This window comes from Oratosquilla oratoria, chromosome 41, assembly GCF_046742065.1.
Source record: "Oratosquilla oratoria isolate Oo_2021 chromosome 41, ASM4674206v1, whole genome shotgun sequence".
Taxonomy (NCBI): Eukaryota; Metazoa; Arthropoda; class Malacostraca; order Stomatopoda; family Squillidae; genus Oratosquilla; species Oratosquilla oratoria.
Window position 1 is genome coordinate 23,705,426 of NC_134817.1, and position 67,816 is coordinate 23,773,241.

At 42.5% G+C, this 67,816-nt stretch overlaps 1 protein-coding gene across 1 annotated transcript; it reads right to left on the reverse strand.

Moving 5' to 3' along the window:
* Window positions 1-24,464: 24,464 nt before the first annotated feature.
* On the reverse strand, window positions 24,465-59,249 carry SLO2 (slowpoke 2). The gene is made up of 6 exons (XM_076178426.1): window positions 59,148-59,249; window positions 36,763-36,862; window positions 29,492-29,597; window positions 28,924-29,114; window positions 28,653-28,685; window positions 24,465-25,399 (listed from the first exon to the last, which is right to left on the reverse strand). The coding sequence occupies exons 1-6, from the start codon at window positions 59,247-59,249 to the stop codon at window positions 24,912-24,914; spliced, it is 1,020 nt and encodes a 339-aa protein (XP_076034541.1). The 3' UTR covers window positions 24,465-24,911.
* Window positions 59,250-67,816: the final 8,567 nt, after the last annotated feature.

Consider the following 67,816-nt stretch of genomic DNA (forward strand, 5'->3'; position numbering starts at 1 on the left):
ACTTGCGTTTTCCTGGCCTTGGTCCCTCTGCCTCTACCACCAACGTGACATCGTCTGCTTAGAATAAGAGGTGACATCCTGTAGGTAGAGTGGTTGCTCTCAATTCCGCCATCAGCACGATTAACAAACTGGGACTTGTAACCCCATCCTCGGGTGTACCATTTTCCAGGGGGTGATGGCAGGACTCCACTCCCTGTAGAAGAACTCTGGCAGTTCTATTGGAGAGGTGGTCCGCTATCCGCTATAACATATTCCCCTGAATCCCTTTGGCGGCAAGACTGTCCAATATTGCAGCGGGATTGGCAAACTCGAAGACCTTCAAATCAAAGAAGACGACCATGGATCAAGAGCGTCGAGATACACTCAGCCGTGCCAACCCCTCTGGTGAACCCATAGGGGTTCTCCGGTGGTGGTGCCAATTTCCACAGTAGTCTTCGGAGAAGCATCTTCTCCATGGTCTTCCCCAGGCAGCTCGTCAGGGAGATAAGCCGATATTTTCCGGGCTCCCTGGGTTTGGTGATAGGCACGATGTCGGCCTGCTTCCACTTGGATGGAAGTCTTCCACAGGTTCAACTACTATTTACAGCTTGGAGGAGTACTTGTTCACCAGCCTCACCCTGGTGTGCAATCATGGAGTACGTCATTAGGTCGCTCCCCGGAGCAGTGTCGGAGGATCTCCTATGTGAGGCTTGTAGCTCATGGGCGGTGAATGGTGTGTCAGTGTCACCCGGGCAACTCATGCCGATTTTGGCCAAAATCCTTGGGTAAACCCCCTTGCAGATTTTTAGGGGTCATTTTGGACATCTACTCCGATTTGACCACCATGTCACCCACAGGTCAAGGGGGGGCAGGGGTCCTGTTGGGTCCACTTGGACACCACTCCCGCCAACAGTACGGGCGATAAAGGCCCAAAAGCGAAAAAGGGAGAAAAACCCCTCCCCAGCCCCTGCCCCCAAATTTGGAGGGGCACCATCACCACGCCCTTGGGCCCAGCCTCCTTGCGTCTACCTCGCTGTCTACTGTTGCTGACTTTCTCCGTCTGGGCTAAGTTTGGGCCAAATCGATCATTTTAGTTACCTACTCCGATTTGACCACCATGTCACCCATAGGTCAAGGGGAGCCAGGGCTCCTGTGGGGTCCACTCGGACACCACTCTTGATTACAATACGGGCGACAGAGGCCCAAAAGCGAAAAACGGGAGCAAATCACCTCCCAGCCCCCACCCCCAAATTTGGAGGGGCGCCATCACCACACCCTTGGGGCCCAGGCTCCTTGTCGACCTTGCCGTCTACTGTGGCCGACTCTATCCCTCTAGGCTATGTTTGGGCCAAATCGGTTACCTGCTGATTTTGGCTAAAATCCTGGTAGATTTTTATTGGTCGTTTTGGTTACCTACTCCGATTTGACCACCATGGATAGGGTGCACATCAGCGTAGACAGCAGAATCCTGAGACCAAGGGTGTGGCCGTGAGAGCCCTCCAAAGTTCGGCCTTTTGACGTTTATGCCTGTGGCAGGGATACCGTGTGCCTGACTGGTGTGCCATTCCACTGCAGGGCATCCCAGGCCGCCCCGGACCTGTGGGTGTCATAGCGGGTAAATCGGTGGAGGTGACCAGAATGCCCCAAAATGCCCAAAATCTCAAAAGGGGCCCCATGGAATTTTGGGGGAAATCCGAAGGTCAGCGATTTGGTCCAAACTTGCGCCACAAGTAGAGAGTGGGATAGGGTGCACATCAGCGTAGACAGCAGAATCCTGAGATCAAGGTTGTGGCCGTGAGAGCCCTCCAAATTTGGCCTTTTGACGTTTATGCCTGTGGCAGGGATACCGTGTGCCTGACTGGTGCGCCATTCCACTGCAGGGCATCCCAGGTCGCCTCGGACCTGTGGGTGTCATAGCGGGTAAATCGGTGGAGGTGACCAAAATGCCCCAGAATGCCCAAAAATCTCAAAGGGGGTACCCCATGGAATTTGGGGGGAAATCCGAAGGTCAGCGATTTGGTCAAAACTTGCGCCACAACTACAGAGTGGGATAGGGTGCACATCAACGTAGACAGCAGAATCCTGAGACCAAGGGTATGGCCGTGAGAGCCCTCCAAAATTTGGCCTTTTGATGTTTATGCCTGTGGCAGGGATACCGTGTGCCTGACTAGTGTGTCATTCCACTGCAGGGCATCCCAGGTCGCCCCGGACCTGTGGGTGTCATAGCGGGTAAATCGGTGGAGGTGACCAAAATGCCCCAAAATGCCCAAAATCTCAAAGGGGGTACCCCATGGAATTTGGGGGGAAATCCGAAGGTCAGCGATTTGGTCCAAACTTGCGCCACAAGTAGAGAGTGGGATAGGGTGCACATCAGCGTAGACAGCAGAATCCTGAGACCAAGGGTGTGGCCGTGAGAGCCCTCCAAAGTTCGGCCTTTTGACGTTTATGCCTGTGGCAGGGATACCGTGTGCCTGACTGGTGTGCCATTCCACTGCAGGGCATCCCAGGCCGCCCCGGACCTGTGGGTGTCATAGCGGGTAAATCGGTGGAGGTGACCAAAATGCCCCAAAATGCCCAAAATCTCAAAGGGGGTACCCCATGGAATTTGGGGGGAAATCCGAAGGTCAGCGATTTGGTCCAAACTTGCGCCACAAGTAGAGAATTGGATAGGGTAGCGTAGACAGCAGAATCCTGAGACATAGAGTGTGGCCGTGAGAGCCCTACAAACTTGGGCTTTTTGACGTTTATGCCTGTGGCAGGGATACCGTGTGCCTGACTGGTGTGTCCTTCCACTGCAGGGCATCCCAGGTCGCCCCAGACCTGTGGGTTTCATAGCGGGTAAATCGGTGGAGGTGACCAATATGCCCCAAAATGCCCAAAATCTCAAAGGGGGTATCCCATGGAATTTGGGGGGAAATCCGAAGGTCAGCGATTTGGTCCAAACTTGCGTCACAAGTAGAGAGTGGGATAGGGTGCACATCAGCGTAGACAGCAGGATCCTCAGACCAAGGGTGTGGCCGTGAGAGCCCTCCAAAGTTTGGCCTTTTGACTTTTATGCCTGTGGCAGAGATACCGTGTGCCTGACTGGTGTGCCATTCCACTGCAGGACATCCCAGGCCGCCCCGGACCTGTGGGGGTCATAGCGGGTAAATCGGTATAGGTGACCAAAATGCCCCAAAATGCCCAAAACATCAAAGGTTACCTACTCTGATTTGACCACCATGTCACCCACAGGTCGATAGGGGTCAGGGCTCCTGTTGGGCGCACTTGGACACCACTGACGCCAACAGTACGGGCGACAGAGGCCCAAAAGCGTAAAATGGGAGCAAAGCCACCCAGCCCCCGCTCCCAAACTTTGGAGGGGCGCCATTTAGGGGTCATTTTGGTTACCTACTCCGATTTGACCACCATGTCACCCACAGGTCGATAGGGGGCAGGGCTCCTGCTGGGTGCACTTGGACACCACTGACGCCAACAGTACGGGCGACAGAGGCCCAAAAGCGTAAAATGGGAGCAAAGCCACCCAGCCCCCGCTCCCAAACTTTGGAGGGGCGCCACCACCACGCCCGTGAGCCCAGGCTCCTCGTGTCTACCTCGCAGTCTAGTTTGGCCGACTCTCTCCCTCTGAGATAAGTTTGGGCCAAATCGGTCACCTGCCGATTTTGGCTAAAATCCATGGGTAGAATTTTAGGGGTCATTTTGGTTACCTACTCCGATTTGACCACCATGTCACCCACAGGTCGATAGGGGGCAGGGCTCCTGCTGGGTGCACTTGGACACCACTGACGCCAACAGTACGGGCGACAGAGGCCCAAAAGCGTAAAATGGGAGCAAAGCCACCCAGCCCCCGCTCCCAAACTTTGGAGGGGCGCCACCACCACGCCCGTGAGCCCAGGCTCCTCGTGTCTACCTCGCAGTCTAGTTTGGCCGACTCTCTCCCTCTGAGATAAGTTTGGGCCAAATCGGTCACCTGCCGATTTTGGCTAAAATCCATGGGTAAACCCCTTGCAGAATTTTAGGGGTCATTTTGGTTACCTACTCCGATTTGACCACCATGTCACCCACAGGTCGATAGGGGGCAGGGCTCCTGCTGGGTGCACTTGGACACCACTGACGCCAACAGTACGGGCGACAGAGGCCCAAAAGCGTAAAATGGGAGCAAAGCCACCCAGCCCCCGCTCCCAAACTTTGGAGGGGCGCCACCACCACGCCCGTGAGCCCAGGCTCCTCGTGTCTACCTCGCAGTCTAGTTTGGCCGACTCTCTCCCTCTGAGATAAGTTTGGGCCAAATCGGTCACCTGCCGATTTTGGCTAAAATCCATAGGTAAACCCTTGCAGAATTTTAGGGGTCATTTTGGTTACCTACTCCGATTTGACCACCATGTCACCCACAGGTCGATAGGGGGCAGGGCTCCTGCTGGGTGCACTTGGACACCACTGACGCCAACAGTACGGGCGACAGAGGCCCAAAAGCGTAAAATGGGAGCAAAGCCACCCAGCCCCCGCTCCCAAACTTTGGAGGGGCGCCACCACCACGCCCGTGAGCCCAGGCTCCTCGTGTCTACCTCGCAGTCTAGTTTGGCCGACTCTCTCCCTCTGAGATAAGTTTGGGCCAAATCGGTCACCTGCCGATTTTGGCTAAAATCCATGGGTAAACCCCTTGCAGAATTTTAGGGGTCATTTTGGTTACCTACTCCGATTTGACCACCATGTCACCCACAGGTCGATAGGGGGCAGGGCTCCTGCTGGGTGCACTTGGACACCACTGACGCCAACAGTACGGGCGACAGAGGCCCAAAAGCGTAAAATGGGAGCAAAGCCACCCAGCCCCCGCTCCCAAACTTTGGAGGGGCGCCACCACCACGCCCGTGAGCCCAGGCTCCTCGTGTCTACCTCGCAGTCTAGTTTGGCCGACTCTCTCCCTCTGAGATAAGTTTGGGCCAAATCGGTCACCTGCCGATTTTGGCTAAAATCCATGGGTAAACCCCTTGCAGAATTTTAGGGGTCATTTTGGTTACCTACTCCGATTTGACCACCATGTCACCCACAGGTCGATAGGGGGCAGGGCTCCTGTTGGGTGCACTTGGACACCACTGACGCCAACAGTACGGGCGACAGAGGCCCAAAAGCGTAAAATGGGAGCAAAGCCACCCAGCCCCCGCTCCCAAACTTTGGAGGGGCGCCACCACCACGCCCGTGAGCCCAGGCTCCTCGTGTCTACCTCGCAGTCTAGTTTGGCCGACTCTCTCCCTCTGAGATAAGTTTGGGCCAAATCGGTCACCTGCCGATTTTGGCTAAAATTTTAGGGGTCATTTTGGTTACCTACTCCGATTTGACCACCATGTCACCCACAGGTCGATAGGGGGCAGGGCTCCTGCTGGGTGCACTTGGACACCACTGACGCCAACAGTACGGGCGCTAGAGGCCCAAAAGCAAAGCCCCATCCCGCCCCTAAGTTTGGAGGGGCACCACCACCGCGCCTCTGGGACTATAGTGTTTTAGGTTACTTCTACATTGGTACATTAAAGTCTGGGAGTGTTCCTTACTTTAATGTTCCACACTGCCCCCTGGTTTACAAATACAAGGCAACCTCCGAAGTAACCTCTGGGGGTTTCCAGATGTCAACCTTTAGGTTGAGCCTCTCAGCGCGGCCAGTTTCCTGACACCAGATCAAAGGTTGACCGTAGCGAGAGGTTATCCCTTCCCTGGGCCGCCACTAGACCGGACAATTCGTTGTCACTGCTGCCCGCGCATGCGCAGTTCAACCCTCCTCTTCGGTTCTCCCCCTCCTGCCAGATCTACAGAGAGAGGAACCGAAGGAACTTGAACATACTCCAGGACGGGCCTCCAATGGTGACTTACCAGGAGAGACTCGGCTCGATCCGATCAAGACACATCAGCTACCCTCCCCCCCACCCCCCCACGACCAGGGAAGTGTGGTAGATTCTCTGTCAAGACATTGTTCAGTTAGTGTAGCTACTGTGTTAATCCAAATAAAACCATCATAGTGGTGTGTGTGTGTTTCTCTCTCAAAATCTCAATTATCCCGAGTACTTCACTTCAAAGCTTTTGACACCAGATTAAATATATTTAAAACTGTGCAAGTCGGCTTTAGCCATATTCACATTTGGGAAAATATAAGAAAGTTCGGTCGCGTCGGATTCAGTGACGATCACAGACACCGCACCTATTGTACTCTGAGGGCGTGAGGTGCAGGTGTTTCAAGCAGATGTTCGGGTGTCTGACCCGAGATGCGGCGAAGCCATTGTTCGTCTCGAGCGTTGGCTGGAAAAGTCGGCGGCTTTAGTCACTGTTCAGGTACGGATACAGTGGCAATGACCCTTGGAAGGAAAATGCTGAACAATAGTGGGTATCTTGAGTTGCTTCAAGATACTTGCTCACTCTATATGCGTGCGTGGGCGCGTGTGCACGCTGATTATCAAAGGGGATGATAACAGACACGCTGAATATCGGAAGATGAAAACGCACTGAACATCAAACGAGATGATAACGGGCCCAGGGTCCTCTCGTCTATCTCACCGTCCACTGTACCCGACTCTTTCCCTCTGGGCTAAGGTTGGGCCAAATCGCTAAATTTAGAGGGGCGCCACCGCCACACCCTTGGGCCCAGGCTCCTAGCATCTACCTCGCCGCTCTCTGTGCTAAGTTTGAGCCAAATCGGTCACCTACCGATTTTGGCCAAAATCCATGCAGAATTTTAGGGTCATTTTGGTCAACTGCTCTGATTTACCCACTATCTCACCCACAAGGCTCGACCCACATCCATTTACACTACAGCTCCCGCCCATGGGCGTACCACATATGGGCAAGCCTTCCGGACTGTGAGACTAAACACCGTGCGAGATCGAAACCTTTATTGGTACGACGTTTCGCTTGTTACAGCTTGAAAAAGGTGTAACAAGCGAAACGTCGTACCAATAAAGGTTTCGATCTCACACAGTGTTTATTCTCACAGTCTTGTCGGCGTTTGCCATTGTGTTTCAAGCCTTCCGGACCCGGATTAATCTCACCAGCTGCCTCCGGACCCACAGTTACAGATCCTTAATCTAAAGCCAAAGTCATGGTTGATTTCATTAACGAAGGACGAACATTCATCTTACCTTGAGCGCTGTGGGCAAGAGCTGATTCCAACTGTGACGATCCCTATGCTTCCGGTCCATGGCCGTTCCAGTTGTGTATGTAGAGGGTAAAATCAAACTGCCCAAATACGGATCGCTTTTATGTACAGTGAAAATAACATTCTTGATTTGCCTTACATATTAAAAATATGGCAAGTAATAGTGCAGCTATAAGTTGCAGAGACTAAATCCTGTATTATGCAAAATTTGTACAGTAATCTGCAGTCGTTATACCATCACTGAAGGATAACAATTCAACGGCTCCTCCCCATCCACCCAACCACCACCACCACATTGCTATGGACGTTATATTGCGGGATTGCTGCTGTTCTGCTAAGTATCTAGTTAAATTGGTCTGTTAGCTAGATGTCTGCTAATAAGTTGATTAGATGTTGGTCACGACTTGCTTGCGAGTCAGGGTTCCTCGAGGTCATTTGAGTCGAAATTTGAAGAAAAAAACCGATGGCATCAGACATGGAATCATTATATATTATATATGTGCTTTGCACAAAACTAGAACAAGATCCCAAGCTGATCAAAAGGAAACAATGAAGGGGTGGAACAGATGACAGTGAAACGTTAGATGCGCTTTGCACAAACTAGAGTAAAATCCTAAGTTGATCAAAGGAACGATGAAGGGGTGGAGCTGATGAGTTTTTATTATATATTTACAAGGTAAGCACCATTACACTTGATAAAGGGAGGCTGGGGGGCCGACGAGAACACAAGGTTGGTTGACGAAGCAAGGGGTGGCTGGTGTAAAGCACAAATATTAAGGATCAGAGAGAGCAGCAACATGGTGAAGTGTTCGGGGGGCACGAGGTGGCAGCAAAATCATGGTAGTAATCAGTGGAGTAACAATAGTATCATTATAATGCTGCGAAGGAATTCATCATCATCATAATACGAAACCCGCAATACCTATTGATGGGCCAGCTGGCACTGGTCGGTCCAACGGTCAGTCCAACGGTCCATGTCGGTCAGTCGGTTGCAGGGTCCATTAGTCCATGAGTTTGCAAGTCCGTCAGTAAGTCGGTCAGTCAGTCAGTAAGTCAGTCAGTCAGTCGGTCGGTCGTCCGGTCAGGCAGTGAACCTCGCCAACACGCCAAGCATTTACATGTGCACATATGTGGCCAACATATATGCAATATAATACATGTTTACATATATACACACAGGTGTATATAATGTATATACATACATATATATAATGTACACAGATAGCCTATACATTATATATTCACACATGCATTACATACATTCATGATCATATACATACACATTTGATATCGTGACGCGTTGGGATGAGAGGTCATGTCCCTGCTGCAGAGGGATGGCCACTACCCAATATTAGTCTATCACAGAACATGTACACGCGGTGCACTGCATCACCACGTCACCGGCCGCCCGGCCTTCTGCCGACGCGTGGCCGCGCCGACGGCGCCACGCTCGGCGGCGGACCTAGGGAGGAGCGGAAGGAGAAAGGGAGGAAGGGGGACGGGGGGGAAGCAGGGAGAGAGAGGAGGAGGAAGAAATGTAGAGCGCTTTCCCCTCCCCCTCTTCCCTCCCCTCTTGCGTGAACTGGCACTGGTTCCTCCACCCGACCCCACCCTAACCATACCCCACCATAACCCAATCATGATGCTGTTGTTGCTGCTGCTGCTGCTGCTCTCCTCCTCCTCCTCTTCCTCCTCCCACCCCGGCTCGGCCGTCCCACGACCCCCCTCCCCCCTTTGCACGTGCGACGACGACGACGTGCAAATCTCAAGGCCCGTTCCGGAAAGTGAAGTCCCGCGCGCTGGTCGCCATCGCCGTCGTCCTGGAAGTCCGGAAGAGAAGCATGCTGCTCGATGCTGCTGGCCGGTGTTCGAACGCCCGCGCCCGGGGCGAAGACAGCGCTGACGATGCGACGGCTGCGTCGTGGGAGTGACGGCGGCGCCTGCAGGGGGAAGAGGGCAAGTAGTGGTTGCCTCCGTCGTTGTCTTCCTCCTCCTGCAGGGGATGCCTGGGTCAGAGTCGCGTCCCGAGGGGCGTGGTGCCCAGGCTGCTGCGGCCCCCAAAACCGCGCGCGCCGGCCATGTGGAACCAGACACGACGGTGGGTGGCGGGCGTGCTCACGGTGGGCGTGGAGGCGGCCGCCGGGGAGGCGGAGGGCGGTGGTCAGACGATGGTGCCCTGCAGCTGGATGGAAGGCACGGAGGCTTCAGAGCCGCACTCCTCCGGGGGTGTCACCTACTCTCCGCCGCCGCCGCCGCCGTCACACCGCAGGGGGAGGGGATGGGCAGACCGGCAGACAGGCAGGCAGGCAGGCAGGCAGAGGAGGTGAGGAGGGAATGAAGGGCAAGGCATTAGGGCACGCAGGCACATGCGGGGTACATGAACATCGACATTCTCAAATTTCCCGCACCGAACTCCCTTCCCTCTCCAGCCCTCATCCCATCCTCTCCCCGAAACACGTGTACGCTACTTACTGTTCCTTTCCTGCAAGTGAAGAATGGATCCTTCCCCATCTGATTCCCTTCTCTGAAGGGCATACCCGATCCCAGCCAACCCACATATCTGTAACCCATCATTCATTCATCCATTCACTCAGCGAAATGGTTAGGCTGTGGATCTGCAACCCATTGTTCACCATTCATTACCCCAGCTGAATAAGATGACCTGGCAGCAGCCACGTCAAAGTTGAATATCAGACACAAATGGCTCATAGAAACATGTTTCATCCTTCTAACGCTATTTATCTCAGTTAAAATCAGCTGGTGGCAGCCAGAATAGAGCTGCTACTCAAACATCACACTCAAAGGGTTAATACTTCTAAAATCTTTCCCAATATCCCCGTATTTTGGTCAAAGAACCTCCTCCAGATTCAGTTGAAGGGACAATCAACAACAACAAGTACAAAGCCCCTACAACTGAGGTGTGTTGCAGTGCAGTGGAGGCTGTCTACAGCTATTGACATTTATCAAACAAGAACGTGTGGGAATCTATAGAAAGCATCAGGAACCAAGGGACCACTTAGAGACACAGTGTCTGCTCTGTATCAACAAACTGTGATGAAAAGAAGTTTTTCTCATACTAATACCGTACCTTGAATTGATACTTGGCACCTTAAACAGGAATTGTTAGAAGAAAAAATATAAAAGAAATAACACAGGTAGATATAGTAATTTTGTTTTTACAGAAAAAAAATCAACCCTGAAGTTTCTTTTTCCTTAAAAATACACACAAAAAAAAGAAAGAAAGAAAAAAAAGTACAGTAAGCCCTCAACATAACGAACACTTATGGGGAAGGGTGGGTTACTAAAGACAAAAATTCACTATAGCAGAGGTCGTTAATCAAGGTACATTTAACAAACACGGTTTGTTATCTATGGGGAATCGTTCCGTCATATGCATGGAGAAAAGTGGGAGGTGAGCCAGCTGTTGTTTGCGGATGACACTGCGCTTGTGGCAGGATCGGAGGAGGGATTGAGGAAGTTGGTGACAGAGTTTGGGAGAGTGTGTGATAGAAGAAAGCTAAAGATAAATGTGGGTAAAAGTAAGGTGATGAGATGTACAAGGGGTGAAAGTGGCAGTAATCTGGAAGTGAGCATTAAGGGAGAGCAACTGGAGGAAGTGGATAGTTTTAGATACTTGGGTGCAAATGTGGTAGGAAAAGGTGGAGTGAAGGTGGAGGTAGAATGTAGATTGAGAGAAGCGAGTAAATACCTTGGTGGATTAAAAAGTGTAATGAGGAATAGAAATTTGGGAATGGATGCTAAAAGGAGACTGTATGAAGGAGTGATTGTGCCAACAACACTGTATGGAGCAGAAACATGGAACATGAGAGAGGAAGAGAGAAGGAGCTTGAATGTGTTTGAGATGAAGTGTCTGAGAAGTATGATGGGGATTACTAAGCTAGATAGAGTGAGAAATGAGGAGGTGAGGAGGAGAACAGGGGTGGAAAGGGAGTTGGGAGATAGGGTTGATGAAAGAGTATTAGGATGGTTTGGACACATGGAAAGAATGAGTGAAGAAAGACTAGTAAAGGAGGTATGGAAGGCAGATGTGGGGGGAGTGAACATGAGGGGACGTCCTAGGATGAGATGGATGGATGGGGTGAAGGGGGCTTTGGGGAAGAGGGGAATGTCTGTTGAGGAAGGACGGGAGAGGACAGAAGACAGGGGTGAATGGAGAATGGTTGTATATGGAAGATGTTGTGATGCATGAGGTGGAATGGACGGGGGGATGGGGGGTGAGGTAGTGTGTGCGAGCAAAATTTTGACGCAGCCCGAAGGGAGTTCTCCCCATCATCTCCTTTATATGGGGGGGACGGAGAGGGGGGTCGCCGATTTAATGAAGTGGCCTTGCTGTGGATGTGCTGTGTCTTGCAACACTGCTTCTGACCCAAGGCAGTGGACAGGGTGCAGGGATGACCTGTCATCTAGGAGGTGCTAAGATGGGAGGGAGGGTGTAGGGGTGTGGAGTGTATTCAGGGATGGAATGGGTGGGAATGATTTGATGCCTTTTCCTTTTTGGCTACCTCCCTAGTAAGGGGGAAGAAGCCTTGGTATATGTATGTTTGTATAACTCTCTACTCCCCATTGTATGTAACAAAACATGATGCACAAGCTGGGAGTTAAAGACACATTACACACTCAAAGATAAGGTGACAAACTGATGCAGAGTGGCATTGGCAGAGGTGGAGTCGTGTGACAAGCAAACCTAGTATACTGTTCCTATTACTGCCCAGCATGTTCAGCTTAGGTTGACTATGTGTCGCCCAACTCTCCCGCATTTTATGATCTAGTATATAAACAAAAAAGACAAATGTTCAATAAATTTGAAAAACACTGTAATTTGTGAACAGTTAATTTGATAAATCATACATATGTCTGACAGGTTTAAAGGGTACGTTATATCCAAAATTCGATAAACAGAGGTTCGTTATATAGAGAGTTTATTGTAATGTAAAAAAAAAATAATTTGTCATAAACTTTCCTTATGCACTTATATGAATATAACATATATATGTATATATATATAAAATAAAATTAATATATATATAAATGAAAGTATGTGCCAACCTATATACTATAACAAAGAACTTTACAAAACACATATAGACAAAATACACAACACACACCGTCCAACTTCATACAAACACAACGAAAATGCAGTGACCCAATAGGTTAAAGCTACAAGATCAAGAGACAGCATACCAGCGAGATTGGATTTAGAGTTTACATATATATATATATATATATATATATATGTATATATATATATATATATATATATATATATATATATATATATATATATATATATGTATGCATATATATATAATTGATTCTTTAAAGTACACATGTTCCACAAGAAAAAGTGGTCACGTAGCATTAGAATTTCAGTTGACAGGAGATACAGAGCCAAAACATTACACAGACGAGTCAGATATATCCTCAGGAAAGTAAACTTTGCTGGTCTGAAGAATTCTCTGAAGAAGTAGATTGGAAATAATTCACAAACACAAGAGAAACAAGTCATTCATAGATTATAACTACCATTATGCAATGATTGTAAATTTTGTGATACATGTAAGAAGATAAGCTCTTATTATGTTCCTACATTTACCAAATATTAGTTTGTTTTTGGATCTGACCTACTCTCTATATAGTCAAATTACACCAATACTTTTCACTAAATGTTCAGTATAACAATTTTTAATGCATTTGTTTGAATCCTTTTTGTACTGAGTACACATTGATGCATACTTCTATGTAAGAGCCCTCAACCCTACTCCATTTCATTACATCCCACATGCACAACAAACTGAATGGAAAAAAGGAAAAAATAAAAATAAAATTATAATACACCAGAAGCATACTATTTGGACATCTACAAAACCTTCTATTTACTTCACAAAACATCCACATAAACACATTCACACTCAGATCACAAAACAAGTATTCCAAGACCAACAACTAAACTCTTTACTCCAACATATCCCTCTTGACATTCCCCACAGAAATATTTCTCCTATGTGATGCAAGAACCACACTTGCAAAACTGCATTCAAGTCACCACCCAGCACTAGGACAATACCAACAGAATAGGCCTGGCCATAGAAACTGTTTTAGATGCAACCATCACATAGAAGTCACAGAACATCTCATATTACACTGCCCCACCTTAGCCATACCCAGACAACAACAAAATATTTCTTCACCGAGTGACCCATGGACCAATCCAGTGGCTGTATCTAGTTACCTGGAAGCTGTGGATCTCCTGCAAGAGAGACCTGAGCAACAGATTGATTGATTGATTGATTCCAAGTAGTTTAATATTGTCTTTAGTTCTATGGAGTCAAAGACCTTTCCATAACCTACAAAGGCTAAACATGAAGATGTATGGTATTCTGTTATTTTCTTGATTAATTATTCATCATTTCCAGATGGTCTAACATGGATGGTTTCCATGTAAAATTTTAAATAGCTTATCTATAAGGATCTTGGAAAATGAGAAGTTGTTTACATGAAAGAATTAACCCCCTATCACCATCAAACAGAATATGACACCAGCTATACCTTTAATTACTCCATAAAACATCAAGGAGCAATCCTTCCTCAGCCAAGTGGACAGACAAAATGTCAACTACTTTCTCCTCAGGCCCCCATCACCACCCCTCCAGCTTTGAGATGTTCTTCTGGGATTATGTCAAAGCACATCAATGTAGCTATGGCCTTCCCTGGTTCTTCAGAGTTGTATTTCAGTTGGCAGTCTCATACTATTCTAGTAATTTGTCTATTATGTAATTATTTGATGAGCATGATTGTATGAATTTCAGTTTAATTCTACTTCTGGAAATGACTCATTGCACTTAAAACATCAATTGAAATGGAAGATATAATGGCTCACATGAAGAATTTTCACCCCAGAACACCCACATGAAGAATCGTCACCCCATGGGATTCCACCTGAAGAATTGTCACCCCAGTATGCTGAATATCAACAGTGGAATAAAGATTATGTTAGGTTAGGTTAGGTTAAGTTAGGTTAGGTTGAATGAGGGTTATGCTTATTGTTATCAACTTATACAACTGAAGAAGTAATTATACTCTACCAAATAATGATCTGACAATATCACTCTAAACCTACAGGTCTACAGTGGCTGGTAATGATCCTTGGACCCTCCCACAAATCTCTCTTAGAATCAGTCAATCTGTTGCCCCAGGTCTCTCTTGCAGGAGATCCACAGCTCCCAGATAACCATAGGGAAAACACATAGATCACTTAGGGAAAAGTATTATGTTGTTGTCTAGGGACTGTTAGTGTGGGGCAGTGTAGGATGTGTTCAGAGTCTTCTGTGCGGTGGTTGCATCTCAACAAGGAGATGAGGGGCCAATATCTGGTCTGTCTTAGAAGAAAATTTGAACTACTATGTTGTATTAGTGTGAGACATTTTTTATATATCCAGCTCACAGGAGTAGGAGGGAAGCAGTTGCCATTTGTCAGATTTCCTTATGTGAAACTTCCCAAAATGCAGTTGAGGTTGACAGAAAGATCTCTCAGGCCCTACAGGGCTGCACCTCCAAATGGAGTTGAGGGTGTTGACAGGTTTTGAAGAAGGGTGGCAAGGAAACAATTATCTCTGACAACTATTGTGTAGGTCCACTACTTGCAAGTACCTGTCATTGGTCTCATGAACACATATACAGTACTTGTAAATATATGGTATCTGCATGCGCATAAGACATGCACAAAATATGTAAATCTATTCATCTGATTTTTTGTGAAGTTGTACCTTTTCCTGGGATTTTTTGCATACAGCCTGTATACATATAGAATATGGTATAAAACAATAAAGATTTTCTGAGAAACTAGCTCTACTTTGGCAAACAAGACCATCTTTCTTTCCCTCCATGGGGACCTGACCTCTAGTGTGGTTGCACTGCTAAACACAAAGTCTAGCATTGGTGTTTCTGTTCTTACTGTACTGGAAGAAGAAACTACAAAGCCTTTACCATTATTACAGGCATTATGCAGTGTTCTAAACTAGTTAGTGGTTAACACCAAGGGAAAAAAAAATCACTAAATCAGGCACACATGCTTATGCGTATATAGTGTAAGTATTCACAGTCTTAAGCTTATTATCTTTTATCTGTTTATTTCCATATGATAGTGATACCTATACTATAACAAGTATAGGAATATAACCCCAATCCAATAAAGTATAATAATGAAACTACAAAATCCATGTCAACTAATTAGGAACTAAAGCAACACTGACATGGCTTAATACAACTACGTTATCTACTAACTGAACACCTAAGACAACAGCTACTACAGCTACTTGTACACATTGGTGACCAAAATGAACAGACCTTCATGCTTAACAACTGATTTAGGCACACAGTGTAGGTGGGCAAGGTTGGAGCAGCTCAATGTCCTAGTGGAAGAGAAGAATGGACATGTTGAGCCTTACAATACCTAGTGCAATTAATTCCTTGGAATGTAGGGCTTTAGTCTAGTAGGTGGTGGACTTTTATATTCCCTTGGAGAGATGCAGGAAAATAATAAGGAAGAACTTAGGAGGAAATAGATAGAAAAATATGTATATCAGAAATATCTTAGACACTATGCTAAGTAGTACACAGAAAAAAGGTACTGGTTGACAAATATTGTAAAACCAAAATTAAAAATGAAAAGTTGGAATAAGTGGAGTAAAGTAAGAAAACTTTTATCTGAGGTACGTCAAATATCTGCATCAAGGCTAAACAAAAGACAGAATGAAGAATAAAATTAACAAGACTCTTTCTGAATATAAAAATTATAAAATCTTGAATTGAAAATTTGAACTAACTACACTAAATGACTACTAGTGGTAGAAACAAGTATGAATAGAAATAAAAATAGAGCAAATGAGTGTGATGAAATTTTTCTGAAAATATCAGTGCCGTATTAGCATATTCAATTGAGTATATTTCTAATAAAACAACCAAGTTTCTAAACTGAAGTAAAGAATATGTATAGATAGATTAGCACAGTTACAGAAAAGTAGATTAAAATATGAAGAGGGAGTAGCACAGGGTAGACTTTAAAATACAGTATAGTGAGATTTTTCTAACATCAATAGAAGAATAAACAGTCTAGTGCTGTGAACAGTACAAATCTAGATAAGTTAGCAGTATATTTTAGGTGAAGTATACTACATCTAGATATGTATTATTCTTAAGTTTAATGGTATTAGCATAATTCTGAGCATTCCAAATGATCTTGTAGATATTCCACATATAAGATGAGACATCTAAGTGAGAGGAGTCATTTATTGCATAACTACAGGTTGTCAGCTTTACTACAGACACAGAAATGAAAGTGTAAATATAACAACACACAAACATCATGTTATGATTGAACACACACAAACATAAAACATGTGATCAAAGACCATGTTAAATCACACACACACAAAAATTACAATTACACTCACAAATTCAAAATCATACACATGGTACATACACATCCACACACACATATGCACACATATACATATAGTATATATATATATATATATATATTTAGTAAAAGCTTAGTAAAAGAGGTGTGGAAGGCAGAAGTAGAAACAGTGAACATGAGGGGGTAACCAAGGATGAGATGAATGGATAGGGTAAAAGGGGTAATGGGAAAGAGGGAAATGTCTGTTGAGGAAGGACGGGAGAAGACAGAAGACAGGGATGAATGGAGAATGGTTGTGTATGGATGATGCTGTGATGCATGAAAGGGAGTGGGTGGAGGATGGCAGATGAGGGAGTATGCGTGAAAAATAAATTGACGCAGCCCAAAGGGATTTCTCTCCATGTTCTTCATTTCTGCATGAGGGGACAGAGGGGGGGTTGCTAATTTAATGAAGCAGCCTTGCTGTGAATGTGCTGTGTCTTGTGATACTGCTGACACAGGGTAGTGGGTAAGATGCATGGATGACCCATCATCCACGAGGATCCTAGATAAGAGGGATGGAGGGGGTGGATGGGAGTGGAGTTCATAGGAATGGAATGGATGGAAGTGGATTTGATGCCTTTGTTTTCTTTTGGCTACCTCCCTTGTAAGGGGAAAAAGCCTTTGGTATATGTATGTATGCATATATATATATATATATAATCCATACATATATACGTGTATATGTATATATATATATATTTATATATATATATGTATATATATATATATATATATATATATATATCAATAAGAGAAAAGACAAATATATGAAGAGAGTGGTGTAGGTCCAGGAAGGAGCAGAGTTTTCTTCAGAAAGATAAAGGCATAGGCAATTTGGGATACATTGCTTATATACTTACTAAGCGGATCATCTCTCGTGTCGTCTAGGAATAGAACTCACTGATTGGTCTGTATGTGCCTCCGCGATGACCAATCTTGCTGTCATATGTCCTAAGTTTACAAACCCTTGTCTATGACTGGTTGAACTTCATGTGTAGATATATGTTGCTTCAATGGTTTTTCATCAAGCTCAACCAATCATAGAGAAGAGTTTGTAAACTTGGCACATGCAACAACAAGATTGGTCATCCTGGGGACACACACTGACCAATCAGCGAGCTCTATTCTGGGACCACCCATGAGATGATCCGCTTAGTAAGTATATAAGCAATGTATCCCAATTTGCCTGTACCATTATCTCTCTGAAGAAGACTTTGTCAAAACAGTAGAGAATAAAGTACATCTGCTCCTTCCTGGACTTTACCTACACCACTCTCTCCATGTATATATATATATATATATATATATATATATATATATATATATATATATGATATATATATATATATATATATATACATACATACATACACACACACACACACGTATATAACTCTACATATACAGTACACTCATATATTTGAATGAGTACACATATATATTGGTGTGGTAGTAAAATGCACACAGTTGTATAACACTGCAGATGCATATACTATGGCACACATCCACTAAAACCTAACTTCTGGTCACAAACCATGTCAAATGAGATAATGTTCAAATTGTGGAAACTAGCAGATAAAGAGAAGGTTAAGGATGTTTAGATATGAAGAGATGTAACTGAGGAAGAATGTGCAAAAATTAAGGGAGTTTGTGTATAAAGCCACGGGAAGGAACAACAAAAGAATGGTATAACAATGCATTTATTTTTTTTATGGTACTGAAAAAGAAAAGAACAAGCCAGTGCAAGGAACGCTGTAATGGAATTGAAAGTGTCGTGTGTTTGATGATAAATGAACCTGATATTCAGTGTTTAGTAGAGAACAAGCTAAGAATTAATTTTGATCTCCAATTTGGAAATGATGGATACTGAATGGAGGGATGACAATCAATCAATAAATTTCCCTTGGTTTCTCTTTCAGAAGACCTGCAGCCATCAGGTAACCAATAACAGCTTCTAGGCAGGACCATAAATCTCTTAGGGATTGACTGATTAGAGGCATGACAAGAAAGATGAAATGATTGGTGGAGCATTGATTGTAAAGAATGACATAAATGAGATGATATGGTATTTGGTTAAGGTAAAACTGAGGATTATCACCAAAGGGACTGCATGGCTGCATACATCCACCCAACCAAGATGAGGGTTTGTAATTAAGCTGAACATAATTTTTTTTTTTCAGACATGACCTTTCATCCAATGAAAATTGCTGATGGTTGAATATAACTATATATAGGTAAATTAGGGTAATACTGTTAAATGTACTATTTCTCATGACATTTCTTATTCCTTCCAAATGTTTGCACACTTCTTTTACTTTATAATTCACTTCCACATCTACTCCCCAAATACTTGAAAATATCCGCTTCCACAAGCCTCTTACTTCTCAAATTCGCCTACCATCATTATCATTCCTTGTATGACTCCTCACTTTACTTTTGTCTACATTCACTTATAGTTTTCTTGTTTCAATAATCTTCCAAACTCTAGTCTCTCCCCTCATCAACAACAAATGTAGTTTCACCTGTGTTTAGCAGTTGGTTCACTTTCTATATCCCAATACCACCCACCACTTCCAAACCACTACCTACTGCCTTTCATACACATGATATACAATAATAGCATGACAGAATCATGTAGCAGCCCCCATTCACTGTATTACACATCCTCTACTACCCACACAAAAAACTTTTGATGTCATTTAACAGAATTTCCTATATTCCCTATATTTGTAACATGCTCCACAAAGCTTCTTGGTTAACTCAATCACACATCTTATCTAATTTCAAGGACTCAAAAAACATCAAAACCTTTTGATGATAACTCTTACATACCTGTTTTACTACAAAAATATGATCTACATATCCCCATCCTCTCCTAAACCCACATTACTTTTCCATGATCATTCTATTTCCCTCCTAATCCTCTCAATCAACACATACCCAAGCACCTTAATGACCACACTCAACAAACTGATCCAACAACGAGATAAATGGATGGGGATGACGGTAGCCTTGGATGAAAGGGGAATGTCCGTTGAGCAGTGAAGGGAGAGGACAGGGGATATATGTTAGTGAGAATGTTTAAGAATGGATGATAAATTGACCTGAAGGGATTTCTCCTTGTCTTTTCTAATTAATCATGAGTGAAGGAGGAAGGATGGTTTCTGTGTTATGATATGGTAGGGGTAAACCAACTTCAGATGTTTGGCCCTGATGTGGAAGTGCTGTATCATGCTGGATTGCCTCTGTACCAGGTAATGAGGTATGGGGAGGGGCAGAGATGGCCTTTCATCTACAAGGAGCTAAGATGATGATAATATGGTTTAACATCACACACTACCACCTATTGGGAGGCTAGGACGGTGCCTCTCATAGAGGGCTTTGTTGCATGGAATATAATGAACCATGCCCTTGGTTCAACTTCGCTGGTGGCAGGATTCGAACCGCCCTCATCTCGACCTTCGCCACAAGTAATGACACCCTAACCTGCTCAGCTAGAGAGCTTCCTCAAGGAGCTAAGATAAAATGGTAAAACAAATGGGTATTGTAATGGTGTGGAATGGGTGTGGGGTGGTTGCATACCTTGGCTGATCTCATATAAAAGGGGGGCCTTTTATTATAAAGACAGATGATTGGAAGGAATTCACAAAAACAAGAGAAACAAAAAAGAAATGGGACATTTTTCCAAGTTTTAAATCTCAGATATGGAAAAATATGTGCCAAGATTTGGTGGAAAAAAAAAGCTTGGGTCAAAGGCAATGCAGTGAGATACAGCACTTTTACAAAAGGCCCTAATAGTCCGAGCTGTTTCATTACATGTGTGTGTGTGTGTGTCTATATATATATATATATATATATATATATATATATATATATATATATATATATATATAAAAATATAAAAATATATATATATATATATATAGAGAGAGAGAGAGAGGAGAATGAAGAAAAAATATCAATAATAAAAGGTTGCCTATATCTCTGCATTCAGTCACATCTCCACTCACTCCTGCTGGTGTAGCTCACATTCCTCACGCATCTGGTGTCTCTTTAACTCATACATCTACATCATTCTTGGTCTTCCTCTCATGTTCTGCTTTCTATAGTCTTTTAGCAATATTTTTTTCACTCCTCCTTTCCATATGTCCGAACCACCACAGTACTCTTTGATCTACCCTTATCAACAGCTCTTTCTACCCATGTTACCTGCCTCACCTTTACATTCTTCATTTAATCCTAGTGCCACTACTATACTTCTGAGGTAAGCTCAAATATGTTCAGGTTCTTCCTTTTTGCCTCCTTTAGATTCCAAGGTTCTTCTCCAGTGACTGCTACAAATAGAACTCCATGCAATCTTCCCTTTGCATTCATCCCTAAATGCCTAGTCCTCATAAGATTTCTCATTCTACTCAGACATTTACTTGCTTCTTTTACCATATAATTCATCTCCAATACATACATTCTTTCAATTGGCACACATGGCTCCAGAAGAGTTTTTGAACAAGAGGGATGACCATCTGAAACATGCAGTCACTTATTGGAGAGAGAACAAGCTTATTGCAAATGAAAGGGACCAGAGAGTAAAGATTTCACTCACTGAATGGATGAGGAGCAGCTCATTTGCTATAGAGGGAGCTTTTATTTTGGTTATAATCAGTACTTCAATCCTTAGGGACGATATTACAACAAAGAGGCAGAATCATAGAGGTGATACAGGAGAGATTTAAAGTGGGTGGCAGTCATAAAAAAAAACCTCAATGACTCGATTTATAGGGATGTCACCTGGGTCCCTAAAATGTTGATTGCATACAACATGCAGTCAATATTTCTTAAGGGGTTTTGGAGGGAGAATGAGAAGGAAAACAATTTAAATGGAAACTAATTATAATTCATATTTAATGCTGCTTTAAGTAGAGCTGGGTGTGTTACCACAGGACAGGTAGTGTGTTACTGCCAGTCAGGAAGTGCATTACCAAAAACTCTATATGTATACATATACGCACTGTATATACATATATATGTATATAATACGCATTGACAGAAATACACCCTAGATTTTTTAGTAACACACTACCTGTTTGGCAGTAACCCACCCAGCTCTGGCTTTAAGGCAGTATCATCAAAAGGATCTACACATCGCCTGGAAGAAAGCTTCTACACACTAATTTAGTGTTGTACAGTAAAAAGGGGCAGGCAAATATTAGAGTTTGCATCATGTACAAGAGCAGCTTATTAGACAGTTTCAAAAGGTAGGGGACAAGCATTCTTGTTATCAAATTGGCTTCAGTGGACCCCACTGACATGAATATGTGAATGTAATCTTCTATGTGTTGTCAAATAGGCTATAAATCTTATGATCTAAACTGTAAGGGACGGTGCACTTGCTCAGAACCACAGATCATGTTTGTATGAATGTCTAAAAAAGACTTACAGCTGAATAACAGTTTAATTTATAAGGTATTGCTTATTTATAAGGCTGGCAAAAATTGGGAGAACTAACAAGAAGTGAAGGACATTATAGCAATGACTGCATAGGATGATAATGGACAATATTTTCTGATTGCAAAAATATTCACAGAAGGACAACTAACTCCCAGAAAAGGGAAGTATAAAATACAGATATATTTCATGTTATAAGAGACATTCCACAAATGTCATGAGGTTATACACATCTGTTTTATAGTGCAATTTAATACTCTCTACAAGAAAAGATGGTTGTGAAATGTCAGCCTCACACACATGAAAATATAACTGGAGAAACAAAAACAAAAATCCCAATAAATTTGATAACACAATCTGTTGTTTATCCAATAAGAACAATTGTGAAAGGAGAAACAGAAGAACAACTTGAAGCACTAATTGATAGGTAAAATAATGTAACTATGAGAAAATATATGTATGAAATTAAATTGGTTGTTTATATTCTTAGTGATACATGTCTGTTACTTTTATTCTCACATGTAATGTAGGAATAAAAATACAAAGAAAAAGGCAAAGCAATGCGACAAAATCTAGTGCAAGGCATATTAAAGCTTTAACGTTTAAAAGCAGCTAAAATAAATGTGTTAATATGAAAATAATGAATGCCAACTTAAAGGAAAATTAAAATAAAAAGCTACAAATATAAAGTGAAGCATGACTTTATTATGTGCATGAGGAATGAAAACGACCAATATAGAGCAAATTAGGCCTTCACAGTGCAAAACTGCACCTCATAATCAAATGCAGAGACGTGGACTATGAATGTATTGCAAACCATTGTAGTATTTCTTATCTTAGACTACTCCTCTTTTAATTCATTATAATTGAGTCAATAATTACAAAGTGGAATTATCCTCAACATTCACTTTTAATAAGATTTATCTGCTGATGGGTAAGAGAAGGATTGTTGGGTGAGTGGCTACTTCCTTTATAAGGGGGAAGGAGCCTTTGGTATATAGATAAAAGGATAGATATTTTCATTCTTAAGTTTTAAATATATCTTGAAATGAATATACCTAGCAAAAAAAATCTAGATTTCCATGTTCATGTGTGAAGTGCTCTGACTTTAGAGATAAAAAATACTAGGGTTTGCTAACAGAACACTAACTGTATATACTAGGACTTCACTGGAATGCAGACAAAATAGCTTCTAATACAATATCAACAGACTTACACTACAGTTTCAGCACCTTAACACTATTTACAACCATTTACAGATTCTTTAATTTTCCATATGTGTATTTTGACAAGCTGTCATGATACTACTCTTAAAAGTACCTTTACTAACTACATCTACATCCTCTTTACAATGCTTCTACACATGTTTCAGCCCATACAAGCTACATTTCATACCAATTATGCTTGCAGAGACAAATCATAAAGAGACTTTTTGATTTGTACCTCTGTATTCCTCCCTGTTCTACACTCACTCTTTACAGCAAAAGAAAACGAGCTTATATATTTACACAAGCTGTATACATGACAGCTTTTTGCAATAATCTTTATGAGCAAATTACAGATACAGTAGACTTTGCCCATTAGTATAAAAATCTACCATTTATCAATACTTAGAAAAATAGCTTTCCATACTGATAACTTCATTTCATTACTGTTGGTGTCTAGTTCCACCTAAAAAATAACTGAGATAGATATATATTATGCTTGATATTATGACAGACTACAGAGGCGATACTAAATCATTACATTGTCAGCTTCGAACAAACTATCCTGAGATTTTCAGCAATCAATGATGAACAAAAATATCATGACTGATAACAACCTCTTACCTTTTATAGTGGTATGTACCTGGACAACATCTTGTAATTACAAATGTACATGTCAGTCTTTGATATAACTACAAGTTGATAATGCACTGTTGGCTATGTAAGATTTACAAGCATAAACATCTCAGGTATCAAGAGGCACTTGAGTATTCTTAAAAGTATCTTACTCCCATATGAAAGTCTCTTATGTCCCTTTCAGTGTAAGATATTACTGTACGGTTATCAAGTTTCTCACATACATATGTATGTATAAATACATACATACATATATATATATATATATATATATATGTGTATGTATATATATGAATATATATTTTCCATTGGTTTTCTTTTATCACAATTCTTCTACAGACTATCACTTGTGTTTAAATCTATACTGTAGTCAGAAGCTATGTAGAAAATTAGATATTATACAGGGAAAATTGCTTCTGCCATTTACATCATAATACTAAAACCATTCCAGAAACGTACATGTACAAGTTCCCTTTATCCCCATCACCTTAGAAACTGAGGCCAAAAAAAAAAAGAAAAAAAAAAGAAAGAAAAAAAAAAAAATATATATATATATATATATATATATATATATATATATATATATATTTTTATATATATATATATATATATATATATATATAGTACATATAATAAAAATGTGGCCAAGTTCACCCTAATATCATAAGATGAAGTGCAGTAGAATATATTGTATCATGCCATCCAAAATAAGAAAGTATGAAAAAAGTGCTGCTACATATACAAAAGTAATGATCATTCAAATCTACACTAATGGTAGAAAACATGAGTTCTGTGCACCAATTATAAGTGACCATATCAAACTACAATTGCTACTATTTTTTTTTTTATATATATTTTTTTATCATTTTTGGTAAGATTTTGCTACTCTGATTGAACTTACTTATTTCTCACTTTCTGGTCCCATTTTATATTTCCTCCCTGTTACAGTCACATACTACTTTCATAGAAAATGCCTTCTTTTGCCAAATAACACTTCTCCTGATAAACTTCCTTATTATACTTGCCAACTTTCTCACCCTGTTAACTTTTTCCTTGCATCCTCCTCTTCATCAACCTCTTCATCTACCGCCTCCTCCTCCTCCTCCTCCTTCACCTCTTCCTCCTCCTCCTCTTTCTCCTCCTCCTCCCCCTCCTTTTCTTTATTGATATCCTGGTCTTCCCCATCACTTACTGTTTCATCCTCCTCTTTCAACCCCTCCTCTTCTTCATACTCTTTATTTTCATTTACCTCTGTTCCGAGCCCCCATTTTGCCCAATCAATGTCATAGAAGTCTTCAGCCCGACCAAGAACCTTTCCTACCTCCAGTCCAATGGAACCGTTGACCGGGATCTTGATGGAGCCCGTCCTTTCATCCCGTGATAAAGGAGTTAATGGGTTAATGCCAAGCTCTTCAAAACTGTTGATTTTTCTAGTGGCCTCGAGACCAAAGCGTAGGGAATTAGATCGGCGCATTAAGATGTCATCAACACGAAGTGAATTGGAGCGACCACGCACATAGCCTGGAAATAAAATTTTGAGTTAATCCACACTGTAGGAAGTTGGATAAACTGCTCAATAATCAGCAGATTCAAGTTAGATTTCTGAAATTCAAATGCAATATGCCAATGGGTATAAGATGGGTGAAAGGTGGGTATTTGCCTTGGCTGGGACATCCCCACTATGAGGGGGGATGGCACAGCCGGGACCATTCTTTTCCTGAATTAGATGACTTTCATAACAGCCTTAATCAAACACACATTACATAAAGAGTAATTAGTAAAACACATATGCTGATAAAGGATATATCTAGGTGAACAAATAGTATGAATGATGATTTTATCTAAACACACGCATATTAGTGCACATATTTATAATTATCTTTCAGTATTTGCTACTATAATTGTTGTGATTTAGATCATGTGAGTTCCTGTAGTCCTTCTGCTGATACCATGTAACCAGTACTACTTGCCACATGGTTGGATTGTCAATGACTAAACCATTTCCTCAGCTGGTTTTCCACTATTGAGGAGGGTGTGTTGCCTGCAGGCTATCATGATTTCAAGAAAATGTTTGACTCAATAAATCATGAGGTACTCTGGCATCCTCTGCAGGTCTATGGGATTTCTGTAAGGATCACTAACCTAATGTCTGATCTACACTCTAAAACAGAGTGCTGTGAAGTGTGGGGTAGATGTGTCCAGCTTCTTTCCTGTTAATTTAGGACACTTTTCAATACCTGCATGGCCTGGGTATTGGACAGCATTGTCAATTAATGTCACTGAGGAATATCCTTTGGCAACAATAAGGTGACTGAGCTTGCCCTTCCCAATGATGCTGTACTTGTTGCAGAATCATTGAGAGCCTTAGTAGCCCATGAGTCACCGCACAGGATAGCAACACAGCTAGGTATGAATATTTTTAGAAGCTCTGCCATGGGATTCAAACCCTGACCCGTGTGTCCATAATTACGAAGTCAAGACGCTAGCAACTGAGCTACATATGATGGTTCAAAAGGACTGTACAAGTCCCCGACTACGCTTCACGTAACATCAGAAGATCTAGTCTCATTTTCATCCAATCCCCATATTAGGCGAGCCCTCTGACAAGTTGTGTATGCTAAAGACAGATTGAACATTTTTAGACGCTAGGTATCTAGGTCTCCTAGACAAAGACCAAGGTCCAGGTATCGGGGTGCTTATTGGATGCATAGTTCAGTCTATCAATGCATGTGGTAAAGAGACTGAGATCTTAGAGAGCTTGACATGCCTTGGTGGTGTAGTGCATAGTAGTTGTAGATAAGATCAGGAAGTCCTTTGAAGGACTGGCATTGTCTGTGGTGTTATCAACTTACTCAAACAGAGTATATGACATCAATATTCATGCAGTAGTAGATTTGACTTCTGAAGTCATATATGCTCCCTATCTTGCTATATGGTTATGAAAAATGGACAGTAAATGTTGACTTGAAGAGGTATCTCCACATCTTTGGTATAAAATGGCTTAAAAAATCATGGGGTATCAGTGGAATGACTTGGTATCAAAAAGATCTCATTCAAGACTTAACATGATTCATGAATGTCAACTCTAGCTATATGGACATGTGGCACAGTCCCTGATGTTGATCCTACTCACATGAAGATCTTCAGTGACGGAGACAAAGGGGACACTCATTAAAATTATACTTGGGGCGAGGCAGATCCTGCCAAGAGTTGTTTGTAATAGAAAGGATGGCTGCATAAGAGTTTACTCAAAGATACTATAGGGACTGGCATTGTTATATGAGTGAATCTTTTTGCCCCCATAGGTTCACTATTTATCACAAAGGATTTGAATAATGTAATGATCATAAATAAATGGAGATGCTATACAGAAAAGGCATAAGAGACTGATTTAGAAGTCATGAGATTAAGAGCATTAAATAATGTAAGATGAATCAAAATAATGGAGGGAGAGAGGGAAAAGATGAAGGAGGTCATGAGATAAAATGCAAACCAATATTAAATCTTATGGTCAAAAAAAGAAAGACAATGATGGAGAAAACTTAAAGGGAACAAAATATTGCATGTAATGTCATATGTGTTGATGAGTTGGCCTGTAAAAAAGTTACATCCCGTACATAACAGAAACAAAACTAGACTGAATGATTTAGAATGATTGTAATATATAGAAGAAGAAGGAAAAGGGATAGAAAAAGGGGAGTGCTAATACTCACAAAGCTGAAATCTCAACCTGGTTATTGATATTAAACAGCTAAGACAGAAATCATATTACAGTATACCTTTTAACTAAGAATAGTGGGGAAAATTATACTAATCTGCAGAATGCACACACTAAGGCATTTTGGGGAAATAAGAATGCAACTGAATTCCTTGTCACATTGACATAGAAGAGTGAAAATGCAGTTTCATCCCATTTTGGGAGCACATGTTGGACTGAGAAAGATGGGGTCACTGGAAAGTAAAAGAAAGAAAAAAGTTAGGGTGGGCAAACATCACATATTGACCATCTTTCAGTAAAATAAACAAAGATTCTGCTAGCTAGTGTTTGAATACATGGGAAGGTATACCATTTATGAAAGGATTACAAACAGATTTTAATTGTTGAAAATGAATATTAAAACAGAAATTGTGATGTATTTCAAATAGGTAGAGTGGAAATACAAGTCAGATCAGTGATATAAATATGAGTTTCATAGCCTGGACACCTCATACTGTGGTATTGACTGTGTGTTTATATGCAGTCAATACTTTAGATTCTTTGTTGGTACCTTTATGAACCTGAGTCATGCAGCATTCTTTTATGTTTGGAGACAATTCTGCACTCATAGAAGAATGCAGAGTATTTTTCAAATTTTACATCCTCTCTTCTCTGCTGCTCTAGAATATCATTTAAAATTCCTTCTTTCTTCAAGCTCCTGCAGTGAAGGAATGCATGGCATCAACCATGTTTCCGTTTATGTCATAAAAAGTGAGTGAATGGGAGAGAGCAAGGAGACATTGAATCCTTTTCTTATTTTTCTCCTATAAGGAGTCAAAACATATTTTGATTTGGTCATACATGGTAGACTAAGGGCATAGATGTAGAAATGTATGCAGAGAATGAGAATAAAATGCAAGTTAGATACAAACTGCCAGATGGTGAGAGAAGGAGAGGGGGTGAAAATGAAAGTGCACAATTGTAATCATCCATATCAAGAGCATAAAAAGTGAAAATTAAAAGCACAAGGACATGTAGAGAAAAACACTTAAACCATAAAAAGGAAAATAGGTTTACCTGTAGGAAATGCGGAAAATGATGGGATCACAGCTAAAAAGAGAAGAGGAAGAGGAGGAGATGATAAAATTGGACTCATGACACATGATGAACAATACAATCCTTACAACCATGGTGGTGGATGAAGGTAACAAAGCAAGGCAATTATCAATAAACCTACTAAAACCTCAGAGATTGAATAGCTTGGATAATTTGAATTATGATGTCAACATTGCCCCTCCCAATATATGCAATGAACTATTTACATTTACTTTGAAAATTAATTTCATACCTGGAGATATTTGTGGACTGTCGGGAAGGCTGAGTGAATTGGACTTGGCAGCACTTTGTAATGGCGGAGGCCTTTGGAAGGTGGTCGTGCTACGCCTCCGAGTGTCACACAATGATATATTCGACTTGCGCCGTGAGTTGTGTCTTTCAAATGTTTTCTGAGCAGAGAAGGGGCTTGGTCGAATTAGATACCTGCAAAGTATATATATGAATATATTATATATATATATATATATATATATATATATATATATATATATATATACATATATATATACATATATATATATATATATATATATATGTATATATATGCAAAATAACCACAGAAGGGAAACTTGTAGACAGTAAGTATTTTTGTATATTATAAAGATGTAATATACAAAAGTACTTACTGTCTATAAGTTTCCCTTCTCCTGTGGTTATTTTGCATTTTTGTATCACGGTGATGTGATTGCTTGCATAAATATATATATATATACATACATATATATATATATATATATACTTATATTTTGTGCTCATGCATGAAAAAGGAGAACTACATGCACCGCCAGCCTTTTACTTACACGATGTCTCCTTCTTCTAGCTTGAGATCACAGGAAGGGTTGATGATGACATAAGACAGCGAGTTCCGTTTCTCAGATACATCATCATAATCTTCGGGAGGCAACGCTGAGGACAGTTAATACATTAGATAGATTTTGTTGTTGTTGTCATTCCCTAGACTGTCTGTCCGAGCAGTCCCGTCTCCCCAAGGAATAGATGGGACTATCTAATGTCCCATTTCTTGGGGAGACTGGACATTAGATAGATCCTGAGGGGTGGTGGCCATTCACAGCTGCCACCTTCTTGGGATGAATGAATTTCTAGATGGATGTGAGAGATTTGATAGGTTTCTAAAATGAATATGATTCTCTCTGCTTTCTGTCTTGCAGGACTATCAGTAGCAAATACCCATCACTGATTCCTACACACACACACACACACACGTTTTATATATATATATATATATATATATATATATATATATATATATATATATATATATATATATATATATGAGAGAAATTCGCTTGTGACAGCGACATTAATCTGATAATTTTTATGACAGTCATATGTAGGATTTGAATCCACTGCTTCAGCCACCGGTAAGATAACCTTCACAATGCCTTGATACTCTCGACCACCGGGGCTATACCGATATATTACAAGTTACAAGACTTTTGTAGCCTCGTTGGTCGAGAAGATAAAGGCATTATGAAGGTTATCTTATTGGTGGCTGAAGTAATGGGTTCGAATCCTACATGCGACTGTCATAAAAATGATCATGTATGTATATATATATATATATATATATATATATATATATATATATATATATATATATGTATGTGTGTGTGTATTTACCTAGTTGTATTTACCTAGTTGTATTTTACGGGAAGGGGAGCTATGCTCATGGGGTCCCGTCTTCATATCTCATTTTATCTAAACTATTTTTAAATTCATGTATTGTTTTTGCACACACCACTTTCTCATCTAACTTGTTCCAACTGTCTATTGCTCTGTGAGGAAAGCTGTTCTTTTTCAAATCTCTTCTATAGCTGTCTTTTTTTATTTTCTTTCCGTGTCCTCTTGTATTTCTGTCATCCCATTTTATCAGATTCTCTCTATCAGTAATTTCTATGCCTTTCATGATTCTGTAAATAGCTATCAAATCTCCTCTCTCTCTTCTTTGCTCTAGTGTCTGTAGTTTAAGTTTTTGTAGTCTCTCTTCATATGATAGTTTTGAGAGTGTTGGTGCCAATTTTGTAATTGCTCTTTGTATTCTTTCAAGTTTTTTTATACATTTTTTTGTATTTGGTGACCATATCGTTGCTGCATATTCCAATCTTGGTCTTATCAGGGTGATTAGGATTTTCCTCACCATTTCTTCATCCAGGTATGTAAATGCCACTTTGATTGTTCTTATTAAATTATAGGTTTCTCCAAAAATCTTATTTATATGTTTCTCAGGTGACATATTATTCATAATAATGACTCCCAGGTCCTTCTCATTTTCTACTCTTTTTATTCCTTCTTCTCCCAAATTATATGATCCTGTTATTCTGTTTTTGCTTTTTCCAAATTCCATTATACTACACTTTTTTGTATTGAACTCCATCTCCCACTTCCTACTCCATTCTTGTACTTTATTTAGATCTCTCTGTAGTGATTCACAATCTTCTTCAGTTTTCACTCTTTTCAGTAATTTTGCATCATCTGCAAAGAAGCTCATATAGCTTTCAATTCCTTCATCCATATCATTAATATATATAGCAAACATTATTGGGGCCAGAACTGTTCCCTGCGGGACACCGCTTATTACTTCATCCCATTTTGAGTGCTGATCTCTTATCACTACTCTCATTTTTCTTTCTTGCAAAAAGTCTTCCATCCAATTTAGCAATTTACCTTGTATTCCTCCTTCATATTCTAATTTCTTAAGCAGCTTCTTATGTGGTACTTTGTCAAAAGCTTTTTTTAGGTCTAGAAATGCACAATCAGCCCATCCATCTCTTTCTTGTATTATATCTATTAGCCTTGAATAGAAACATATTAAATTGGTGACGCATGATCGTCCTTGTCTGAATCCAAATTGCCTTGGATTTAGTACGTTGTTTTTTTCCAAGTATTTTACCCATCTACTTTTGATAATTCTTTCACAAATTTTTGCTATTGTACTTGTTAGAGAGACTGGTCTATAGTTGGTAGGTTCTTCTTTATTTCCTCCTTTATATATAGGTACTATATTTGCTTTTTTCCAATCTTCTGGAACTTTTCCTTCTTTTAAGGAACTGCTTATTATGCTATGTATTTTGTCTGCCAGTTCATTCCTGCATTCTTTCAGAATCCAGTTTGCTATTTCATCTGGCCCATGCGATTTTCTGACATCAAAATTACCCAAGTGTGTCAATATTTCATTCTTTGTTACTTCTATTTCTTCCATAGGGGGGACTTTTTCTTTCCACTCAATCTCTTCAGGTTGTATATTTTCCCTTGTAAACACTGATTTAAAATGTTTGTTCATAATTTCTGCCATTTCCATTTCCTCAGTGTATTCAACTCCTCCTTGTCTCAATTTCTCCAAGTCTTGTTTGTTTTTCAGTTTATTGTTTACAAATCTGTAGAATAGTTTTGGTTGATCTTTACACTTTTCTATAACATCTTTTTCATATTTTCTTTTTTTCTCTCTGCACTTTTGTACATATTCATTTCTATAACCAGTATATATTTTCCATTTTTCAGGTCTTCTGTGTTTTTTCCATCTGGTCCAGGCTTTGTCTCTTTTGTCTTTTAACTCCCTACAACTTTTGTTGTACCAGCATTTTACATATTCTTTTTCTTGTTTTTGTCTTGGGACATACTTTTCCACTCCTTTTTTGTAAATTTTTGTCAAAATATTCCATTTCTCTTCCACTGATGTTTCTTCTTTGTATATTTCTTCCCAGTTTTCTTGTTGGAAGAATTCTCTTATTTTATCAAAGTTTGTTTTTTCATACATCATTCTTCCTTTTCTATATTGTTCATTTCTTTTCATATATTTTTCTTCATTAAGTTCCAGTTCAATCAATATGTGGTCACTTTTACCTATTGGTGTTTTATATTCAATCTTGTCCACTATTCTAGGTTCAGATGTAATTATTAAGTCTAGCCTCGATGGTTCTTCTTCATTTCTATACCTAGTGTTCTCTTGTATCCATTGTGTCATTGAATGGTCAGTAATCATCTCAAGTAGAGCATTTCCCCATGAGTCATCACCACTCTTTACTGTCATTTCTTCCCAGCAGATTTCTTTGCAATTAAAGTCGCCCATCATAACTATTCTTCCTCCGTCTTCCATTATTTTAGTTAATGCTATCTTTGTGTCCTCTAGCATACTTTTATATTCACTCTCCTCCCATGAGGCTGTTTTCGGAGGCACATAATTGATCACAAATTTTCTGCTCTTCTTATCTCTGTCTTCCACTTCTATCATAATCATCTCTACTGTATTCTTTCCATATATGACACCTTTCACATTTATATCCTTCTTAGTCAGGAACATAACTCCACCCCCTTGCTTTTTCTCTCTGTTTCTAATCCAATAATTGTATGCATCATGTCCTACACTGTTGGGTGGTAGTGGGCCTTTTAATTTTGTTTCTACAATTCCCATTATGTCCGGTTCTTTTTCTTTCAAATAATCATTCAGCTCATTCAATCCTGTTATTAATCCATCTATATTTGTGTAAGACACTCTTAGTTTTCTGCCACTTCCATTGTGTTCCCTGTTTCCCTTATGTTTTTCTTTTGTGTGTCGAACTTCCTTAGTTTCATGTTCACTACTCTCCAATAGAATCTCTCTTTCTCTGACTCCGTTCTGTTCTCGTTTTTTGTCTTAGCTTCCAGTCTTTTCTGCTTTTCTTCCTCTCTTTCCTCTTTATTCATTTCTCTTTTTATCCATATATTTTTGTATTGTTCACTTGTTGCTAGTTTCCCTGTTTTGGATAAGATATTCTCTGCCGTTGTTTGTGACTTGAATTTAATCTTAATTGGTCTCGTCTTGTCTGTGCTATACTTTCCGAGTCTAAATTTCTCTTCGATTTGTTTCATAATTCCTGGTTCATCTTCCTGAACTGATTCTAGTAATTGGCTTACTTTTTCATTTTCCTCTTTGATTCTTGTGGTTCTATCTGTGTTGTGTTTCTCTTCCATTCCTAATATAATTATACATTTCTTCTTGTCTGCTAAATCCCTTACTATATTCTCCTTTTGTCTCATCACTTTAATAACTGAGTCTTCAGTATGTTCTTTCAATTGCTGTTTGACTATGTCAGTGAATGAAATCTTATTTCCTTCTTGGGTTTGCTTCCAATTTTTACTTTCTTTAGCTATTGTTTCTCTGTTTTCTTTACTATTCTTCTTCAATTCCTCATTCTCCCCCTTTACCTCTCTTAACTGTCTTTTTAGTTCTTCTATTTCATCAGTTAAGTTTCTATTCGCCTTTTCCAGTTCTTCCAATCTTTCAACCCTTTGTAAAATGGTGTTCATATGACCTAACCTACTCTTCAAGTCCTCGATCACCTTATCAACCTTCATCTCTAGTCTTGTCAGTCGGGGGGGGGTTGTGTCCCCCCCACTCTCTTTAAATCCCTTGAAAATATTCTCATCACTTTCTACTGTATTGTTCCTATCTATACTTCTAATCTTTACATTCTTATTAGACATTCCGTCGTCCTCCAGTTCGTCTTGTGGTCTTTTGTTTACTTTACGGCGGTCTATTTGGACCAAGTCCTCTACTTCCTCATTACCTTCCATTTTCCCAGCAATCCCTCCCCTTCTCCTCTTTCCTTACTTTCCCACTACCTCACGAGCAATTTCCCCCCCCCCCTGCAAATACAAAAAGGCACTTCTCTTTGCGTTGGTATCCACAATCTGCACTTTTCTTCAGAGCGTTCTTCAAGCCGTCCGTTCGTTGAAAGTGTGTGTGTGTGTGTGTGTGTGTGTATATATGTGTGTGTGTACACAATTATATCAGAACAATGTAATAATACATTCATAAAAATATACTACAACCCAATAAATCAACCAATTGCCTCTGGTCTCTCTTGTAGGAAACCTACAACTCCCAGGTTAATGTCCCAAAAATAATTCTGGGGAAAAGAAATATTGTTGTTGACTAGGGACAGTACGTGTGGGACAGTGTTAAGTGAAGTGTTCAGTGTCATCTGTACGATGGGTGCATTTTGAGCAGTTTGTTTCTGTAACTAGGCATATTCTGAGCTGGTGCTTCCTTTGAATATAAGCGCCATATTTGCAGATTTCCAGTCTATTTGCACTTTCCCTTCTTTCTGGGAACATAGAGTCAGTAAATGTATTTCATAAACTATTTGTTATCTACACTTTTTTCAATATTCAATTTGAGATTCCTTCGGTCCTTGAGACCTTTCTTACTTCCTGTTTCTTGGGTTATTTAGAAACCACGTTCTTCCGCTGTTGTTTGTGGCGTCCACGTTTCCTCACACTTTTCTCTGCAAATTCCCCTTTTTTATTGAATATTTACTTGAACCTTTCACTCATTATGTTAGGTTATATTCTTGCTTCATATATGACCCCTTCAATTTTCCACTTGGATGTTCTTCTCTTTGCTTCAGATTACCATTCACAAATCTAAAGAATAGCTTGAGTTGATCTTTACATTTGTCAACTATATTCTTCTCAAAGTTCTTTTCCTCTTTTTTTCTAACATATTTATTTCTGGCTCGTCATGTATTAATTCTATTTGTTTATTTATTTATTTTTACTTTTCTACTTGCTTTCTGCCATCTCTCCCTTGCTTTGTCTCTTTCTTTTGCTTCTCTCCCACTCAGATTTGGGCATGTACTGTTCAACTTTTAAGTTGCAAAATTTCATGAAGGTGCCCCATTTCTTCTGTGTTTCCTTTTTCTGAACTTACACTCACAAAGATAATTCTACTTTGAATGAACATTTTCATAATAATTTTGATATACTAATTACAATTCATGTATATATCCAGTTTGGGCTTTATCACCTACTTCACTATTCCAAATACTTATGGACCTATAGGAAAATGTATTTCATTTTTTCACACATTTGGCTTTTCCAGTTTGTTCTTGTGAACCCATGAGCCCCCACCTCCCCGATCTCTGATGAAAAGATCTCTTCTGTCAATGTACTCCATCCTCTTCAGCGACCTGGACGCTGCAACCAAGTCACCCCTTTCTCTTCTATGCCCGACGTTGGTAGACCCAATGCTTTAGTCTCCTCGTATGGCTCATCTGTTAAACTGGTAATCAGCTTCACTGGTGTCCTTTGTATCTTGTGGACCTTGTTTACATATTTCACCGTGTGTGAGACCATACCGACAATACATTTAGAAGAAGTCGGGTTTCTATGAGCTTTTTCATCAACTGTTCATTCATATAATGAAAAAGTCACTTTAATGTTTTGCAATAATCCATACGCCTTTCCCACAATTTTGTTGATATGTGAGTCAGATGGCATATTGTTTTTTTAATAACACTCCCACTTCTTCCTCCTTTTATGCCATAGTAATGGATTCGCTTCTCAAAGAATAATTCAATGTTGGTCTTTCTTTTTAGCTATAGCCCATTTCCAATACTATGCAGTATTTGGCATTGCAATCTATTTTCCATTCTTGATTCCAGTCGAATATAGGGTATTGTGTGTGCGTGTGCGTGTTAGTATGCATGTTTGTGTATGTGCATGTCTGGACGCGCTTGTATGTACGTATGTGTACGTAGGAATGCTGCATATTCATGTGTAGACCTAGGTGTGTGTGTGTGTGTATGTGTGTGTGTGTGTATATGTGTGTGTGTTTCAGTGTAGAGTTATCTTTACTTAAAACCAGCAAGTTATTTTAAAAAACCATAATGTTGATATGACAGATCTTCAGCAGGGTTAGAAATATTTTCGAAGCAGCCCGCCCACACTGACGAGATTCAACGGTAATATACTGTTGGATCTTGTTAGTGGGAGCGGGGAAACATGCTCCGCTCTCGTTGGGCGCAACTCTCGTGGCTTGTCCCTCTTCCGCGGCTGTGTTGAGAGTTTGTCTGCCCCACGCTTCGCACCAAATCACGCGACTTTGTGCTTTATTCTAACCACCAGAATGGTCGAATTTCCTCTGGCCGACCCTTCCACAAGACTTTTACACCCTTGAACAACAGGTTGGCGCCTCTAACTCAAAAGCGACAAATTTGAAGGTTGTCCCCCTTCCGCGGTCGTAGCCTCAAATTGTCTCCCACTTGCCACCCATCCACCTGTGCTCACTTACCTAAGCTCTGCATGCGAGATCGGACGAGTTGGGCGATCTCCGCCCTCTCGATCAGGTTGCTGTGGCCTTCCTTCGGGTCGTCCGATATGTTCAAGGAGAACTGCAACAACGAAACAGAGGCCGGGGGAAGACCCAGGTTATATACACAAGGATGGCGAGGTGCGATGAATACGCGCTATTCAAATCTATATTATCTCCAACAACTGACATTATTTGTTTCATCGACTGCTAACTTTTGTTAAGAGGTTAAAAATGAATATATAAATGTATATATCCAAATATCAAAGGTTGTTAGGTCAAACGGAAAGTCTGTCTAACAATCATGAAGCTCAAGTGTATGTAAGCATGTGTGTCGACTAAGGTGTGTATGGCTCCGTCGTTAGTACAACACACGCCGCCTTAACTAAGAACAAATTTATAGCATTACAGCCTAAGAAATCTACACTTTAGCACGTACAGCTCAAGTCCTTTGTTATCTACATTACTTTCTATAGCATATTACAATACTTACATTGTACTACAGGTGATAGATATATACATACATACATATTATATTATATATATATATATATATATATATATATACATATATATATATATATATATATATATATATATATATATATATATATATATTCGTATGTATAGGTGTTTACAGACCGACTTCAAACTCTAAAATACTGGTTCTGCATGTCACGCGTCATGTGACAGAACCTTACGTAACAACAAAGGAAACACGCTGTGTTACCTAGGCTTTGAATGTACCTTGAGGGACCAACAGACAAAGACGACATGCGAGGTATGGGGGGGTGACCACCAAGAACCAACCGCGCACATGCTCCACCATGCCACGTGATCATCACGTCTCTCGTCATTGTTTTCGCAGGTCTTCACTGCGGCAACTACGCACGTGTGGTAGGAGGCCTGCAGTGATTCATCTACACGTGCCTTCATTAATCAGTCACTGAATTTACGACCCAGTAACAACCCCGAGAACGGTGCTGCATCAACTTGTGACAGATTCTGTATGTCCCACCCACGTGTGACAGCAGCCACGCACGAGACGGATGCTGTAGCCATCGTCCACTACCAGGACGTGTTGCACTCACCGCCTAACATGTCTACTAGAAGACCACAACTGGAAGAGGATAATGTTGCTGCTGCTGTTTGATGTTGTCGCCAATGAAGTAGACTTTAAGGACATCATTCTTAAGTGGTGTTGTTGGTGTCAGTAATTGTAGTGGTATTTGGTATTAGTTATACTGGTAGTAGTGGTGGTACTGTGGTGGTGGTGTTTTTGTGATGGTAGTGGTGGGTTGGTGGTGTCTATGAGATAATGAGTCTGTTGTCACCACTTCCACCATTTCCTCCTCTTTTGCTTTAATAATCCATTATAACGGATTCGCCTCTCGAAGAAAAATTCACTGTTATTATTTTTTTTCCTTTTGTACTATTGCTCGTGCTGGTATTGGTGTTGCTAGTGATGCTGGTGGTAGTAACACTAGTGCTGGTTATATTGGTGTAGGTGCTGGCTGTTGTGCTGGCAATAGTGATTGTGGTAGTAAGGGAGGTGATGATTACGACGATGACGACGCTGACATCAAGGATGATGACAATGATGAATGATAATGACAGCGGCGAAGGCAACGACGATGGCAACGATGATGATGATGATGATAATGATGATGATGACGACGATTATGATGAGAATAATGATGACAATGATGATGATGATGATGACGACGATGATGATGGGAAGAAGCTGTTTAGCATCATGTCCTCACAAGATTCGCTGGCAGCAGACAGGCAGACACATAGGTAAGATCCTGTGGCCTGCTGCTGCTGCACATAATTATAGTACCGTACCTACAACAGCCGCGGCGGAAGCCCACCCACGTGCATAGTGAGACGAGCGGACCATATGCAAGTGAAGGGTCTGCTTCCTCTCCACTGGCAACTTACTAAACAGTGAACCAAGAGCTACGCCGCTGCCACCAGGAGAGCAGCAACAATTACGTCGAGGTTGGAGCGATACATTACATTTGTATATGTATATATATATATATATATATGTATATACTGTATATATATATATATATATATATATATATTATTTCAAGCAACCCACGATGGATGATGCAGTAACCAAACCTATGTAGTGTATTGCACAGTGACCACTTGGATCTTGTTTTTTTACAGATGGGTAATTCGACAATTACAACAGCTGTTACGCAAATGACATGCCAACCGATGGTCTTTCATAAATGCACGCGGCTTTCAGAGAGCGAAAGGCGCACAAGAAAAAAAAATGTTTTACAGATTAGTCGTTACAATTTAGTCTTTACCCGTTTTGCAATAGAGCCCAACTGAAACCTCCAACAAAGAAAATCAGAAGCACAACATACATACATTCATACATACTTTGCAGCCCAGTGCCTACATCGCGAGGCAACTACACCAGTGTGTGTGTGTTTGTGTGTGTGTGTGTGTGTGTGTGTGTGTGTGTGTGTGTGTGTGTAGAGAGAGAGAGAGAGAGAGAGAGAAGGGGTGGGAGAATACAAGAAGCTGCAGCGAGAGGAAATTATCTCGCCGCATCTACAGCAACAGCAGCAACATTAAAAACAACCGCAAATATCAGATGGCAAACAGATCTAAAAACAAAACAGTATAGACCGACTGGAAAATGAAAAAAGAAAGAAAAAATAGCGACAGCAGCAGTAGCGCGAGGCACACCGACAAAATCTCAATCCCCCTCCTCCTCAGAGCGAACGCGACCCCAGAACTCTTGCCGCTGCCACCAGTTGTGCCCCTGAGGTGATCTGCCTCGCGGACAGGTGGCGAAGCACTCGGCCAGGAACGCTGCGTCAGCTGTGGCAAGTCTCGTATGTGACTTCAGGGACTCTTGGACTGAGTGTGTGGGGGAAAGTAAACGAAAGAGGGAGGGAAGGAACAACGGGCTACTGCAAGAGGAACAGGAAGAGGAGGAGGAGGAAGAAGAGGAGGAGCAGCTACCACGTGAGTGGTCTGTCAGTGTTTAGAGCAACGACGAACCTTCTGTACCTAACAATCTACCTATCTGCCTACCTATCTACCTACCTGTGCAAGTGCATAATTGCCTCCAGCAAGAAAACATCTAAATACAAGCCTTTATAAGATCTTGCCCTGGAATCCATAGACTTTTGTTCATCCCTAATGTTAAACAAATAGTCCAATAGTTATGTATTCCTAAAGAAACGTGCATAAACGCACGCACGCATGCACACAGACATACACAAACACATATATGTACATACAAACATATACATAGATACACAGGCGCAGAGTAAAAGCACAGCCAAGCACGCAATCACATATATGGACATGCAGACAGAAACGCGTACGCACACACAAATTGTATTCGTACATACTCTATAAGCATACATGCATAAATATATATATATATATATATATATATATATATGCATGCATGTATGTATATATCAGTAGAACTATTTTTTTATCGTAGGCTGTTCTTGTAAGATACATTCTATCAGTATATAAGGCCGGCCCCAAACCGTTCTCTGTATATACATATTTATATCTATATCTATAAAAAGGGCGATGATTCAGTCTCCTACAGTTCCACTTTTACCGGTAGCCAAGTCAAACTTGGTATTTTAGTGCACTTGTATCTACGGAAGGTTTATAACATGATCCAATAATGATATCTCCAATAATGGAATAACAAGAAATATCAACTTCGACAATAATAGCCACCCCATTAAAGAAACCACGCAACTGCTTTGTATCTCCCAAGATGTCAGAGTTCTCTCATCAATCTCTTCAGCCTCCAGGTGTTCCGTGAGTCTTCACTTTGTACTGGTGAATACTCATCTCCCGTTAGGATGTGTTTTCATATTTGGTTACAATATTTTCAGACGCTCTGCGTGGTAAAATGGTTGCAGACAGGACTCGTGATCAGAGGTAACGACGATAAACGACAGTCGGGTTTGATTACTTGAAAGGCTTCATTGCAACTATTGATTTGCTTCACCGTACATACATGATATATATATATATATATATATATATACATACATACATACATATATATATATATATATATATATATATTTATATATATGTGCAACACTGAATGGGTCCCTGTGAACAAATATACATTTTTATCAACCACAATTCACTTTAATTCTAAGCCATCAACAACTAGAAACTCAAGGAGGCCAACATGCAGAAATTGAAACGTGGTACAGCCAAGGACTCGAACCTGCGCTAACACGTGACAAGTGATAGTGACTTATCCGATTATGCCATCTCTTGATGGCACGTGACAAGTCATAGTGACTTAACCGATTGTTCCATCTCTTGATGGCACAATCGGTTAAGTCACTATCTCTTGTCACGTACTAGCGCAGGTTCGAGTCCTTAGCTGTAACACGTTTCAATTTCTGCATGTTGGCCTCCTCGAATCTCTCGATGTTGATGGCTTAGAATTAAAGTGAATTGTGGTTGAAAAAATGTATATTATATCTATCTATTTATCTATATATATATATATATATATATATATATATATATATATATGCGCACGCAATTTACTGTTTTATTGATTAGTGTCGCAGTTACGTTGAAGACTGGAGATGGAGCTCTTTTCATTGCTTGATATGCATCACAACATTATAAACCGTTATTGTCCTTGAATTATGTTATTGATGAGTGGAGTAGTTAGCTAGAGACCGAGCTAATCACAAGCTCTGAGCTCTCATTTAAGAAGATAATTGTCGATCACGAGTCTGACACGTGATACAAAACGTTGGTCAAGCAACTACATATGCTCACATTCATTCTCAGATAAGGGCGTGCTTACACACATGTAAACACACGCACACACATACAAATAAGGACCTATCTCAAGTTGGAACAATGCATGGATTTGAAGCCAGGTATGATAGTTTGGAGTAAGAGACAGGACTACACTAGCGTTGTTCCTTTCCTGCATACTGTCATACAATTAAGTTAATACACACACACACACACGCGCACGCACACGTCAATCATGAAGCAGCATAAGCGGGGAGGGGGGTTGTCGTTTCACAAATACGTCGCCAATCCTTAAAGTTTCTCCCAGCAAGCTCCCAGGCAGTCACCCTTCCCATCCCACAGGGCTAATGGCAGACTCGATCGATTTGCCTCAGTCATGGATTTTGTGTGATTTTCCTTCGTCTCTTCCAACGAGTGTCGTCTCTTGTCGAGACAGGAACGTTGTGGATCGGGTCAACATCATCAGGAAGACGTGCCACATGCCCATATACCCGGAGTTCACATTCACGAATAATCCTGGTAATAGACTTAGACTGAGCCTCGCGAATAAGTCTCTAATATGATGGAGTTATTCCAGCGATACCCTATGGTTTTCCATCGGCACTTGTTACAAAAAACGTCGACAAGTCTCATCAGTTCAGTATCTAATGCTCATGTCTCAAAACCGGGAAACAGGACAACATTGTGCACTGAATATCACAGTACTTTCTGTCATGTACCTTATGCGATATGTGGTGTATTCTGTGCCGACCGAGTTCCTGTCTGGGATCCGGCGCCAGGGTCTATCGAAGTGTTTGCGGAAGAGTCTGACAAAACGGCGCACAAACGTCTTCTTGTTATCGTGAGAGTCCGGGAATGGATGGATCTCAGCGCCCAACCTGTGGCTCCGGAGTGAGCGCGAGGTGGCAAGGGGAGGTGACCTACCCACATCTATCGTCACGAACAAGTGACAACGAACAAACCCACACTGATAAGAGGAGGCACCCACCGGATCAACCTTAACCTCGTCTTCTTCCTCTTTCTGCTCCTGTTGTTGCTGTCACCGCAATGTACTGGACGTGCAATCTATTGTTATTCGGATCTGTCAATTTAATGTAACGAACCCACTGGAACTTTGATCCCAGTGTCGCGTTTTGTCATGTTTCTCAGATCCGACGCGTGTGATGTTCACAAACGTGTGTGTGTGTGTTTGTACGCACACATACATTAATGCTTGTGTTTGTATGTGTATGAGTGTGTTTTCTGCGTGCGTACATATGTGTGTGTGCGTGATTCACCATGATCTTAGGTCGCATGTTGGACTTGTGATCCACATCTTGTACCCTCTCGGATGAGAGCTCAAAGCTCTTATATCGCTCTGTATATGGGTAATTATGAGATCTAACACACATACACACACACGCACGCGCGCACTCACACACACACACACACACACACACACACACATATACACAACTCCTTGCCCAACAATGCGCGCGTGTGTGTGTGTGTATTTGTGGGTGTATCTGTTTGTGTGGCTCTGTGTGTCTGTGTGTGTGTGTATGTGTGTGTGTGTACGCTCGCATTTACACAAACATGTTTACAACTGTCTTACAATTCTTTCACACAAAATGGCTCTTATGTTGGTCACAGGGCTTCCTCCTCTGAAAACGGGCACTACACTGACACTGTTCCATTCTACTCTCATTGAAAGTGCAACTTGGTCCTAAATGTCCCTCAACCTCAGTGAATACCTGCATACCTTCAACATCCAGTCTGAGATCCGTCAGGGCCCTGAAACTTCCCTTACATCGAGGCTTTCCAACACACTGTGTATTTCTTGGACTTCCACTTCGATGTCTCTTTCAACACAACACGACGGAACCGACGACGGGCACCAGCACGAGGCGGTCGATCCTCTGAGAATGAGTCATCGTGAAGCGTGGATCGTGTTTGTATGTGCCTGTGTGTGTGTGTGTGTGTGTGTGTGTGTGTGTGTGTGTGTGTGTGTGTGTGTGTGTGTGTGTGTGTGTGTGTGTGTGTGTGATTTACATTTATCAACCACAATTCACTTTAATTCTAAGCCATCAACGTCGAGGAACTCGAGGAGGCATACATGCAAAAATTGATACGTAGTTAAGCTAAGGAAACGAACCTCCGCTAGCATGTAACAATTGACAGTGATTTAGTCCATTGTGTGTGTGTGTGTGTGTGTGTGTGTGTGTGTGTGTGTGTGTGTGTGTGTGTGTGTGTGTGTGTGATTTACATTTATCAACCACATTTCACTTTAATTCTAAGCCCTCAACGTCGAGGAACTCGATGAGGCATACATGCAGAAATTGGTAGGTGGTCAAGCTAAGGACTCGAACCTACGCAAGCACGTAACAAGTGACAGTGATTTAGCCCATTGTGTGTGTGTGTGTGTGTGTGTGTGTGTGTGTGTGTGTGTGTGTGTGTGTGTGTGTGTGTGTGTGTGTGTGTGTGTGTGTGTTTGCATATGACTATAACGCAGCACCAGTGGAACCTGGGATGACTCGGTTTTGTGCTTTGGAAGTAAGTGGATATGGCAGTTATGAATTACTGTTCACGGGTGGGGGCTCATCTTTGTGGGAAAGCGCCTTGTCCTTGGGACGACACAACGGTACACAGAATGTCGATATCATTGTTGCGATATATTGGTGGGGATGACGGCGATGATGGAAGTTATCATGGCTGAGATGCTGGTGTTGATGGGCCTGTTCAGGAGAAAGGCGGCGGCGGCGGCGGGGTTAGTGATGGTTTTACATGAGATGAATGTAATAGTGAGGTGTTCATGGGAAATGTGGTGATGGTGGTGGTGGTGGTGATGGTGATGGCGACGGAGGCGCGAGTGAGAATGGAAGTTCATAACTGAAGGTCGGTGGGGGGCATTCTTTTATGTTAGATGTTCGTAGTGGGAATACTTAGATGTTCGTAGTGGGAATACTTAAATAAGGACAGCCGTGGGGGTGGGGGGGGGTTGGCAGCCATGCTCGTGGGCTTCTCATGTCGCAGTGGAAATAACGACGGGCGGATGGGTAGGGTGTGGCTGTGGGTGCCAATGCGGAAATCTCACGTGTTGGTGACAGTGATTACTGAACTGACAATGGAAGCAATCTTGCTATTAGCAGAGGCAGTGCTATTAGTGAAAGCTTATACTAGTGGTGCCAGTGAGTTCAGCAAGGGCAGTAATGTTAAATACTAGTGCTATACCTAGATGCAGTAAGGTGAATGGTGCGCTATGGTTGTGGCTGTGAAGAATGATGTGGAAGCGGCGTAGCCGTGCTGGATTGCTGACCACATCTTGGTCGGATGTGGGTTGTGGTGGTATAGCTAGTTTAGAGTTAAACATGTGATGGAAAAGTAACGTTCATGAAATAGTGGTTATGGATGAAGATAGGTGTTGGTAATAGTGGTGACGATGGTGGCGATGGTGGTGGTGATGGTGATGATGGCGATGGTGGTGATAATGGTGGAGTTGGTAGTGGTGGAGGTGGTCCGGAAGTGGCGATAGGACGATTGTTGTCCTGGCCCAGCTCAGCCGGTCTGGCAGTAGGATTTCATGGCACGGTACAGGAGGTCGTGGTAGAGCAGTGCTAATGGAATAACAGTGGCCGTGGTTGTCTGGAAACAGTGGCGGAAGGGAAACAACCTCAGAATAGAAGTAAGGGTGGAATGGATGTATTGGTGGTTTCAGGGGCGCTAGTGATGATCGTCGTCGCCGTGGTATGGTGGTACTAGTAATGGTACAAGTGATTGTAGATAAAATGGTAATGATAACAGTAGAGTTGATACTGGTGGTGGTATGGGAGGAGATAATATTGATAAAATTGTGTCGGTGTCAGTGGTGGTGGCAGTCACCACGGGGGTGGGGACAATGGTGTTGTTGCTGTTGGGTGGTGGTTATCATGGTGGTGCTGGTACAAGAGGAGGTAGCGAGTGCGAAGCGGAGGCAGAGGCGGGAGCGGGTCCGAAGGACGGGGCGGGAGGGTGGGGGGGAGGGGAGGGGGGATAAAGATGGGCTGCAGTGGTGGTACATGGCTCACACCCCAGCGTAGCAACGTTATCGCAGGTGGGTTCAGCGACTTTTGACTTCAGGCCATGATGTACAAAGGTTCCATTTGGTGATAACACAGAGAGAAAGAGGAGAGAGAGAGAGAGAAAAACGGGAGTTTAATCGTGATTCCTGTCTAATGAAAATAATAAATAAATAAATAAAAATTAAAAGCAGCCGTCAACAATGCACTTGATCTCATATTTGATTCTACTACCGTTATGACAATACTGATGTCAAAGTATACATTTCTACAGTCAAGGATTACCATATAATTGTGCTGAAAATCGAAAAACATAGATTCCTCTTTTTCCCACGTATCGCTTGACATCACCGCTCTTGTTTCTAGGAACTCTGGATTGGCTTTGGAGCAGGACACCATTTTAAGTCCGGTTTTTTAAGTAAGATGTGTTTGTGCTATTGTCTGTCTATGGTAGTTGCTTTCCTGTTCTTAAACCTGTAAATAATTAATCCTTTTTTATTTACCAAGTACATAGCAGCACATTGTGATTACTCACAGCTTTGGACCATCTAAGTCGGTGGTACTGCCAACGCTTGATGCACTAACGAGTTGCGCGACCACTTCAGTATTCCTCAGTAAGGGCAAGAAAACAGCGGCAAATGGTCTGCGTGTGGCATCCAGTGGCCGAGCTCACGTCGTCTCTCGAACTGCTCTCTGGTCCTTTACCCAACAAGTGAGATGATCAAAGCCAACATACCAACAATCGAGAGATTTGTCATGAAGCTCTGCGGTCTACGTGGGGGACATTTTCACAACGCCATCAAGCGGTGACGCTTTCCATCAGCACCACCTTCGAGTAGCTCATCAGGTAAGACAAATTGAAATAATAGGGGGGGGGATAATAACCTTTTACGGGATTATGCAGACATTATGCTTCCTTTTATGTAATAACAAACACGTGTTCCTCTTCAGAGCGAGAAGACGCGGGACAACACGCCCACCAAAGACCAAAGGGAATGGTGTCCGGATTTACTCAACGCTGTATCAGCTACTATCAACACGACAACTCTCATTATTAGTTCAAGGGCTTTACAAGAACTTGACAAGGGGCTTACAAGAACGTGACAAGGGTGCTTACAAGAACGTAACATTTGCAAATGCAAGACAGAAGGATGTTAGGCACCTTCCAAATGCTGCCACTGCGCATAGCACTCGCGCACTTCATGTTAATATAAAGATTCATGCACCCATGATGATAAGTCACGAATTTCAACTATTTATGCTACTGTTTGTTTACATTTAAATGGAGACAAATTTATTTCCCGGTATAAATCTATTTTCATATATTACAACTTTTCTCTTAAATGGTTACTGTAAACTAAAAATGGAGTTGTTTGTAGCCTCAAAAACTATTGAATTGGAGTCCTTGACCTAAAAATGTACACTTTTTATACCCATTATGTCTCTATAGGTACAGCAAAGCGAGAGATATCAGGTTTAAGTGTACTGGGACGGCTAGGGGCTAGAATATGCGGACATTTGAGATACGAAGAGCAATCGAACACTGTTTTTTTGTCTATTTTTCTTTCTTTTTCCCCGATACCCATAATGCATCTCCACACGAAAGGGGACCATTGCATCGTGACTTGAAGTCGACACGGTCAACCCTTTATATCTTGCCCTTAACCCTTTAACAATTACAGCAGTAGCTAGGCAGCCATGTTTAGAGTCTGCGCCAAAGGCGGAGGCAGCCATGTTTAGAGTCTGCGCCAAAGGCGGAGGTAGGAATAGGAATGGTATCAGCAGCAGCGTCAACGTAGGGGCTTTAGGTTAGGACGGTACCTCGAGAGACAGGAAATCCGAGTCTGGATAAAGGATGAGTAGGAGGAGGAGGGAGAGGGCTAAGGAAAGAACTACTACAGAAGAGCTTCCTGATGTCCTGTTAAGGCCTGCAATGCCAGGGTAGTTCTGCCTGCCTGCGTGGCGGTCTGCAGGCCAGTAGCGCGATCTGATAGCTGTCTGCAGCAGCTTCTAACTACTACCGCCCATGGGCGCAATCCAGCCATTCTCTTAGGAGGTCGCCATGAGACCCGGTAGGGCACCTCGAGGTCCAGTGATGGTGCAAGGAATGTTGTGGTAGGTGGTGGGGGTGGACTCAAAATACTTTCTTAGGAGGAGATGCCAATTGGAAATCGTGCAAGTTGCTCTAATGAGGGGAAAAAAAAATCTATATACTCAGACTGGTGCTCCTGACACAGGGAATTATGTTTTATGAAGATTTGCATTCTGGATCTAAGTACAAGGTAGCATTCCTTACCGGCGTCTCATCAACCAACGTGTGTAAATGCCCAAGCGCTAGAAAATGCGACAATACTGGTAATACTCGTGCCTAAACACGCACAAACCATCACATACACACACACTTACATACACACACACAGGCATACTGGTGTAGGGGTAGAGAGCTCGCCTACTACATAAGCAGTCTCAAGTTCGGTCCCCACCCTGTGCAGAGAAGCACCACAACACTGTTGGGCAAACAGTACTGTTTATGCGTGTGTGTGTGTGTGTGTGTGTGTGTGTGTGTGTGTGTGTGTGTGTGTGTGTGTGTGTGTGTGTGTGTGATTCAATGGGCGGGAGTTGAACTCGGACCGCCGTAGTGGCGGCCGCGATCGATACCACTGCGCCATCGAGTCGTGTAAATCTATGTGGAATGTGTGTGTGTGTGTGTGTGTGTGTGTGTGTGTGTGTGTGTGTGTGTGTGTGTGTGTGTGTGTGTGTGTGTGTGTGTGAGATTCCCTGGGCGGGATACGAACTCGGACCGCCGTAGTGGCGGCCGCGATCGATACCACTACGCCATCAACTCGTGTAAATCTATGTAGAATGTGTGTGTGTGTGTGTGTGTGTGTGTGTGTGTGTGTGTGTGTGTGTGTGTGCGTGTGTATGAGTGTGTGTGAGCGTATGTGCGCCTCTAAGATGACAACACCCACAGATCAGGCTACAAATGATGTCTGAGTTCATCCGGGAGGGTAAATGGTGTCGCTCATGAATCCAACACGTGATCCTTCCACGACATTGTTGAACCTCTCTCTCTCTCTCTCTCTCTCTCTCTCTCTCTCTCTCTCACACACACACACACACACACACACACACACACACACACACATACACACACACATAACTAAGTATGATAACTGAAGACTAAGATCCAGGATACACGAGCACTGCTCCTTTCCTATACTGTACACTAGATTCAAGTAAATATAACTAGATAAGCACACAAACACACACACCTAAACATTCACACACACACACACACACACACACACACACACACACACACACACACACACACACACACACGCACACAAACACTCGCTCAAACACACACATATACAAAAAGTGCACACACATTCATATATCCCCATATTTAAACAAACACGCACTCAAACACACATACACACGCATATCCACACACACATACACACACAATATATATATATATATATATATATATATATAAAACGCACATACACATACATATATCCCCGTACACACACACACACACACATTTCGCATACATTACACACACACATTCCACATAGAATTCACACACACACAAGGAGGTTGGGCTATAAATAAGCTATGAACTCTCATCCGGTAAGTTAATAGCTGTCAATCACAAGTCCAACCCGTGATCCAAGACGAAATTGAACCACAGACACACACACACACACATACACACACACGCACGCACACACACATGCCTACACACACACACATACACACACACACACACACACACACACACACAACGACACACGCACAAGCACGCACACACGCTCGCTCACACACACATACACACATACACACACACACATACATACACACACACGCGCGCGCGCACGCACGCACACGCACACACTCACACACGCGCGCGCGCACGCACATACAGTTCATATGCACACCATGCATACGGACAAAACACACCCAAAATCTATGCTCTAGAGAGGATGTCACTTTTTACACTATCAGTTTAAGCCTTTCATGCCTGGAGCCCGGCGCGAACTGGTTACTTCAAGCGTGGGAGGTCACGATGCTAACCACTACAAGAGCTAGATGTGTGTGTGCGTGTGTGTGTGTGTGTGTGTGTGTGTGTGTGTGTGTGTGTGTGTGTGTGAGTGCGCGTGTGTCTATGTATGTGTGTGTGTGTGTGTGTGTGCTAGTGTGTGTCGTGTGTGTATGCATGTGTGTATGTGTGTGTGCGTGTGTCTGTATGTGAGTATGTGTGTGTATGTGTTTGTAAGCGTATTTATGTATGTATGTGTGTCTGAGTGTGTGTGCATGTCTGAGTGTGTGTGTGTGTGTGTGTGTGTGTGTGTGTGTGTGTGTGTGTGTGTGTGTGTGTGTGTGTGTGTGTGTGTGTGCGTGTGTGTGTGCGCCTGCGTGCGTGCGTGCTTGTGGATTTTGCGTATGTGTACACCTAAATATCTATGTTCCTTTGCGTATGTACATCTAGGCCTACTGTTTCAATGCTACCTAGGAAATTGGGAAGCCCTGCGTTACCTCTGGGTTGAGACCCGCAAAGGGAAAATTGGTAAAGGCCTCAGCCGATTTCCATAATGCAGGAAACACGGTACTGAACTGAAAGGGAAATTCAATAAACACCATGAGTGAGTAAGGCCTGAGTGTGCTGCCATCGCATCGTCCACGAAGAACAACGGCACAGCAAAGATTTCTCTTAACAAAATGTTTACCAGAGGTCACGAGCGCGACCAAAGCGTCTGGCTGCTTTCCCTTTCGCGGGGTTTTCATTGCGTGGTGTTGTCTGGCTGGCTGGCTGGCTGCAAAGGTGTCCTTACCTTCAGCTGGGAGAACTTCTTCCTTTAACCTCTTCTTGGTACGAGATGATGACTGTACAAAGCGAATTGCAGACGAACCTGAGGCGGTGGTCTGGTCATCTACTCTTAAGAGTTCTTGCCGGACTCTTCTGAGGACTCGACATCCGGTAAGAAAACGACAACTTCTCCCCCGTTGTATGTACAGTACTTACAACAAAGAAGACTATACACACACGATCCAGAAGAAGGTTAAGATTATATATATATATATATATTTATATCACAGGCAAGGTTACAATTCATATAAACTACTACGACTACTGCTACTACTACTACTACTACTACTACTACTACTACTATTACTGCTGCTGCCACTGCTGCTGCTCCTCCCACCTCCCACCTCCACCTCCAACCTCCATCCCTTTCTGCTGCAACCGAAAGTAGCGCGCCTTAGGTGAAGCAGCGATCAATCTTCAGTAGAGAACTACATCCTCGCGTAAGGATAAACAACGATAGAGAGGAGCAAAAGAAGCACTACTGGTATCGAACAATGTCATAAATTGCAAGAATTGTCTCCTACGGTCAAATTTGGTCAACGAGACAATTCTTCCTAGTACTACAGTGGTACTATCTAATAATAATCTTAGAACTATTCTACTGAGTTCAATATACCATGAATTACGTAATGTACTTGCATTATCCATTCTAAGCTACCTGAGCACACAGTGGAAATTAATCAAAACACACACATACACATGTACAAACGCACACACACACACACCTACGCACAAACACACACATACATTGCACACACATTAACACACACATACATTACACATGAACACACGCACCCACACACACGCGCACACACACATACACACACACAGATACACGAACACACATTCATACATTACACACACACAGACCAATGATATAAATGATTTTATGGAAAATTTTGATTTGTGGAGGTATAGAGGGGGGACTGCAAGTCATACCCCCTGAACCTACTAGTTTGGTAAATACGCAAAGAGGAAGAAACATAGAAGATAGGAAAACTGGTAGAAACTTAAGAAAAAGAAGAAGAAGAAAAGTAGGAACGAGCAGGAAAGATCAGTTTTACTAGAGAATAATAGATCAGAAGGTATAGGGGTATTTTTGGAAAAAAATATAAAAAGAAGAGAGAAAAGGAGAGAAAATCAACGAACTAATCGGAGTGAAAGGTACTAACACAGATGAATTGACTCCAGCAAGATTAGAGATATATAATTACCTAAAGGAGAAGGAACCAGACAATGTGTTTTTTTGAGACCAAGACCAATGAAAACATTGATATCTAGGTTGGTGAGAGACCGTATGACATATGGCAGAGAGACAGAAGAGGAAAAGATGTGAGGAGTTGCAGTAGTACTAAGGATGAATGGGAAAGAATCACAAATAAAATATTTGGTTAACAAAAGATGCGCAATAGTAAAACAAAAGAGATTAGGCATGGAAGAAGTAGAGAGAAAAATAACGAAGAAGACAAAGAAAGAATACAATGGAGCCAAGAACGAATGTAAAAGAATTAGGGAAGGAGAAAGTAACTATGAAAAGGGCGTTGGTGATTCATACAAAAATGAACCTAAGGTGTTGTACACATTTGTGAATGGTTAGTTCAAGCATGGATATGGAATATACTGGTTAGATATTGAAAGAGTGATATAGGAAAAAATTAATTATTAAACATATGAATAGATAAACGTTTTTTGTATTCACCATTAGATAAACGTTTTTTGTATTCACCATCAGATAGGACTTTGAAAGAGAGAAATGTAAAGCTGGAGAAAGAGATACAGGCTTTGGGTCCATATGAGGCTCGAATTGTACATTGAAAAAATGCCAAGAACAATTGAATAAAATGCACAAACTGACTGTGTGTTCCCTGGAAGAAGGAAAAGTGCCACAGGATTGGAAATTAGCCAATGTGGTGCCAATCTACAAATCAGTATCCACCGAATTACAGACCTGTGTTTTTGACCTGCACGATAGCCAGAATGTGTGAAAAAAACCTCTATAAGTTAGATGCATGAATTATTTAGGGGAAAAATGAATCTTGATTGAAAACAAAATCTAGATTCTTAAAAGGAAAGTCATGTGTAACCAACTTGTTAACTTTCTATTCAAGAATGGTTGATATATTTCACGAGAGAAGGCTGGTTAGGCTGTGTATACCTGGACTTAAAAGGTTTTCAAAAAAGTGCCGAACAGAAGATTAATTTGGAAATTGGGAAACATGGAAGGACTTAAAGGAAGCACACAGTGATGGATAAAGGGTTTCCTGTGTGAAACACAAAGGCAAAAGCCGACAAGACTGTGAGAATCAACACCGTGTGAGATCGAAACCTTTATCAGTACGACGTTTCGCTTGTTACAGCTTTTTCAAGTACTTGAAAAAGCTGTAACAAGCGAAACGTCGTACCAATAAAGGTTTCGATCTAACACGGTGTTGATTCTCACGGTTTCCTGTGTGATGGACGTATGCAGACAGATGTAAAACATGAAATGTCGGATCGGAGAGAGGTGACTGAAGAAGGCCTGGGTCTGGTATTGGTACCAGTAATGTTCTTAGTGTATATTAATGATATGATGAATGGCATAGGTAACTACGCAACTATAGTTGGTGATGATGCCAAGATTATGAAAAGATGTGGTTTATGAATGGAGCCAGAGGTGGAATATGATATTCAAAACCAAGAAGAGGAAACCTAAATGGAAATGGGCCTAAGTGAAAAGAGGCCATCAAGGAGTTGCAAAATGGGAGACACTAAAATCATATGGACAAAGGATGAAAATTATCTAAGAATTTGGGAAAGGGGTGATTTGTCGGCAGCTAGTCATATAGAGTAACGGGAGAGATATACGAACTATTAATGAGCAAGTCTTATAAATAGAGTAACGGGGGAGATATAGAAACTGTTAATGAGCATAAGAATGGGATTTCATATTATGAGTACATGATAAAAAAATGAAAGTCTGACCCGGCCAAGAATATGAAGCAGTGTTGTGGTAATTTCACATAAGACATAAGATAAAACACAGATCCCAAGCCTGACAGATTAGAGATATGAGACATGATAAGGCTTAAAGCAGTGGAACAAAGAGAAAAATTAACAAAGGATCTGTTAATATGGAATGAAAGAGCAACAAGAAGTCATAAAAGTACATAAATAGATAAATAAATAAATAAATAAAAAAAATTAATAAAAAAGAGAGATTGTCAGCAGAATGTTAGGATGTACGTTTTTTTCAATGTGCACCATGTATCAATATGTGGATCACGCTACAAGAGACAATCCTAGCCAAAAACATAAATAAATGCAAGATAAAGTTTGGTAAATGGAGATAAGGATGAGATCCCATGAACACAAATCTCACACATCATATACTACATTTAGGTAAACAGACACACACACACACACACACACACAAACACACACACAACTACACCTACACCTACACTCACAGTTTCACATTATATATACAGTATACATATACATTATATATATACATATATATTCATTCATCCTAATTTATGCATCTCAATTTTGTTTATTCCGATATGTCATAATATCAATCTAATTCATGACATAGAAAAAATTATCTATTTAGATCTTCATCGACTTCTAAATTCTGATTAACTTTTTAGGTGCAAATATAAAGCTACATAAATGGCATACATACCGCAGTATATATGGCCAAAGGGTATGGTTATAGTGAAGACTGCTAAAAGAAAAAGTCAAAGACAATATGAGCCCCACCCACAATGTCATTCTTGAAAAAAACCATAACTCACTATTATAAGCCTTTACATGGGCTTGTCCACTTTCACGCCATGTATAATAGGTATTTTAGTAAACACGAGCCTCGTTACGGTGACCACCAAGTTTACTCCTTCCAAACACGGGGGGCCGGACTTGAGGTGGGCGAGGGAGGGAGGAAGTGAACGAGAATGGGAAGGAGGGAAGGAGGGAGGGAGGGAGGGAGGGAGGGAAGGGGAGGGAGGGAGGGAGGGAAGGAGGGAGGAAGTGAACGAAAATGGGAAGTAGGGAGGGAGGGAGGGAGGGAGGAAGGGAAGGAGGGAGGGAGGGAGGGAGGAAGGGAAGGAGGGAGGGAGGGAGGGAGGGAGGGAGGAAGGAAGGAAGGGAAGGAGGGAGGGAGGAAGGGAGGAAGGGAAGGAGGGAGGGCCTAAGTAGCAGTTCTTTAGCAGTTCTTAGCTTTTGTACTTGAGGAGGAAGAGGAGGAAGAGGAGGAGGAGGAGGAGGAGGAGGACGAGGAGGAGGCGATGTCCTCACCGTCAGTTCTAATTATCAAGCGTCCATGGCCTGACCTTTGTGACCTAATCATGACCTTGAAGTTGACCCATGACCATGATCTAACGGAGTATGGCAAAGCGTTAGTTATCGATAACTGTTCTCTGCCTAAGCAAAACTGAGGGAAGCTAGACTTCAGTGGCAACAGATTCGTGTACATTTTTAAGATAAAAAGTAAATGTTTCCTCAAGTAAAAAAAAAAAAAATCAGCATATTGCTAAACTTCGTAAATGGTCACACGATGATTCCACTCCCCTCTTTCATGATTCAACGACTAACTACAACGAGAAAGTTGATCAACGTGACTGGTAGCATATCTATTCCATTCACAAAGTTTTGGACTAAGCCTGTGGTGACCCAAACCCCAAATTGGGTCATCCATGGGCCCTATGACCCACCATAATCAAATCATTAATCCATGTGTAATCCACTGCTAAACAAAAGCTTCTTCCAATTTCTTCCATGAACATCATGACTGCGCCATCCTATGCCACGTCACACATATAAACTTCTCTATCTTGTATCTCTACCCTCTGTCTCGTTTTTATCTTCCACGCTTCCTATCTTACGGCGTCCAGTCAGCAATACACTTGCTTCATATCTCATCATCCTCTCTGGCTACCTGACCCCCCCAAATATATTTTTGCTTTATCGCATTCTCAATATATTTTGCTCCAGTCTGTTGCTCTGTGTTATTTCCCAGCATTGATCTCTCCATTGCTGTTTGTACACTCCTAAGGTTTGCCTTCGCTGCCTTCGTCAATCTCCAATTTTCAGCCGTAGATCTTAGCTGGGATTCCACAGTAGATTTACAATTAGCTTCTCACGTTTAGATTGGGGAATTGTTTTATTACTTTGTCCTCTTTAGCCTGCTGTTTGTGTGTTCAGCTAAAATGGGTGTTATGCATTCAAATTATCTGCCTTTGTGTGGTCTGTTAACAAGCTATGTTGGAAATGACTGCAGAATGTAAAACGATGGACATGAACTTAATTAGTTAACTAGTTAATAAAGTCATAATTCTTGAAGCTAAGTTTAGGTTGACGATTTTGTCTTCATAAGCAAAGATGCATCCCATGCCAAATGACCTTATATCTTATAATGCAAGTAGTGTGATGCATCGTACATATGGCAGTCGATGCTGAGCGGGAGAATTTGACTCGTACTGAAGTGCTCGTACCTTTCCTGGGCTCCAATGACCCCCTCCCCTGTTACTCCGGGTCTTCCTAATTATTCTCAGATATGTGTTCTATGGCTATGCAACTGATAAAGCTGTTAGAAGCGAAACATGGTCTAATAAAGGTCCCGTCCTTACTTGGTATTTCTTTTCTTAGATCTGTACTCACTAATTAATTGTACTTTACGCATCAGGGGCCAGACTACGTCGTAGCCTCAGGACAGAGTCAAAAAGATTAAATAAAAGACAGTTGAGACCGGCCAAACAGTACTTCTTTTGGGAAGTTCAAACTTAAGTATACTGAGACACAAGGTTGGGCGAATATTACGTTTTGATTGGGCGGGACATGGGCGTGGAAGCACGTTCTTGAGAACAATATATGTAGCTCTATCAAGACCGATGGCCTTAAGTTAATACCAGAAAAGGAAAGACAAAATCGTTGAAAATATCTGAATTATTATACATGATGGAAAGATTGAAAGAAAAAAAAAGTCATCAGTACATAGGTGAGACAAAAGTCTACCGTTTAGTGATAAGACATAGCAATAATGATAACTTCAGAGCAGAGAAAAAGATAATGATAATGCAGTTAGCTCTTTGAATTCACTGAAAGCATTGGGAGAATAAAGTTTCTGACATTTGATGTAGAAGCATTTGAAAGGTCAAACAGTAGATCTGACATGATTTTGGTCTTATGATTCCTATGATTTTACTGAGAACATCCTCACCACTAACATAAGAATAAGCTGAATGAAATCAGCGATTTTACTGGGTACTAAAACAGCTCCCTAGATGAATGCATTAACCCATAAGAAACAATTCCTGACTACGCTCTGTGCATCTATGTGATCCCAGAAGCCAAAAAGTTGCCTCAAAAGTTCTCTTAGGTGCTCATGGCAAATGTGGGGATCTACGTGCCGTACCAGAGCAGCATGGGAGCGTTCACATGATTCTTCAGCGTAAGAGTGAAGGACTAAGGTGATTGGGGTGTGTGATGTTTCCATGGGACTTCGAAATATTCACGGATTGGTCTTTGATGAACTGGAGAAAGAAAACGGGTGAGGATAATGGGGACTTCTGACTTTTCGCTCAAGTTCGGACGGGCCAGTCCATCGTAACAGCACAAGAAACGCCCAACATATTCATTCAGATCTGATTTACGGTGTGATATCTCATCGTCATACCCTAATGGTAACAAATACAGTAGAACTGAAGTATCTTTTAATGATTTGCAATTATGTCGTATTTCTAGGATTCCGAAACTATTCTAGAAGTCGACAGCCTTTTGAAGAAAATAAACAGCGCCAGTTTCTTTGGTTTGTGGAATCCTGCGTCGTGTCAACATTATTCTTTATTTCTTTAAATGTATATTATTGCCACATAATTCATATGGGATCATTATCTTAGAAAATGTGTCAATGAATATAAATCCTAGAATCTCTGGTTTCGGTTTGATTTCTTGTCCAATTACGCTTTATTGAACTGGCGACGTTATTTTCTGATAACCTTACTACAAAATTTCAAAATTATTTGGCGTGCCAGGCTCAACCCTGTCGGGTGCAGAGTGTGGCATCCGCGCCAAAGGTTGCTATTCAATGGCTGCTGTTACTTACCATTCACAAGTAAATAATCTAGCGACAGGATTGACATGGTAGAGCCATCCACACCAACTACTCGCGTATGGTAACACATCCCAGCCACCGCCTTTCCTCTCTCGAATGATCGAACACCGATAGCGCGTCGGTGACAGAATTTCTTCTGCCGAGAATTTTCAAATGTTAGATGAAAGAGTGTCATTAAAGACAACACACGGGCCCGTGAAGCAAAGGAAACACCAACACCGACAGAATAAGAAGAGAGAGCGAATTGCACCAAAGGGCCAGAACAAAGTGTGGATGTCAGCACGAGGGTAGGGTCTGCTTGGGCGGCGTCACGGGCGGGTGGACACAACAGAGGCAGCAACACAGTGAAGACATCGATACATCGATGCAACACGGATTAAACTGGGTAACATGAGCTGACAACAATATGAGAACAACAAGAAAGTGAAGGCTAAGTACTAAATGATCGACACAGAGGGGGCAAACGCATGAGAAGGTACACAGTAAAAAAAAAAAAGAGAGAGAGAGAGAGAGAGAGAGAGAGAGAGAGAGAGAGAGAGAGAGAGAGAGAGGAAGCGGGAGAGCAACATCATGAAAGGGTATGTACAGTGAATAGGCACAGGTACAAATCCTAACACATTGCAAAGAGCACTGGAATATTGGGAGTAGCCTTATACACGCGAACAACAACTCTTTGTGTGGGTAGTTTCCGGTAAATGATAAAAGAAGGTTGAAGTTCTTAATATATGGATGGACATATAGAACGAAACCATCTACTTTACACACACAACGTTGCATTAGCCTCCTTAGCACGGCACGTCCTTTTACGGGACTTTGTCCAGACCTAATGTCAGGTTTTATTTTTACACAGTTACCCACTCCCTTCCCGAGCCTCCTTCTCAGGCGATTCAAAACCGTCTGGAAAGGACAAAAACACGTGCTGAAGAGACCAACGCACCATCCGACACCCCAAAGACGAGCATGATTGGGAGAAAATAGGAATTGTACACCAAAACACCAGATCTGCGGCGGCTGACCAACTTGCCGCAAACATCGCGCGCTGACGTGCGGCGTCGAGGCTTCGACGATCCTCCCTCTTCCCAGCGGGGCCGCTGGAGCCAGCGCCCCCCAGCGGCTCTCCACAGTGGTTAAGGGCCATTTACACGATCCAACTGTTTGTCAAACCCGGTTTGTCAAACAAATGTTTGAAGTGACGTTTGACCGTGTGAATGCTGTATTTGGTTGTCAAACTTGTTTGATACACGTGTTTGACAACCAAATACCCAATTCACACGGTCAAACATCACTTCAAACGTTTGTTTGACGAACCGGGTTTGACAACCAAATACCCTATTCACACGGTCAAACATCACTTCAAACGCTTGTTTGACGAACCGGGTTTGACAACCAAATACCCTATTCACACGGTCAAACATCACTTCAAACGCTTGTTTGACGAACCGGGTTTGACAAACAGTTTGACCGTGTAAATGGCCTTTTAGCGTCTACCGTCGAAGCCTCGACCCGCGCGTTATTCGAGTCAAGAAAATGCTAAGAGTTGCTTGGTGATACGCCATGACGTACTTACCGTCGAGCCCTTGTTGCTGTGGCATAGGAAACAGGAAGTGCTGCCGTACAAGTGACTATAGGTATGGCCTACGCCCTCCGTGTCTCCGTCCTGGCGTGACATGAAGGTAAATAGGGTGAGCGCAAGTCAGTCGAGATCGAAAACACCTTGGTCATATCATGTGGAAATCGAGGGTGGGGGGGGGTTGAGAGGAAGGGTTGAGAGGAAGGGTTGAGAGGAAGGGTTGAGAGGAAGGGTTGAGAGGAAGGGCAGAGGGAAGGGTAAAGGGAAGGAGGGGGAAGAGGTGAAGGTGGGAAAAGAGGAGGAAGATGGGAGAGAAGGGAAGGAAGAAGAAGAGGGGGGAAGGTGAGGAGGAGGAAGGGAGGAGGGGGAAAGGGAGGAAAGGGAAGAAGGGCGAAAAGGAAGGAGAGGGGATGTGGAAGGTAAGGGGAAGAGGAGGGGAAAGTGAAGAGCAATGGGTGGGGGAAGAGGAGATGAGAGAAGGGGAAATGGGGGAGGAGAATGGAAGAGGGGAAGGGGGAGAGGGATGGGGAGAGGGAGGGGGAGGGGAGGAGTGGGAGAGGGGGAAGGAGAAGGAGAAGGTGAGGGGGAAGTAAATGGGCAATGATGGGAAAGGGAAGGGAAAAGGAGTAGAAGGAGAGAAGTAGGTGAGTGACGGGGGAGGGGGAGAGGGAGGGAAAGGGATTCGGAAAGAGGAAGAAAGGAAGGGAGGAAGGGAAAGAGAAGAGAAGGGGAGTGGGAGGAAGGAGGGGAAGGGGAGTGTAAGGAGAGGGGAAGGTGAAAGAAGGGGAGTGGAAGAGGACGGGGAGTGGAAGAGAAGAGAAAGGGAAGGAGGGGAAGAGGAGTGTAAGGCGAGGGGAGAGGGAGTGGAACGAAAGAGGAAGGTGAAGGAAGGACAGTGAAAGAGTAGGGGAGGGGAAGAGTAGGGGAGGGGAAGAGTAGGGGAGGGGAAGAGAAGGGGAGGAAGAGAAGGAGGAGAAGCAGAAAGGAAAGGTGGGAGGAGGAGGGAGAAGGAGTTGGAGAAGAGAGGAGGGGAAGGTGATGAGAAGGGGAAAAGAAGAGGAAGGGGAAAGGAAGGGAAGGTGGAAGTGGGAAGGGAGGAGGAGGGGAGGTGGGAGGGGAAAAGGAAAGAGGATAGGGATGGGAAAGGGGGAGGGGGTGGAAGGAGAGGGGACGAGAAGGGGAAATGAAGGAGGGTTGGGAGGTTGGAAAGGGATGGAGTAAGAAGGCAAAGAGGGACTGACTAAGGGAGGGAGGGAGAGAGGGAGGAGGGGAAGGAGGAAGAGAGGTAGAGGGTAATAAAGGGGGTCGGGGTGGTGGTGGTGAGGAGAGGGTGTAATGCCGGTGTTGGTAGTGCAGGTGAAGGTGGTGACGTGGGGGGACCGGAAGGTGGCTGTGATGCAGGGGCGGGGGTGGGGGGGGAGAAACTACTACTGGTGCAAGAGACTGGGGCTGGTAAAATGTGGTGATAAGTGGTGCTGACGACCGAAAAGGGGGGTTGATAGTGGTGGTGGTGTTGGTGCTTGTGGCAGTGGTGGCAGCGGTGGGAGTTGTTGTTAGGTACTGTAGTTTCCGGTGGTTCCATCTCTTGGGAAATCGCTTCCGCATGTCCACTGATATTGCATGTGATGGTCGAGGGTGTTCACATTTTGGTTGATTTTTTTTTTTTTTTTTTTTTTGGGGGGGGGGGCGAAATTGTGCAGAGATGATGGAGGTATCAGTGTTTTGTCGCCCACGACTTGGTGCAGGATCACTGCTGTTTGAGATGGAAGATGACAGAGTGGATAGTTGTTGAGGGGTATTGTGTAAACTGGAGATTTTAGTAGCACGTGTTTTATCACTGTGAGTGAAGCTTTAAAATGGCAGGTGGAAGGGTCCTTCTCTGTCATGAGAGGTCCATGTGTGAGGTGGGAATGTCCTGTCCTTAGATGTAATAGTGCAGTGAGGACAGCCATGGATATATGTGGGATTTGGCTGTTTTAGGAGGTTTGTTGGTTGATGTTTCAAGCGTCTTTGCCACTTATTAAGCATTACTGATTGTGGAATGTAGGCATCGAATGGGGTGAATCCCGCCCTTCGAGCAGCCTTGTCAATTCGTCCATTGCCGAGGATGCCCACATGAGATGGCACCCAGCAGGAAGATGGTGCTGGTGGCAGTGGTGGGTTTGGATGATCTGTGAATGGATTTTGTTGACAAATGGGTGGTGGGACCTACGGTGAATATTCCTTGTAGTGCACTTTGTAAAGCTGATATGTAGGATGCAAGGGGAAGGGGATGTAGATAATATATTGGCAGCGAGGGTGGCAAAAAATTCGGCTGTGGTGATTGATGATTCATGACGATGATGACGATGACGATGATGATGATGATGATGATGACAGGGGGTGGTTATAGTCGCAGTGTCGGCGCAGAGGGGACTGTGGTTTTGCATGATGGTAGAGAGACAGATCTGTCATTCACGATGAGACTGGGTAAGATGTGGACGTGCTGAAGTTGTTGACATCGGCTGGCTGGCTGTACAATATGTGCATAAAGTCATACCGGCCATATTGAATGTATAAACTGAAAGGGTCACGCGTGTCTGTAGGTGGGAAGAAAGGATATTTCGCGGTCGTGAGAAGTACGCTTTGTTCGTTATGTCGTGTAGTAAATGAGGAGGTTGATGGTGTCACTCTGTGACAAAAGGCAGGCGAGCGCGAAAGGACATGGCGAAGTCGATGATGTTACTGTAGAAGGACAGTGACCAAGAGGGGAAATTGTTCTTGTGTGGGCGCTGCAAATAGTGATGAAGAAGCCGTATGGCGATAAGTTAGGCTGGTGACCATGTTCTGTGACAAAGGGGAATCGTGGCAAAGCGAAGGTGCACGTGACAAGGAAGTCAGCTGGCGGGAGGTAAGCTCAGGGAAGAGAAATAAGGAGGTATCCTCTCGAGACAATGGAGGCAGCTAGAGGCAAGGAGAGGACACGATGAGAGAGGTAGACAGTGACGAGGAAGGGAGAGGAGGATGCCGAAGGAGGCACAAGGAGGAGGAGAAGGAGGAGGCAGATATGTTTCCTCTACCGACTTCCTCCACCCTTCTTTCCTCCACATCACATCGTACCTGCCCCTCTTCCTCCACACTCCACCTCCCCTGCATCACCACACGCGCTTAGCTTCCGTGCCCTTGTGGGGCGATGGGAGGAAGGCTTAGGTGAGGGAAGGGCAAGATAGGTCAATGGCAGTTTATCCAATATAGTGCACAACAAGAGAGCAAATAGGTCGTTTCTTTTGTACAGTATCATGTAGTCGAGTTTCAAGGAATTACAGTTAATTACCTAAAAAGTGGGGTAGTAGATATGGTTTCATGCAAGTATATCAATACATGATAATAAAAATAGTCTAAGTTGACGCAATGGTTGCAAAATCAATTGAAGTAAAATAGGGACGACGTAATGGCGTCCAAAGGGAAGGGGGAAAAAATTCAGGCATTTGATTACCATTAAAATTACAAGAAATGATCTAAGCACTATGCAAGAACTGACACACACAGAAAAACATACATAATATTTAAAGAACTGGTAGCGGTTTTTACACGGAGAAGAGTTTCGTGGAATAGGTGAGAAATGCATGAGTATATACACATAAAGGATTAAGTTACTTGACAGAATTGGTTGTTTATGCGAGGAAGTTTAGTTGGTAACACACTCCTGTTGACTGTTCTTTGTTACTCGACCAAATGTTACACTGACTTGAAAATCAAAAATAATCTATCCTAATCAAGAAAAGAACATATATTAATTCTAATACTCCGTAATCAAGAACCTATTAAGAATGGTCACTGGTGCCTATATTTATTCAACCAAGTACACACATTCGTATTATTTTTTATTGTACAGTGAATGAAGACTCCTGCATTAGTTGGTCTTCAGAAAACAACTTTTGAGATCAACTGAGGGTCAGAACTGCCTTTGCAAGCCTCCGATTGACAGTCGAGGTTAGGGTGAGCGAAGTGCTCGTCGTCATTTGCCTTGGGTCTTGATATTGTTGTTTTCCTCAGGATGTATTGTGGTTAGGAGACTACGAACTTGATCATGGAGAAGGAGGAGGAGGAAGAGGAGGAAAAGAAGGATGAGGCTTCGAGAAAAAGGAGGAAGAGGAGGAGGAGGAGGAGGAGGAGAAGGAGAAAGAGGAGGAGAAAGAGGAGGAACACACAAAGGAACACAGAGGAAGAACAAACAGCAGCAGAAGGAGGAGGAGGAGGAGGAGGAGGAGGAGGAAGAGGAGTCTTCCTTTGACCTGTGTCGGACACTATCGTTAACGTGGTGTACTAATGTTGGGTCTATGTAGTGGAAAACATGAACGATGGAGGGGTTGTGATGACTAGTGACAATATCAGCTTTGCAGTTATTTGGTCCTGTTGTGTGTATGAAGAAACCCAGACCCTGTGTGACATGAAGTGTCACTCAGTTAGGAGGAAGTGTCTCCTGTTGATATGAACAAGCCCCGCTCTCCCATCCTGCCCTAATAAACCGATTCCGCGGCCTGTGATTGGCAGCGTTCTTTCCAGAGAAAGAGAGCCCTGGGTCTGCAGTCCCGCACATATACAGGAGGGAGGGGGGAGGGGGGAGGGAGGAGACAGAAGTGGGTTCGTTCTAAGAGGTCCGGCTAATATGATACATTTAGTCGTCAGGGTCTATAAAACAAGTATCAGAAGTGATTCTATAAAGACTAGGGAGTGAGGGGGGGTGACTAGGGGGTGAGGTGGGGGTGACTATGGGATGAGGTGGGGTGACTAGGGGTGAAGTGGGGTGATTAGGGGGTTTAGGGTGGACTAAACCCTATGCGCTATGAAAGGTTTAACCTCGTTTCGGTTAAACCTTTTACTGACGGACATTCCCGACGTTCAGCGAGCCACCAGGCAATTTCAGTCAGTCAAAGGAGAACACCTCAGACGCAGCAATGGACAAAGGGTCAAAGGTATTCCTTGTATAGTAGTAGTAGTAGCAGTAATAGTAATAGTAGTGGTAGTAGTAGTGGTGGTAGTAGTAGTACTAGTGATAGAAGTAGTAGTAGTAGTAGTAGTAGTAGCAGTAGTAGTAGTAGTAGTAGTAGTAGTAGTAACAGTAGTAATAGTAGTAATAGCGGCAGCAGTAGTAGTAGTATTAGTAGTAGATGTGATGGTGGTGGTAAGGGTAGTAGCAGCCTGTGCTAATTTTGGTGGACGTAACTCTCGGAGGTTGGGTATGTAGTCGAAGACGAACATTCCAGTTCTGGAAAGATTCATTCGTCAATGAAGGAGGCAGCGACCGGGAAGAGGCAGGCAGGTAGGTACATCATCGGATAGCAGCTGGCTATGGATTGCAGAGTCGATGATTGAGAGAATAATGGACAAATCAATTCGTCTACGGTACGTCATGTCACGTGGCATTATAGGTTCCGAGTCACAGTTTGTGGGGACGAATGGCAGGGATGGCGATGGGACATGACTAGTGGTCGGAAAAGGAGGAAGTGATTATGTGGTCGTATGTAACCTCATTTAAGAAAAAGATTTTGGTTTGGTTTGATTGATCTGTTTTATATTGGGCAACAAGGGATGGGTGGATGGATGGATGGATGGAGGAGAGGGAGGGGAATAGTCTGGGTGAAATTACATTAGCTTGGTCTGGGCGATACGAAGTGCTCTGCTGGGCTGGGAAGATGGCGGACGGGTGGGATGGTGGCCTGGAAATTTCTCCTGGGATTTACAGTCCAGGATGGTTTGGTGGAGATTAAGGTTTAGGAGAAAGGGAGAACAAGTTGTTGGTTTAAGCCTGGATCGAGAGATGCGAGGAAGGAACGAACTAGGAGGCCGGTCGAGGAAAATGGGTTGGACATACTCAGAGTTCTAAACAGAACTCCATAAACTTCGTGAGGTCAGTACACCACCATGCAGGGTTCAGGAGAATGTGGAAGTCGAGAGTAGATCGCAATGAAAGCTACAGAGACGTACCAGTCTCAAGAAGATATCTTGTTATTCTTAGTATGCACACACACTCACACACACACACACACGCACACACACACACACACACACACACACACACACACACACACACAGCTGCTCTAAGAGTATGTTGAGTGCGTCTTACTGCGTGTGAAGACTTTGCAAAACATCTTCGAACCAGATCAGAAGTCTCGGTGGCCCCTCCCCCTCGACCCAGAGCAGACATTCGGATTACAATGTCGTCGTTCACTGCGATCATGATGTAAGTATTTGTCTATTTTGCCTCACATCTCGTCAAGTGAACCCCATTCATGCTTACTAATGGAGGGAGAATAAATGTACAACTGTAGATATGTTTTTTCTTCACAGAATAAACGGGGTGGGTGGGGACTACCATCGGAAGCAAGCAGCAAAAAATCAATCAATCAATAAGTGAATAAATAAACAAATAAAATAGAAATAAATGAATAAAGACAGTGAAGGTGGCTTCGTCACTCCAAAGTACCTCAGACCACTGTTGAGGAGTCCAGTTACGACATTTAAGTGCAAAATCCAGCCTACGTTTCTGCCACCGCTTAGTAAGAATGGGTTTCTTAACCTGCCGGTGGCTACTGTAGCCCAGCTCGGCCTGTTGACTGTTCTTATGAACACCTCAGAAAGTAGACGTGTTTTTTTTTTCTTTCAATTCCTTAGCAGTTATGGTAGGTGTACTCTCTAGCTGCTTTTTGAGCACAGTCAAAGTACGCACAGATGTCTTCTTCGAGGGGCCAGGCCGAGGTTAACGGACGGTAACTCGAAACCACCGTTGGTTCATTGACGCACATCAGGAACATTACGGGTGTCAAGACCAAGCCCTGAGGGACTCCGCTAGTCATCACTCTCCATTCCGATATCCTGTCCTTTGCAACTATTCTCATGAGTGAGTCTTTTAGAAAGACTCCCATCTATCCCATGAGGTTCCCATAATTCCTCCTATATGTTCCAGTGTCCACATTAATAATTTGTGGAATAATTCATAAGAAGATTTCTCCAAATCCAGATATGCACAATCCACCCAACTTTCCCTCTCCTGTAGCCAATAACTCGCCCTTGGGCACCGGATTCCTCTGTTTCCTCCTTTGAAAATTTATACTACACTGGCCTTGTACAATTCTACTTCGAATACACACAGAACTTCCTAATTCTGGCCCCCTTCCCTCCCAGTTAATATCTGCATACTTCAAGTATCCGGTATGAGATCCACCAGAGACTGAAGCTTTCCATACATCTAGGTTTTCTAACAGCAAATACTTCTTGGTCTTCCACTTCCATGACTCTTTTAACACAAGAGGGAACTGACAACGGGCACCTGCACGAGGCGATCCTCTGAGGACGTCAAAGAGAGTCGATCTTCCTGTCGCCATCTTCAAACATCGACAACTTCCTCACTTCCATTTGAAGGTGCAGCCGCTCTCAGTCTTCACCCTGGCCCTCTAAGGGTCCAGTCACACCAACCTTACGACCTGTTTCCGACCACCGGCGACCTGCAGGTGGTCGCCGGCCTGTTGCAAGTAGTCTTTGGAAGTCGCTGGTAGTCGGTAATAAGATAAAGAGATAGATCGACAGATAGATATATCACAACACACACTGAATAGTCCCCAGTGCATAGATTTTCATCTTATCAACCACATTAACTTTTTCCATTTCAATTCCTTGCATAGGTTTTGTGTCGCCGACCGATCGCTTGATTTTCTGTCGAAGGTGGTCGGAAACAGCTTGGTGTGACTAGGGCTTAAAAATTGATCAATTTTGTATTTACTCCACCTTTTAAGCACAAAGAAAACGGACAACCGACACCAGAAGTAGATACACGTCACTGGACCCAGCAATGGACATATGCAAAACATTTGATAAGTTCCTGGACATATACTGTCAAAAAATATCATAGAGACATACATTCACCACAACAGCAAATTGATGACAAACTTCTCAGATGGCAGGCACTGCCAAATTTCTGGTACCAAAGGACTGTACAGTCGAATACCCGAGGGGCAATTGTCTTACCTACGACAATTAACCTCTTCACAAGCGATCTCCCCACACCAGACCCATAGCAGAGCACCAAAGCACTTACCTATGTAGATGGCCTGACGATGATAATCCGGCACAATATTTATAAAATAGCGGAAAGGATACCAAAATTTACTAAGACAAACTAGAGCAATGGCTTCCCAAAAACAAAATGGAAACCTCATCCCAAAAATCAACAGTTACATTACTCAATCCAGTCAACCATGAATAGATTTAAACAGAATGTATACACACAAGTAGCATACTAGGTTATAATCATCAATATACCATCTGTATCACACAATATATTCACACAAATGCACTTTCACTTTCTGATCACAAAACAACCTTTTCAAGACCGATCATTGAACTTCCTACCTTTTCAACCACACCAAGACATCAGCGTCATTCTTAAATCCTTCCTAAAAGAAACAGAAACTACACTAGATGCTTTCGTTCAACCCAACCTCCAGAAAATACCAGACAATAACACACCTGGCGACAGAAAGAGCCCAAGATAAAATCACCATACGGAGGATACTGAACGCCTTATCCTACAGTGCCCCATCCTGGCCATACCTAGACAACACAATATTTATTCTTTGAGTGCCTTATAGGCCCGACCGGTGGCTGTGGCTGGTAACCTGTGATTCATG

What these genes read in the sequence shown, in the direction of transcription:
- SLO2 (XM_076178426.1), bottom strand. Translation starts at nt 59,249, where the DNA reads ATGTCACGCCAGGACGGAGACACGGAGGGCGTAGGCCATACCTATAGT. An exon ending in ACAGCAACAAGGGCTCGACG is followed by an intron (nt 36,863 to 59,147) that starts GTAAGTACGTCA and finishes TCGTTGTTGCAG; the next exon opens with TTCTCCTTGAACATATCGGA. An exon ending in ATCTCGCATGCAGAGCTTAG is followed by an intron (nt 29,598 to 36,762) that starts GTAAGTGAGCAC and finishes AACTGTCCTCAG; the next exon opens with CGTTGCCTCCCGAAGATTAT.